Source organism: Trichomycterus rosablanca, chromosome 5 (assembly GCF_030014385.1).
Source record: "Trichomycterus rosablanca isolate fTriRos1 chromosome 5, fTriRos1.hap1, whole genome shotgun sequence".
Lineage (NCBI taxonomy): Eukaryota > Metazoa > Chordata > Actinopteri > Siluriformes > Trichomycteridae > Trichomycterus > Trichomycterus rosablanca.
Genome location: NC_085992.1, coordinates 33553245 through 33625333, shown reverse-complemented (window position 1 = coordinate 33625333; position 72089 = coordinate 33553245). Strand labels below are relative to the sequence as shown.

At 37.1% G+C, this 72089-nt stretch overlaps 2 protein-coding genes across 6 annotated transcripts; one reads left to right on the top strand and one right to left on the bottom strand.

Annotated features, from left to right (window-relative positions):
- Positions 1-15865: 15865 nt before the first annotated feature.
- On the bottom strand, positions 15866-39710 carry letm1 (leucine zipper-EF-hand containing transmembrane protein 1). Its single transcript, XM_062996053.1, has 14 exons — positions 39399-39710; positions 32501-32558; positions 31020-31506; positions 28719-28862; positions 28014-28151; positions 26655-26858; positions 25330-25449; positions 25105-25236; positions 23451-23612; positions 22992-23117; positions 20464-20598; positions 18553-18746; positions 16866-17004; positions 15866-16126 (listed from the first exon to the last, which is right to left on the bottom strand). The coding sequence occupies exons 1-14, from the start codon at positions 39475-39477 to the stop codon at positions 15974-15976; spliced, it is 2271 nt and encodes a 756-aa protein (XP_062852123.1). The 5' UTR covers positions 39478-39710; the 3' UTR covers positions 15866-15973.
- Positions 39711-42942: 3232 nt separating this feature from the next.
- nsd2 (nuclear receptor binding SET domain protein 2) lies at positions 42943-60746 on the top strand. Of its 5 annotated transcripts, none has more exons than XM_062996049.1 (23): positions 42943-43172; positions 45600-46369; positions 49541-49730; positions 49828-49976; positions 50477-50941; positions 51028-51114; positions 51226-51394; positions 52315-52424; positions 53156-53240; positions 53334-53428; positions 53545-53652; positions 53751-53874; positions 53987-54187; positions 54861-55040; positions 55523-55679; positions 55784-55986; positions 56090-56193; positions 56304-56573; positions 56690-56806; positions 57296-57437; positions 58733-58839; positions 58990-59194; positions 59771-60746. In XM_062996049.1, exons 2-23 carry the CDS (start codon positions 45620-45622, stop codon positions 60055-60057), a joined length of 4305 nt encoding a protein of 1434 aa, XP_062852119.1. In that variant the 5' UTR covers positions 42943-43172; positions 45600-45619; the 3' UTR covers positions 60058-60746. The 5 variants fall into 5 exon arrangements, with proteins under 5 accessions (XP_062852119.1, XP_062852120.1, XP_062852121.1 ...); XM_062996050.1 differs by having other exon boundaries at positions 43148-43172; positions 45603-46369; XM_062996051.1 differs by lacking the exon at positions 42943-43172 and adding an exon at positions 43173-43284 and having other exon boundaries at positions 49544-49730.
- The last annotated feature ends 11343 nt before the right edge of the window (positions 60747-72089 follow it).

Here is a 72089-nt window from a genome sequence, read left to right as displayed (position 1 = left end):
GCTGTGTCTGATCCACTCATACCAGCACAACACACACTAACACACCTCCACCATGTCAGTGTCACTGCAGTGCTGAGAATCATCCACCACCTAAATAATACCTGCTCTGTGGGGGTCCTGACCATTGAAGAACAGGGTGAAAGCAGGCCAAAAAAGTATGTAGAGAAACAGATGGACTACAGTCAGTAATTGTAGAACTACAAAGTGCTTGCAAACTTTATTTATTAAGAATTTATTAAGAATTTCAAAAACAAATGAAATCACTTTTGTACATAGTCACCTTCAGATAAATTTTTCCCAGCGCTGTACCAACTTTTTAATGCCATCAGCAAAAAATGTTTTTAGTTGAGCGTGTATCCACTGATGCACCACTGCTTTCACATCATCATCACATGAAAATCTTCTTTTTCTTAAAGCTTCTTTTAGCGGCCCAAAAAGGTGGAAATCAGATGGTGCTAAATCCAGAATATAAGCTCTCTCTCAGTCTCTCAGACACTACCAATTACTACTCCTCACGCCCTCACCGTTTCCAACGAAAATATAAAAGTGTGGAAACTTTTTGAAGATCCCTCGTACATACTGAATTACAAACACCTTCTTTTACTTCCCTATATATGACATGTCATGGTAAAGGGCAAGCCATTAGAGATTCATTCACAGAATAAATGTAACAGGATGAACACAAGATAATGTAACCTTTGTATAAAATGTAATCAGTTCCCTCAAATCTGGTTTATGAGGATATTACTAATATATATTTTAACACAATATTTTGCTACAAAACAGTGTGCACTAAGACTGAAATTCATGCCGTGTTGCTGAACTATAATAAATTTAAACAAACAAAACAAAGTAGGTTATAAATCTAAAAGCTCTAGGTTATAAATCTAAGTGCTCTAAAAGAAACACCTTTGACCTCACACACAGACCAATGACTTAAGAAATATGATTGTATGCAGTAATACCATGGGGTAATGACAATGGTGTCAGATTTTATATGAATTAGGAAGTAGAAGTGGTGACTTACCCCTAACAAATAACTTTTATACATACTGTGCCAAATGAATACTTGTGAATTTGTAATAGTGAGGCCTTTTTGTTACAAAGTTTTACAAATGTCAGGACTCAAATGGGGGTGTGTGCTAGTAAGATATAGGTCATTAAACATGCTCTTCCATGACCTCATAGCCTACCCACACTGGGATCAGAATGGCACACCTATCTGTCCAATTGCTGTCTATAGTACCTTCTCAATTATGTATATACTTTAGTATTGTCATATGCAACCATGGCCTAGTTTAGTGAGTAGGTGTGTGTTACACTGCTACTAGATTGTCTTGGAGCAGTAATGAGTCCTAAGGGACCCAGCTGTCTTCCAGCCAGGAAATCCTTTTTATGCCAGTGACTTTCTCTTCTACAATCTCTCTCTCTCTCTCTCTCTCTCTCTCTCTCTCTCTCTCTCTCCCCTATTGCTTTCTGATCAATGCCAGCGCTTTGGCATTAATAAAGAGCAGCTTTCCCAACACCTGCTTAGCAGAACCCAAAAAAACACTCCCGTATGTCTGTCTTACTGACCACTTCATGCCAATCTGGCAGCTTTATGCTGATGTCAGACCTAAACATTGCTGCATACACTCAACGGCCACTTTGTTACTTGCACCTGTACACCTGCTCATTCACATAATTATATAATCAGCCAGTTATTTGGCAGCAAAAAATCATAAAGACCTGGGTCAAGAGCATCAGATAACAGCTACATCAGAGATGTAGACATCAGAATGTAAAACAAATGATCGCATTGACTTTGACAGTGGCATGGTTGTTTGTGCCAGACTGGCTGGTTTAAATCTCCTGGGATTTTTACACACAACAGTTTATACAGTATCATGCAGGTCGAAGTGTCTTGTTTGTTCCTTATGTTTTTTTGTTATATTTTTTAGCTTCCTACAGTTTTATGAAAGAATATAGAAAACCACCCAATGGACACTTTTAAGGTTTTTACAGTTTGCACACTTCGGATTTAAATACAAAATAATGGCGAACTTTAAATGACAGCCCTAGCCTACTTCATACTATTCCACGGTGCCTTTGCACCAATGACATAAAAAAAGTTGAGGCTGCAGAAAAGCTCAGTAATGACTACCTTACAGAATAATGCAACCAGGCCCCAGTGATTGCAAGCCAGCCCAAAATACTACAGTATGGACAATGTATGTTTTTCTTAAAAATGTACAAAGCATCTTATGTGAACATAAGCAATGTGGGTTTGGGATACAGAGAACTGCCAACATAGCTGCATTTAGTGCGTTTTGCTAACCCAGCAGTTTAGAGCAGAGTACTAAGGAAACTTCAAAGTGCCAAAGTGAAGCTTGTGGGTTTTTCCTCTATTCAAAGCAGTGTTGTTTATTTTCTTATATTTTGGGAACTTTTTTGCTTGAGTTTTTTTGGATTCTCATGACTCACAAGGATCATCTCTGCTGGCCAATAAGCATTCCCTTTGCTGACCGCAGCCACTGGCTTGACAGCCCTGTTTCCCGGATGCCGTGCCAGGGTTCTGGTGACTGCAGGCGCCGTGGCGACGCACGGTAACTGAGGGGAACGGGGCGCGCAGAGGAGTTGTGTTTGTGTAGCAGGAAGAGGAATAATATTATTATAGGCAGTGTGCACACTGACTGTGTGGTAAGAGAACAGCTAGAGACAGACAGATAGAAAGAAACAGATAGAACAACGAAAGAGAAGGAGAAAGACTTTTTTAGAAAGAGTTAAGCCAGACTGTTGTTAACAGCCAGTCATGATTGAACGAAGCATGTCGCATCTGTATGTGTTACAACGTTCTGTTCTGACATGCTTGCTTTACTGCTGCTGTATCTAAACTGCCCATTTTTTAATTGTCTCCAGTTTTTTACACTTTTTACTGGTTTCTTTACACTTTTTAAATCAACTGAAATCCTTTTTAGGACATTGGTGTGAGGCGATTAAACATTTGTTGTTTGAGTTAAGTTAATTGAGAGTAATAAAAAAAAAAACGAATGAAAACTGAATGAATGTGCGCTTGTATTTAGCACTTACTGTGGACTAGGACTGTAGTCAAGATTACCACTGTATGGTCATAGACAAAGCCAATATTAAGTCCAGGGAAGGTCTACTAATAAGTTAACATCATTTTGAACTGAGTCAAGTCTAAGAGCATGTCATAACCAGAATTTAACTAGTTCCTGTAAATTAGCAAAAATAAATGTGTATGTATGTATTATAATATTTTTGTTTGATATTGTATTAGGTGCCTTGGTGGGTAGCACTGTTGCCTCACAGCGATAAGGTCCTGGGTTTGATTCCCAGGTGGAGCGGTCTGGGTTCTTTCTGTGTGGAATTTGCATGTTCCCCCCGTGTCCGTGTGGGTTTCCTACGTGGGGTCTGGTTTCCTCCCACAGTCCAAAAACATGCAGTCAGGTAAATTGGAGATACTAAAATTGCCTCTAGATGTGTGGGTGTTTGTGTGTCTGCCCTGTGATGGACTGGTGCCCTGTCCAGGGTGTTTTTGTGTGCCAAAGCTCAAGAAGGTTGATTATATAGGGGGAAAAAACCTAATCCCAGTCATTAATTATTGCAGAGGATCTGTGATGTTTGAAAACTGTGATGTTTTTCTCCAAAGGCTTTGGAAAACTAGTTGTGAAGAATGGCATCATGATCCGCCAGTATATTTTAAATGAAAATCTGTCTGCCAAAACGGTAAAACTGGGCTTAGGCTGGATATTCCAGCAGGGCAGTGATCCAAAACATATGTCTTTTGCTATGGCCATCCCAGTCCTCTGACCTAAAGCTTATTGTTTGTAATTGTTTGTATTGTAAAGCTTTCCTGTCCACAAAAGACAACCCAGGAGCCTTGAATATTTCAATGGAGGCTATGGATTTTCTATTACAAATGTTCCAGATTCTCTGATTTCAAAAGCATTGCAAGAGAAGACTTAGCGTTCTTACATTGGCAAAGGAAGATTGCATAAAATACTAATGCTTCTGTTAGTGCCTTCTAGCCTTTTTGCCCATCTTTGACTGAGGTGCTTGTATAGTAGCATGTGTTATGATTATCTCTAAATCACATTCAGAAAGAGTGATTTCATTAGAATCTTTACAAAGACAATTAACTATATTGGTGATTTTGATAGTGAATAAATATCAGTAAAGCCTAATAGTAAATGTCTTATTATGAATTACTGGGTAATCAAATCTTTGTGTTCTACTTGTATTCTGTGTATATTACATGTGTTGTATATTTAACTCTTTTCCATGATGGTAGAAATATATTTTCCCTGTTATGTTCAGTTTAGAACAGGGTTACACACACAATAATACAACCTAAACAGGGCACAAGTCCATGGTAAGCCTTCACACTCATCTTCACCTTGGAGTTTTTGGGATGTAAAAGAAAAATGGAATTTGGAGAAACCCACACAGACACAGACAGAACATACAAAAATCCTCAGATAGCACATGTACATTGTTGTGCTACTGTGATGCTCTCTGTTTTTACTTTTTCATAAGATTACATAACAGTCTACTTAAATATACTACAAATCTACTTTGTAAAAATCTTCTTTATACAGCATTCATATGCTCCTCTTTAATCGGTAGTGCTGCAATATTTTAATATTCATTAATCTCATATTGCCTCCTAGTGGTCAACATGAACACTTCCATAAACCTTCACCAGTTACTCTTTTAAAAGCTCATTCAAATCAGCTACACATACAGTATTTCTACCATGCAATTTAACATCACAGTCAAAATACCACTTGCCAGTCCAGGTATTTAATGTGTTTTAATGAAGCCCTTGATTAGTTACATCAGGTGTGCTTGAGACAACACATGATTTGTAACCTTACAAGCAGTTGTAGCCTAGCAGTTAGGGTACTGGACTAGGTCGCTGGTTCAATCCCCACCACTGCCAGGTTGCCACTGTTGGGCTGTAAGTCACTCTGGATAAAAATGAGCGGTTGGACTGTATTAGTCATTAAATGTGTCATTTTGTGTTGAATTTGGAGAAACCATTCGTCATATTAGTTGTGTTGAGCTGTTTAAAAAGTTTGTAAATTTTGCAATAAACCTACTTTACAGTGGGGGAGGGGGTAATATTTTTTATTACAACTGTCCATCTAAAAACACAATTTTTATATGATATTTTTTGTCCACCGTTTATAAAATTAGCAGTATCTATTTAATAATAAGCCAACTGACGTATTGTTAATAAACTAGACTACATTATCCTTATTCCACAGTTTATGACACTATCTATACCAGAACACCAGAACTGCTTGAATGTCATTGGAAATATTTCTTTGTCTTTCATTTACATTCTTAGCATTTAGCAGACACTTTTTTTTTTTCAAAGTGACTTACAGTACATTCATAAAATATTGTCTAAGCAATTGAGGGTTAAGGACCTTGCTCAAGGACCCAACAGCGGCAACCTGGCAGTGGTGGGACCTGAACCAGCGACTTTTCGATTAGATCCAGTACCTTAACCACTAGGCTACAACTGCCCTTTCCTGTCTTCTTCATCTTTCTCTGCCTCTCTGTGGCCTTTCTTGCTCCATTGTTGTTTTGTTTGAGCTAGTTTGGCTTTTTCCTGACTCAGTGAGTTTATATCCCCCGGGCAATTAGAAGAAGTGAGTTGATAATTATAGTGAATTGTGTTTTTACAGGCGAGATGATGGTTTAATTCATTAGCAAACTGAGTTTTGATTGATGGCACCAGTGATGAGGAAAATGAGACAGGTGTTCCCCCAGTGAGAAGTGTAGAGTAGGCTGAGAGGTGTGTGCAAAGTTTTGCAGAGTGCAGCAGAACTACATTAAATTAAAGAGAATGTGTTTTTAGCTGTAAAGGAATGTTGTATGATTATGGGGTTTTAGCATAAGCAATTAATTATGTCATGTATTAATTAAGTTGTAGTGTGTATCAAAATGAGAAACCTGAAGTGAAAAAAAAAAACAAGGACAAAAGTTGACAGAGTACATTCTCACTTTTTATTTTTATTTTTGTTTACCTTTCTCACTGTTTTCACTTTGCTTCATTCCTATTAATTCTTTAATTTAGTTATCACTTTCCTCTTAATCCTTGTCAATATTTATCTAATAATCTTCTCACTATTTATCGAGTCTTGCTTGCTGTCCTTTCAAATAATATCACAATAACTTAAATTTTCTAATTATTTTGCTAGTTGCATATTAAATGCACTCTTTCTTTCATTTTACAGTTTTGAGGTGCTGAGTTATACAAAAGTTGGAGAAAAAAAGTGACAGAGAATGAATAGTGAGATGAAATGAATTATAAGCTTAGTCCTTGGGAAATATCCTGATACATTTAAAAAGCTAAAAAGGTTTACCTGTGCTACAACTGTGATGTTTTTGTATTAGACGACTGAGATGATTAGCAACAACAACCTTATTTAAATCTATTTAATAATCTTTATCAGCAAGTATATTAACTTAATTAATACCTAATGGCCTTATACTGTCTTAAGTCTTTCTAAAGATTTGAGCAAGCAGTAGAGTAAAATCTGGGTAAGAAGACTATAAAACCTCTATAATAAGCAGCTCCCCCTGTTGGTCAAAAGCAATGGTACGATAAGTTACCTCAACCATTTACTGTCTTTCATCTTACTTAAAAAAGTGTCTACATCACAGTCAGTTTTAAATTTACAGCCAAAATCTGAGATGTTTCCATTTGACAGCTGTAGTCAGGGACATGTTACCAAAATCTGAATCATTCGGTCAATCTACACTTTTTAACATAATTATATTTTCATTAATATGTTCTAGTTAAACTGGGCAATGTAAGTAAATATTCATATCTTGATTTAAAACAAGGATGCATTACATAAGATTTGTACTTTTATTTCTATTGTTATTGAAACTATTTAATTGTCTCATGAGATAGAAGTGATGTCAATATCCATTTTTTATTAATGGATATGGATTTTATTTTAGAATACTAAAACCAGTTATGTTGCAGAATGCCAACCAATTTTTCAGTACAAGAGCTATGATTATTAAAAGAAATCCTGCAAAAATGTGTTACATACATTTCAAATATTCTACCCATCTCTCAGTCTTACTTAATAATAGCGGACCTTAGTCATACCATGTTGAAATAAACCTTAATATTTGAATACTTTATTACTTTATTCGAGTAATGTCTGAATCTATCATACCATCTACAACTAACAGACTGCTAATAAGCTATTGGGATCTTGCCATCCTATAATAATTCAAAAATTAAATGTGACTAACTCAAAGTGATTAAGCTTAAACTAAAGCTCCAAATAGTTGTAATGAGTTCTTCAACTAAATGTCAATCTGACAACACAGCAGCTGAACCAGCAGTCTTACATTCTGGGCTAACGTCTCATCTGCATTTTAAATCCACTTACTGTCTTTCTTACTGAAACACTGATTGTGTTAACAGGATTCCATACATTGTAGAGTCTTCTCCTATTAACAGTTCCAATTTTATGTGCTTATAGCATTTTACTCCTACTGTATTTGAGCTATAGAACAAAAACATTTAAAAAGCTCATTAGATGTAGAATGACATTATTTCTTGTATAGGTTGTACAGTATATACACTAAGTTTATGTGAATAGCTAAAATATTGTAGGCTATCCTGTAAAATGATTGTTGGTTTTAATTAGAGCATTTCTTAATTGATGCTGGGTGTTAGGCTGCCAAAATGGTGCCAAGAACAATGGAGTCTGACCAAAGTATAAACTGCAACTTAAAACAAGTCAAAGCTGCCAGTCAAAGTTATATTGGTAAACCGATGATCAAATTGCCAAAGCTGAGTGAGCCGTTACATTTCATGTGTGTGCAGTTGGTGGTAGCTGAAATAATAAGATATGGAGAAAAAAATGCTGATTTATTTGTCTGGATATTTTTATCCAATTAGTTTGCTTAATTAGAATTACCAATTGTGCAGTTATGTAAATTTTTGTTTAAAAAATAATTACGTAAATCTTTCTAGCAAATGACAAGTGTATAGAACACCATAATTGGAAAAGCTCTGATTTAAATATAAAATATGACTTTCAAGTTGTAATAAATAATTTTATTTAAAGCCCAGCAATATAACTGCAAAAGGTTATGCAACAGGAATTGTTTCTAATACCTGTTTTTGTTTTTATGGACATGGGAAAGCACACGCATATTGAAAACAAGAAATAAAGCTTCTCTCTGTACAGCTAGCATGAGGGAGCTAGAAGAGTCAAGGAGATTAAAATGGGAATGTTTCTGACGTCAGTACCATTTCAACACTGTACACTTCTTGTAAATGTTTGCTTCATTAACATTCTTAAACCTCTCTGTTAAAAACAGACTATTGAGACTGCTTTTACAAAAACAACAACCAAGTAGGATATTGTTTTTTATTTAATAATATAGAACAAATATTAAAAGAAACAAATACGATTACCCATTTATTTTTATATATTTTGCACATACAATGTTAATAATGTCAACACAGATTTAAAAAGAGAAAGCACTGTGTTTAGAGAAACAACCATGTGACATTCAACTTTTGTGGAGCATAAGACTTGTTTTCATCACTCTTATGTCTATGCAGTGACCCTAAACAATGTACAGGTACCGCATGACAGCTCTCAGCACCACGGTACACTGCTCATCCCAAATCTAAACTATACAAGGTGCCAGCCAGGGCAGCTCAGTTTTACAAGCCAGACCTGTTTGTGCCAAGATGTTGAACTTAAGAGTGTCAGCACTGAGCATTATGTCACTTACAGAAAACAGAGAGCCTTAACCAGCCAACCAGGCTTACATACAGGGCACCATGTACTGGAACACTGAACAGTCAAGTCTCTGCAGCATATTATTTATTTTAATCGTTAAATCAGGCTGTGTCAGACGGCTGAATGTTGAGACATGCAAGATAAGTCTGGCACTTAGGCTGGTATTTGTCTTTGTCATGTTAAGGTTGTGAGAGCCGAGTCTGACCTGCGCTAACATGCACACAGTTCTCTGTTGGCTCTGAATTAATAATGATTTAATAAGGTGCAGGATAATTTGGGCTAATTAAAGCAGGTCTACACAAAACAGCCAAAATATGAAGCAATGTACTATGATTCATACAGATGGATAACAAATTATAGGAAAATGTTTTGCACAGCACTGATGATTATTATATTTTCACAGGTGAACAAGCACATGTGTGGCATACCAAAGGACTGGTACGGGTCTAAATGTTTGACATTTACACTAAATAGGGTACAAAATGTACGTTCTGGGGAGCATTTTGCTGTTAGAGCAAAGGATCTCCACAAATTAGTACAAAATTATTCTGACCAATTACATAATTACCATGATACATTCTTTCTACCCCGATTACCTATAAAAGTGACTTCTTTCAGGCAAAAATGGCTTTTGGCTGTAGATGTACCTAAATGGTTTACTGATTATACTGTAGTAATGATGACATTTATAGCCACTAGAGCTTAACCCACTTGCACACATGTGGACTTTAAAACAATGTTATACCGCATTCTCTGACACCATGATCAAAACAACAAGAGAGGATCTCATAAAAGTATGATGTTCTATATCTTTAGTAATAAAGTTCACATATTCCCTTAAGCTACACTACATGATTTTTCCAAGCTCTCTAATACACACTCATATGCCATCGACAATACACTGCTTGTAGCAATTTTATTTTCTGTCCTCATACTAAATAACCCTTTCACACATCAACATCCCTCACAAATTATCTTTTGTCTTCTCTTCAGACCTAATGCAGTTTCTTTATAAGTTTATAGTTTTCCATGCTGCATTATATAAACACTAAATATTGTATTAAGAGTTCAATACAATATGTATGCTTTTAATTTTTTGCACTGGTAAAGGTTTGAAAGTTTGTGTTCTGACCTGAGGAAGTAAAAAATTCAATCTTAATGCGTTTTGAAGTTATTGACATAAAGAGAGAATTTTTTTTATACAAAGCTTGTTGTTTAAATCAATATTATTTTTATTACATTTCCAGAAAGTGTATACTTCAGCTTTAATTATTTAATAAATGCTTAGCTTTCCAGGGTGGTTCTGTGGTTATCACTGTTGCCTCACAGTAAGAAGGTCCTGGGTTCAATTCCCAGGGGGATTGGTCAGGGTCCTTTTTGTGTGGAGTCCTCCCTGTGTCTGTGTGTGTTTCCTGCCACAGTCTGAAGACATGCAGTTAGGTTAATTCCCCTGTGTGTGTGTGTGTGTGTGTGTGTGTGTGTGTGTGTGTGTGTGTGTGTGTGTGTGTGTGTGTGTGTGTGTGTGTGTGTGTGTGTGTGTGTGTGTGTGTGTGTGTGTGTGTGTGTGTGTGTGTGTGTGTGTGTGTGTGTGTGTGTGTGTGTGTGTGTGTGTGTGTGTGTGTGTGTGTGTGTGTGTGTGTGTGTGTGTGTGTGTGTGTGTGTGTGTGTGTGTGTGTGTGTGTGTGTGTGTGTGTGTGTGTGTGTGTGTGTGTGTGTGTGTGTGTGTGTGTGTGTGTGTGTGTGTGTGTGTGTGTGTGTGTGTGTGTGTGTGTGTGTGTGTGTGTGTTTGTGTGTGTGTTTGTTTGTTTGTTTGTTTGTTTGTTTGTTTGTTTGTTTGTTTGCCCTGCAACATGTCCGGGGTAGTTCTCACCTTTTGCCTGGTGAATTGTACCCACAGTGACCTTAAATAGGATAAAGCGTTGGTAAAACAGACAATAAAAAGTTAGCTTTTCATTCCAGTTAGCTATTTTAAATAGCAATTTTCAGTAAATAGTGGATAACAATGTGCATCACAATAAAACTTTTACATAGCCCATTACTCACCATTTTCTTTTTTTTTTCGCAAATTTGGTCAGTTCCATAAGGACACCTCTTTTTTTAAGATGTTTAACTCATTTACATTTCCAGTAGAACTAAATTTTATAACATTAGGCTTATCTAAAAAAGCCTAATGTTTGTTCTTTTCTTCTCTAGCAAAATGTAGTTTATTTTCATTCTTTATCTTTACCCCATTTTGCATAACGTTTCAAAAACATATTTTTCTTGCTCATTCTACAACTGTGTTTTAATTAAAAGAAAATACAAGATCAGGTTTAGTATGAGAAGTACAGCATTAATAGAAATGCAGATGCAGTTATTTTTTTATCTGAATATGCACAGGTGTAGAAAAACAAAGCAAAATACAAATGTGAATTCTCCAATTTCTGGGCTAAAATTCAAATTTTAAATTAAGTTTTAGTGAATTTCCTGAAACCCATTAATGACCTTAATCTGATCTAAAATACTAATCAAGTATTCTTTTTGTTAGGGGTGGGTAAAATAGCCCAAATCCTTGTGTCTATGTACACATTTCTATAAATTTTGTTCATTTAAAATTCTGTATAAATTAAATCTCACTTAGTCATTCATCTTCCATGGAATTTCTTTAAAGCAGTTTAGTTTTTTTCTGGCTTCTTCTGTATTCTGGGGTTACCACAGCAAATCTGTTTCTATCCAGGCTTGGGACCGGCCCTGAGAGCGCACTGACAAGTGCACATCCCAATGACTATGGTGTTTTACCACCCATCTGCACAGAGAGAATGTCTGTGCAGATGCCTGACTGGTCAACAACTCAGCTGAGGTTAGAACCCCAGTAGTGGACTAGTGTAATATACCGAAGCAGCACACAAGCGTCTAAAGCAGTTCTGTACAGCCAGTTTAAAATAAGCAGCACTATGTATTGTGCTCATGTACAACACATCAGTTATCAGTTTTCTAACCAGTCAAAAGACACATTTAATAATCTGCTTCAACCAAAAATAATAATATTGCAAGTGTATGAAAACAGAAAATCCTGACTAAAGCTTCAAGTGAAGCCTGCTAAGGTTTCTAGATGGTAGTGTTTACAGGATGTTTCATGCAAGTTGTTTGAAGAGAGGAAACATAATGGAGTCAGACCCTAATGAAGCGGGGAAACAAGTGGAAAATGAAGGAGAAAAGAAAAAAGCAAAGAAACAAAATGCATGGTTGGTGTGTTTGTGCAAAATGTAAAAATAAAGAATAAATGACACATAACTCCCCAAAGATCATTAGTTCATTTTATTTAATACTCTGGAACCACCTATTTTTGAATATGTATAGTTATATCAGAAAAGGTAAAATTAAAGCTATCACACGCTTTAACATAGCTTAATAGTAAACATATGTTTTTTAAATATAATACAATCTAAATATTCATCAACATGTTCAATATTTTGCACTCATTTTTCCTCTTGGGTGTAAATAATTATTTAAAAATTACATAAGACTTACAAAGGAAGTCATCTTAAATATTTGGGTAAATCTGTAATAATAAAATAAATTCTTTGAATTTAATTATTTAGAGCCAATTTACTGTACATTTGTACAGTTAGAACCATACAGGGGTATAGAAAGTGTACTGAGCTTCAATATATTCGCATATACATTTTAACAACAGGACATAATTAGGTTCCTTTTTATTGAAGTCAGGTTTGGACAAAAAAGTGTTAATTTTGTTCTTAAAATTAAATATGTCCCTTGCATAAACTATCAATAACTCAGCCAAATAAGCTAGATAACTATTAGGGTGGATTTGCAACATTTTCTTAATGGACACAATGTCTCATTTGTGCTGTAAATGTGCGCTGTTGACTTAAATTACATTACACAACAAGCATTAATCACGTACACAAACACTGAACAGAAACTGTGGTGTTTTGCATAATCTGACAAATTAGTATTGATACTGGCCTTTGATTTTAGATGACAAATGTGTAATCAGGTTTTAATGTTACAAAACGTGAACAAGGCAAAAAACCAGGTAGGGTAATACTTTTTCACACGCTGTACAATTTTGTGTACAATTATAGTAGATTTCAACTGTAAAGTTTTGCTCAGGGTGTTAAAATCAATGTAGATCAATGTTGTGATGAAGCACAATCCCTTAGGAGTCTCCCAAACATCTTTTAATTGTCTTTCGAGGGCAATTTGTAGTTTACAAGACCTTATCGACTATTCCAACACTAATGTAGTTCTCTTACAGAGCCAAAGAAGACTAAACGATTACTCTTACAGAAACCCTATTAGAAACTTAAAAAGAACACAACTATTACTCTGGATTAAACTTTTAAATAAATTCAGTTTTAAATTAAGTACAAATTTTGGATTAAATCCAGTGGCAACTTCCAGGAAAGTTTAACAATTTAACAACTTAGTTGTGTTTTCATCCTTGAAGCAGCACATTTTAGGTCTGTGGTATGTGCCTCATCTTTATCTTTTGAAAACCCTGGTCACCACATACAATCATGTGAAATCTGAAGAATATAGAATAGTGCACATTCAGGGTAAAAGATTACCCTTATATCTCTTTCTGCAAAATTAAGATTTTATACCCGAATCGTCTCCTGCCACCTAGGCAAGTAAGCTCCATCTCTTCCAAATACACCCCCACCCCAAACCTAGACCTGCAGTGCCTGGCACACATTACACAAATGTTGCTGAGTCTAAATTAACTTAAAATAATAAAATAATCAAAATAATAATGTGCTATTAAACATCAACATCGTATACAGTACTTATCAAACTTTGCCTCCACAGATCATGAGAATATAATGAATGATTTAATGTTCAAAGACAGATATACAAACTGTGCAAATAAATGTTCTGAGATTTGATTTTTGATATCTACATCTGTTGCCTGCTTACAATGTGCAGTGACTGCATTTACACGCACAAATTATCTGAATTTGGCAGCAATTTGATCAATGTCCTTTAAAGCATTGAAGTGCTGATAGTAGAAAAAGATAATAGGAAAGATTTGGGTTTTGCATAAGCCAGACTGCAAAGTATTCAACACCATTTCACCTAATCATGTCATGTTTTAGGTCTACACGGAAATGAAGATAGCAGAAATACAGTGGGTTTCCATAGGTGTTTGTGAGGATAGGGATTAAGATTATAATTATATTAATATTACAGGTGTAATTTAAATTTATTCCAATTGTAACATCCCACATTATTATTCATGTGGGATTTTTCTATTGGGGGAGGAGTGAGTTGGATAGCTAGGATGGTTACAGTTGATAAAAGTGGGCATGGCTAGAAATAAAAATATAACTTTTTAGGACAGAATCTAACTAATTTGTCTTGTGTTTTTATAGACACACACTTATTTAGAAGAGAAAAACAAGCCAATAAAGCAGTAAAGATTGGGGTAGAGTGAAGTGCTATTAAAGGTGTGTACATTTATTTATTTTGCTATTTTGTTTATGCATTTTTCTCCCAATTTGGCGTAGTCAATTCGTCTTCCATTGCTGGAGACTCCAGTCATGTCTGAGGAGGGTATTTTTGCCTGCTTCACGTTCCTCTGATGCATGTGCAATCCACCGACCCCGTCTTATTTGCCCACACATTCTGTGAATTCGCGTGTGAGGTCACGCACTGATCTCCATGCTCCTCCACTTTCGCTACTAACCCGGGTTCATACACAGCGTCAAAGACCCCACCCACTTTTCAGTCCAATCCTTTTCCTACTTGGCAGACTTTAATGGCCAATTTTGTCTGCTGCAGCCACTGCCAATTATGCCCGCTAGAGGGAGCCCAGCTGACTGATAGGAGAGAGTTTAGACTCCCGGCGCTGGTGTGCTAGCGGATTATTTCGCTGTGCCACCTGGGCGCCAGAGGTGTGTAAAATTTGACAGCTGTAAACAAACCAGCCAGGATGTGTTTTCAAAACATGTTTTTCTCACGCTTAGGAAAATCTTCTTTTAATTATATTGTTATAATAATTCTAACTCCAGGTGTATAATGCTACCCCATATGCTATATCAAAAAATATATTAAACAGTACACCTTTAAGAAATCAGAGTTGGCTGCTTTACTTTTATAACTGCTCAAATCTAATAACAATCAGATTGTGCATGTAAACACACTCCATGACACACTCTGAAATACCTCCTTCTCTAAGTCTGTGCTTTTAGGTCAGACACTGTTCTCTCTGCATGACATGTTTAGGGCTGAAGATGATGTATTCCCTGTCTTCTGTGCCCGGTGCAACTATGCTATTCTGACAAAATACTGTGTGAGTGCGCAGAGTGTGTCTCTGTCTCCGCTAGCTACCCCTCCATGTATGGTGCGAGTGTTTACCCAGTACTTGGAACAACTGTACCCAACCCTGTCTGCACTGCACACAGCTCACTCCATCTTCACTTAACCAAACACAAACACGTCTACACACACTTCAGGTACCTAACAGCACTCTCTTAAATTCCAGCCGTTTAAACACAATGTAGAAAAGAGTCTATAGCTGCTATTTGTTCTGAGGGTAACTACATGCCTCACTGAGTTCTACACAACTGTGGTATCAGGAACAAACTAATAAACACTGTTAAAATATTGTTAAATGCAATAAACGAGGTCCTTAATTGTACAATATTTAACTTATATTTAAGTTTTCTTTTTTAAATGACTGGCCTGACCAGTAAAATGATTTACTCAAGGCCTCAACTGAATAATAACCAAACAGCAAAAATAATGTGGCCAGGGCTTAATACAGTCAGAGCAAAACTGTTGATCAGTCAATAGCAATAGTGCATTGACACAAAAGGTTTACCTCAAGTTCACGTTCCTTTGTAATTTAACATCTTTGGTCATTGGTTAGTCTACACTCAGCAACTCATGTTAGTAATTGCAGCCATAAACAAAAAAATAACCTGGTTTCATTAAAATAAAACGACACAAATGGCAGTGGAATGATGATGAGGATGATGTGCAAAGCAAAAAAAAAGTCATAAAATGACATCACTGCCAGCTGATGGTCAGGGTGAAATAAAAGCTAAGTATCTAATAAATAATTTAAATTTAGTCATTTAATTTCTGTAGTTCACCAGTATGAAACCAGAGTTTCCAGCACCAGTGGTTCCAGTGGGCTTTCCACAGGTAATTTGCCATGCAGGGGTTTAGTTCTGAACTTTAGCTGCCTGCTCTTTTTCAGCCTTCTCCTTTGCCTTCTCTTTCTCAACCAGCTTCTCCTCCTTCTGTAGCATCACCATGATCTCTGCCACCTGTGCAGTAGAGATGTCTACGTCTTCCTTATCGATCAGCTCCACCACCTACAATGCATGCACATGCACACACACAAACAAAAACATGGCTTGTCAGATTCAGTGTCTAGATCACGTGTGTCGAACTCAAGGCCCGCAATGTCATTTTAAGTGGCCCGCAAGAGCTTGCGTGTGATTGTATTAAAATACATTGTAAAATCGTACACAAACTACATCTCCCACAATACATGTCGATTTTGTGACCACAAAGAGACTGAGTCCAGCATCCCGCCACTAGATGGCAGTGTTTTCACATCAGTGTTTAACTAAGGCGGTTGTCATTAAATCAGGGATCCCCCTGAAGACAAATTGACTACACTACACTATTCCCAGCCAGGAGTACATTACTATAGTTTTACAAAAATTATGTGAGGCATGTCCCAAAACCTTTATATATCAACTGAATCATTATATACTATGATTACCATGTTTAATTAGCATTTGCAATGAACTGCTTAATATGACTGTTTACTGTGTTTGTTCATCTTACTGTTCTACATTACTGCCACATTCACTACATTATGCTGTTTATTTAATCAATAAAGCATGAGTGACTTGTTGATATGAAACTCAATGATGTATTTTATATTTGGATATAACTCTATAAGCTTGTGACGGTCGGTTATCAGTTAAAAAGAAATTGGCAAGTAACACAGGTACTTGAGTATAAACCTGGGATACTATTTTAACTGTGCACTGTGCCATACCATCTTGTCCAGTGTAAATGGCTAAAGTTTTCTGCTGTTACCTTGATAACATCATCAATGTCTATCTTGCCGTCCTTGTTCTCATCCAGTGCGTCAGCAAGGCTAAGCAGCTTGTGTTCTGGAATGCTCTGGATTTGTCGCATGACAGTGATGAGCTCATTGATGCTAATAAGGTTCTCCCTACAAGACAGAAACATACAGCACAAAGTAAAATGTTGTTGATAATACAAAAAGTAAGGTGGTGTAAGGAGAAGCTGATTAATGAACCAATCGGATATCACTGAGTATGTAGCCAGTATGCAAGACAAACTGTGACATTATAAATTAAATGTTTGATTATAACTAAACATTAGGTTGTTAATGATATGTTTAATGGTTTTATGTTTATTTACTTTTTATAGTATGAGCATGACATACTGTTTAACAGTTTAATGTTAATTAAATAGTGTTTCTTAATTCCAGATGTCGATGACAATTTCTTAGTTCTCTGTTCATTCACTTGTGATTTAAGTAGAGCTGAGCATAAAAGCAAAAAAAAAAAAACATTGTGGTGCCACTTTCTTTAAATATTTTAAACATTTTTAATTTAATAGTTGATTTAGCAGAACTATGCTTTGTTCATTTTACCTACATCCTGGCCTTGGTGTGCATTCATTTCTTATATTGCAACACCTATGAGGAAGATTCAGTCAACAAATGTACTTATTGTTCTACAGTGGAGGTCAAAAAAACATTCATATTTGGACATTTTAGCTGGCATTAACTATTCGTCCTCTGTATTACAATGTTCCTGTTTGTCAGATATTAAGAAACAGTAGTAGGATAACCATCAGTTTTAATTCACAAATCATGCAGAATTAAATGAATTAATAGCACCCAGACAGGCAGTGTGACAGGCAGATGAACTAAGACTACACTAAGTTTAGAAAGCAACCCAGAAGATTATTCAGAAATTGAGAGACAGGAGGCTTCATAAATCTCAAGACGTCCACTTTCTTACCTTTGCATGTCACTAAGTTTCTCAAAGAACAATCTACAAAAAATAACAAAAAGGAACTATTAATTTAACTAGGGGCCTCTTTTACATTTTGGTCCGTATGGCATCATCCTCCCAACCCCATTGTACTAAACATCAGCATTAAAAACAGTTATTGCACAGCAGTTATACAAAAGAGCACATGTGCAAACAAACATCTTTTTTATGAAACACCACGCCCGATTAGCTTGACGTCACAGGGCAAGAAAACTTACTAAAATGTTCCTCTAATGTGTTCCACATCGGTCAGTTTTATTAGGACTACATGCGTTCTGCTGTGCCCACAATTGACTTGCATTAAATAAAATGTTTTCCTGTATAATTACTGAATACAAATGCGACACAAACTATTCAATACACCATATTCACTAGGAGTCAATAATAATTTTTTATTTAAATATTTGCTTTTTTTTTTTTATAAAAAGCAACAGTTAGTTTGCATGTGTGTAGCTTGCAGGATTGGCCATTGGCCATTCAATAAAAAAATTTAAAAACACTGCTGAGAAGTAATGTATTTTAGTCATAAACAGACCTACATGTACAGTATAGTCTGTGCATAGTTTCCAGAATTTGTCTTCCAAAATCAAAAGTGCTCTGTGGAATCTTGCAAATTCCATATGCTGTATTTAATGACCCATAAAACACAATGAAAATAAAACCAGACATAAGGAACAAAAGCCATTCAGTCTTACCCAACAGGTGGAGTTGTTCCGCTGTCCATTTGTCCATCCAGTGCCTGTTTGTCTTTCTCTAACTCATTGATGATCTTATCGATGCGACCGATCATGCGGTTTACCCGACGGGCCAGGTGCTTACTCGCCTTGGACTCTTCCACAGCTTTCTCCTGACCAGTTTTAGATAGCTCCTTCTTTATCTCTTCTAGGTCCTGATACATACACAGGAACAGAACAGGAATGAGTTCAAGGAAATAACATTATCACAAAGGCAGCTTATTAAACACAATTCTTCTATAAAACCATCTACCCAACATTGCAAATTTTCCTAATCGTGAACAAAAAACTTACTAGTCTTAACAAACAATGGCTGCACATGCTTATCAGAGGTAAATCCTGCAGTTGTATGTTGTTGTTTTTTTAAGAAGATATCATACAGAATAGCCTTTAACATATTTAGCCAGTCATTCCCAGCTTTTTTCATGGTAAAGACTGATCAGTAGTGCAAAAAAGAGCATGAGTGCCCCCTACCGTTTAAGAAATCAATTGCATGCCTAAGAATCAAATTAGCAGCAGCGCTTAACTGCCTTAATTTTACATAACGCTTTTATTCATAACGACTTACAGTTATAACCGAGTAAAAATTGAGCAATTAAGGGTTAAGGGCCCTGTTTAGGGACCCAACTGTGCCAACTTGACGTTAGTGGGGCTTGACTGGCAACTTTCTGATTGCTAGTCTAGTACCTTAACCAATAAGCTACCCTTGCCCTCAGAGGGACATTGACTGAGAGCTGGCGTGCACAAAGATGCAAATATGCTCAAAGTGAAATGCTAACTGGACCTATGCAAAACTGTGACTTTTTAATACAAAAGTAATGAATAAGAACATACAGTTCTTAAACAATAAGGCATAGCCAATCATGCCCAACCAGCCAATAACACAGCTGATATTCGAACCCTGGTGAGCAGTAGCAGACTTGTGCACTTTACTGCTGCACCACCCGAGCAGTAACATTACTTGTCTTAAACCAGAATTGTCAATAAAATCGTAGCGCACTTTTTTAAAAATAATTTAAACATGTCAGAGGTCAAGATGCTGTAGTATGTTTTTCAGTTACAGGGCAATACAATTTTATTCCACAAATTTGTGCAGTTTTGATTTAAAAAAGTGAGAATGCGACGTACATTTTGCCATTCCAGCAAATGCATGAGCTTAGTGTGACAAAAAAGTTTTTCACTTACACACAATCATTTTCTGAATCATTTTTATTTGTTATGAATTCATACACAAGCACAGTGTATACCAGTTAAGTGCTGCCTTGTCTACAAAACTTAGATTTTTTAGGATATTCCCACACTCACCATCATTCATATCAGCACAGCGTGCTGTCTTTTAAGATTAAGTGGACATGCCAATAATGGCCACTCACTAAGGCCCATTAGTGGCCCAGCAGTTCATGTACTAGGTTACTTATTAGAAGATTAAAAGTCTAAATTTATCCACTGCCAAGCTGCTATATTTAGTCCCTTGACCCAATGCCCTTAAATTTCAGCTGCAGTCCAGTCTGTCTTGGTTGTAAGTCACAAATAGTACACACAAAAGTGTCATTCTGGTATTGTTTAATTCAAATTCTTTGTGCTTTGCCATTTACTTATTTACTAAGTCTCACTATATAGTATATGACAACTAAACAGTAAAAATAGTAAAATAGTAAAGTAAAAAATCTAGAGAAAACAATGGAACAGAATTGCTGTGACAATGCAATTAAAGCAAATGTCCGGTCTGGCTCCTCTCAGTCAGACCCCCACAGACCATTTACACCTCAGTCTGTGCACATATGCAAAAATGCACAGACCATCTTTTGCATACTATGGTCTGTTGCATTAGCTGCACACTAAATTCAGCACTCATTCATTCATCTCTCTCACCTCAACATACTCCTGCACATCATCCTTTAGCTCCTCCAGCTCCTCTTTCTCTTTTGTCAACAGTTTCTTCTGCTCCTTTAGTTTGGTGCAGGCGTCACTTAGCATGTCAATCTCCTCTTTCGTGATTTCCTCTCCCTGATGGGTAAAAACCTGTATGTTAAATTTGAATACCACATGCCTGTGCAAAGAGTGAAAAACACATTCTATAGGGATTATATAAAGTGAATTATTTCTAAGGTGCTAAGATTATAATAACAAAAACAGGGACTACGGGAAATAGCAGGTGTAAAGAAGTAGTTGGCTACGGCACACGAGTCGGACAGGGCGTGTTTTGACACAGAACTATTGATACAGTTTTTAGCAGATTTTAATACTGATTTTATGATGTCATTAAAGCAACTGTTTATCCTAAAGTTTTGCAGTTATCAGTCTTTCATATAAAGAGATAAAGATTCTGGTCTTGTCTGGCTGGAATTAATTGCCTTGAATCGTTTTAATAATGGGGAGCAGCTTTACAGTCACAATATTTTCTGATGTTTGTCTTACTAATTTTGTAAGGCTGAATAAATTACATTAAATAAGCAGCCACTGGTCATCAGTCAAACTTCAAATTAAACAAAATATGATCTCTAATGCTTTCTACATGGCCTTTTTACTTTTAGTGAAACCCTAACATATGGGTGTATCTAAGAGGAAGAAAAGCAAACATTTAGTGTTGATATAAACAAAGAATATAAACTGCGTGTTTATGCTCATGTATTGAAACCCAATCCATGTTGGTACTAGTTGCTACATGGTCACGTCAAGCAAGTTCAGTCGAAGAACTCAAAGGTTTTATTTATTCCTGAACATGGCATTCTATTTTAAAAACAAGCAACATTTAGCATTTTTAACTTTTTTTAAAGCTTCTTCTTTATCTTTCAGCTGTGCCCATTATGTGTCATCACAGTGGCTCAATCTTGCCCTGTCCTGAGCATCCTCTTCTTTCACCCCAACCTTTTGGCTTTCCTCTCCTTCTCCTGCCTGCCAGCTTCTTCCCCAGCACCCCTTTCCCAAAATAACCCTTATCCCTCCTCTGCACATGTCCAAACCATCTCAATCTCTCTTCCCTAACTTTGTCTTTAAAATATCCTACCTGCATTGTCCCTCTAATTAACTTGTTCTTAATCCTGTCCATCCCTGTCACTCCAAAAGAGAATTGCAACATCCTCATCTCTGCCACTTCCATCTCCCTCTCCTGTCTTTGTTTTAATGTCCCTGCCTCCAGGCCATACAGCATAGCAGCCTTCAGTACTGTCTTGTAAACTTTCCTTTTCACTCTGGCAGATACCCTTTTATCGCAAATTACTCCTGCTACTCTCCTGCCTGCACACTTTTCTTCACCTCTATACTACACTCTCCAATTCTTTGTACATTTGACCACAAGTATTTAAACTTGTCCACTTTCATTACCTTAACTTCTTGCAACTTCAAATTTCCACTGCCTGTGTTCTCATTCTCACTCATGTACTTAATGTTACTCTTGCTAACTTTGATTCTCCTTTTCTCCAATGCATACCTTCTCAACCTGTTGTCTACTCTCACTCCAAATCATAATGTTATTCACGAACATCACGGACCATGGAGACTCCTGTCTAATCCCCGTCAGCCTGTCCATGACCATTGCAAACAAGAAAGGACTCAGAGCTGATCATCCATACAGCCCAACTTTCACTTTAAACCTGTCGGTCATGTGTCACAGCTGTCTCACTGTCTTCATACATATCTTGCACTACCCTCACATACTTCTCTAGCTCTCCTGATTTCCTTATACAATACCACTTTTGGCCTTTACTTCTCCATCAACATTTATAAAATCAAACATTGCATCTGTGGTGCACTTTGCTGGCATGAAACCATACTGCATACTGATCTTTATGCTGTGGCTGATCAAATGTATGCCTATGTAGTTGGTGCAGCTCTGCATATCACCCTTATTCTTAAAAATCTAAACCACTGTGCTTCTTCTCCACTCTTCAGACATCCTCTTACATTTTAAGATTTTGTAAAACATTCTAGTTAAAAACTCTACTGCCATCTCTCCGAAACATTTCCGTGCCTCCACTGGAATGTCCTCTGGGCCAACTGCCTTTCCACTCTTCATTCACTTCATGGCCGCCCTCACTTCTTCCTTTCTAATCCAAGGCATTCCCTGGATCACTATCTCTATGTCATCCAGCCTTCTCTGTCTCAAATTCTTCATTAGCCGCAAAATACATGTTATGTGTCACCCTGTGTTACTCTGCCTTCTTTAAATGTGTGTTCACTACAGACAAAATCTACTGTGTTCTGCCCTTCTTTATTCCTGTCCTTAACACCATATCTATCCAACACCTTCTTATCACATCTGTTACCTTCACCAACATGCCCACTGAAGTCAGCTTCAAATAAAACGTTACTGAACAGATTACATTACAAGGCAAGACAAAATACTGTGCAATTAATAAAATCAGAAAAAGTGTATTTGTTTATATGCATGTTAGTCTTACCTTAATACCCTCCAGGACTGGTGCAGTGTCTCGTAATGTTTCAGACTGGATTGATGTATCTATACTGGACGTTAGAGGATCAGCATGTAGTCGTCCATCACCCTCTACATCTAACAACTCAGGCTTCTGCAAACACAAGCTAGAATAAGTGCTCTTACTCACAAACAACGTTTTAATGTCTTTTGCTTTACTATAACATTACGTTGCATGACTAGCCACTTATTTTTGTCTTTATGTTACTGTGTGGAATAAATCCAATGCTACGAAATTACAGATTTCCTTGTGTTGTCTCAAAGTCAATAAAAGAATAGAAAAAGTGAGCACCAGTGAGAATTGTGTTCTGCCATTCTAGCTAAAGGTGCTAGAAGGCTCACCAAATTGTAGAGAAATAAAAAAATGTAAAAGAAAGATTGCTAGAACAGCCCGCTATGAACATGAGCAATTAATGCGTTTACAGACCTGTTCTTTTATTTTCTCTGCAGTGTCAGCCAGCCTCTCCAGCTCCCTCTCTCTGTTCTCCTGGCGAATAGCTGCCTCCTCCTGCAGCATGGTCTCAAGCTTAGTTTTATTATCCACTTTAGAAAAGTCCAGCTCAGCCACTTTCACCTGTGCCTCTTTAGCCTGCGAAGACACACAAACAGAGCTGAGCAATAAAAAAAAAGATTGAATTGTACAGTGCTTATTTATTTTTATTTTATTATAATTTTTATGTAATGTTTTACACACTTTGGTTACATTTATGACAGGACATGTAGTTATTGGTTACACAAGATTAATCAGTTCACGAGTTTTTAATGTCAAACACAGTCATGGACAATTTTGTATAAACCCACGCAGACACGGGGAGAACATGCAAACTCCACACAGAAAGAACTGGGACCACTCCACCTGGGGATCAAACCCAGGACCTTCTTGCTGTGAGGCGACAGTGCTACCCACCGAGCCACCATGCCACCCCCAACTGTAACTGATTTTTTCTATAGTTATTGTAAGCTTATTTCATATTTAATTTGATTCAGGGGTGTTTAATCATATTTACAAGGACAACGTGGCTGCAGATTTTCATACCAGCATATCATCTAATTCCATTTGTTTACTGAGTTTGTCTTGGCCTTTGAAAAACTGATCAGTTGTTTTAAGTAAAACTTCAGATAGTAAGTATGAAAATATGCAGCCACACATATTTGTGTGTAATGTTCGCATCCTCAACCCAAACTTGCTGTGTGATTTATATAAGTGAGAGTGATCAGACAAGGATACTGAGTGTCAGTCAATCACAGGCTAGCAATGAGTTACAAGTTCCCACACCAACATTGACATGGTCAGGTCGCACCTGCACCACGTGCCACCGTAACTTGCTGTGTTTAGTCAGCTTTAGAAATAAAAAACTTTACAGAATTGATCTGCCTCCCTTATCGGCCTGTTAAAATTGGTTGTTAGCAAACTAAGTTAGTGAGCAAAAGTTTACCTCCTGGTTAAAGTATATTGTACATTTAATATTGTGACAAACATCAAGAAAGATCAGCCTAGAAACAAATATCACGCTAAAATTAATTTAATTTAATTTTCATGTTTTATTACTGCTTTATCCTGGTCATGCTTGTTGTGGGATACCCAAAAAAACACAGGGCGCAATGCAGCAACACACTCCGGACAGGATACCAATCCATCGCGGAGCCCGTGTTGACCCAAACATAGCCAGTGATGTAGACGCCTGACCAGCCGATAGCATCGCTGTTGTGGGCTAGCGTAATTTACTGTTACGCCGCCCAATAGCCATCATCATGCCAAGATTTTAGACCATAACATCTATCTGCAGACACACATTTGTATAAATATCTCTGGCAAGTCTTTTGAGAGCCATACATATTTTTTCTATTTTTGAGATGGATGATTAATTTGGATTCCTGACAGTAAAAGTTATTTTGTGGTCAATTTATTAGCTGTAAATAATCATTAACTAGGTACTGACTGGGTAATACTTTATCCTGTACTTACACAATGTAACAAAAAGTTACACAATGTGAAAAGTGACACCGTGGACTTTGAAGTTTGTAAGTGTCCCTGATCATGTACGTCCCCCGTCAGACATGAGCATGTGTCTTGCACATACCACTATCTCAGGCAGGGTTTGAAGTGTGGTTTTCAGCTGGTCTTCAGGAGACAGGGTGTCAGGTAGGAACATTGCCCTCGAAAGCAGCAGCAGAGATGTAGGGATGTGTTGATTCAAATGCAACTCCAGCCACTGCCAAACACACAAAGATGTACCCAGTTATACAACTGATATAGTCTACGCTACCATCTTAGTAATTCCTCACAAATTATTGTGGTGTGTTACCTGTTTCAGCTGTTCTCTCAGCCTCTCCTCCGTCACACCCAGAGCTCTCATGCCTCGAACCCTGCAGGCTGCTTGCAGCTCATTTACATTCAAGCTCTCCACTCCCTCCTCTGCTATCAGCTGTTTACACAAAATCACACTCAGTTAATGCATATTTTAAATGTGCTTTTAAAGTAATTTTAACATTAACAGTACTCCAACACATAAGAGTGCTAATCTTTTACTCAAAGTCCTGATAAAACGTCTAACACAAGTGATTTTATTTTGCTTTACAGTTCGTTCTCTTCATCCAAAAAGCTTAAAACTCTCACAACATCAGATCTAGCAAAATTGGCTGTGAACAGTTTTAACTTCAGATATAAATAAGTATGGGATCCACCAGCCAGACACCACTTGCTGTTTTATTAGTTTGTGCATTTTGCAACAACTAATCTTTTGAAAAAGTTGTTAAAACCATAAATTTAAAGACAAGGTCTGCAAGACTCAGAAACGAGACTCAGCAAGAATTTAAACATTTAATGTCCATATATGGTTACATGCATATATGGGTTACATGCATCTGTATGAATATCCCTTAAAGTAATTCCATAAGCACTTTAAAGCACTATTATAACAGAGATTGTCAGTCTTGTATGGAACTATTGTTTTTAACGATAAGATGGATTTGAGATATTGTTTAAACAGCAATTAAGCTCCGCTCTCATTAAATACATTTTTTTCAGTTGTAACACTGTCTTGCGGACTGCCATATATAATTTATAACAAGTTCAGGCCTAAAAAATGTGAGAAATCTGAGAAAATAACAAATCTGAGAAAAGACAAATCTGTCTCAACATAAACAAAAGTATTGTGTAGCGTGGGCCGAGCATAAGTGACCATAAAATTAAGCTTAATCACTAATGTGCTCACAACATAAGTTTTACCATAGTATTATGTTACACCTTATGTAACATGTATGCCCATAAGAAGACAATTTAAGATTCAGCCACAGAAAAGTGTAACTGTTAAAAAGGCTACATACAGCTACAAAGGGTACAGTTAAAATATTGTGACAGCCATAGTTAATATGCAGGAACGCAGAACTGCTCTGTTGTGAGACAGTGTCATGGCGTACAGACTTTAAACTCAACAGTCTTTTTATTTTGACTATGTATTGACACAGAAGAATTCTTTTTGCTGCATTTGGTTGTAAAGAATAGTGGCAGATAGAACCACAGACAAACAGAACCATAGTTTACCATTGTTTTTAGGTCCTATTTTACTTAACTACAAACTCACTACTATTCAGGCATTAATCAAGTTAGTAATTCAGAATGTAATGTAACCTTGTCATCGGCACGGATGGCACGAAGCTTCAAGATTAGCTGAAAGCGCAGAAAGTTGTTGGTGCCGATAGACTGCAGCTCCACCAGTTTGCAGAGAGCCACCAGCTGTGGCCGTGTCAGGTTGTCTAGGGTCAGCTCATCCTCAAACAACTTAGAGAATCGTATGATCTCTTCATTGCTAGGCCTCTCACCTGAATCGCGAATCTGACAGGGTGGGCAGGAAAGAGGAAAAAGAGAGGCATAAATAAATAAAGACTCCCATACAAGTGCAACTTATTTGACTAGAAAGTGAATCATTTCGTTAAGTGTATATACAAAGGATGAACATAAGGGGTCAATGTAGAGCTTTTAAAGACTAATATGAGTGGGACATGTAAGAGCTTAACACTGCTTCTGTATAACAAACATTTTGATGGTTTGGGGCAGTGGCGATTTCTCTAAGACTGCAAGGGATGCTCAGCTTCCCCTAAAATGTCAAAAATTAAATGGTCAAATATGTACAGTTGTGTTAACATTTCATTGACTACAAATGCGTTAGAACAAGTTCATCTCGAAGACGAGTTCGTTCAGAATCAGCTACTTATCACAAATCGACTGACTCGATTTTGTTAACTTCTCATACTTTCCCGTAGCGTCAATGCATTTGCCCGTAGAAGCTGAGCGTCTATTCACTTCAACGGTACTGCATGGAACTGTTTTTTTCATTCCCTTGAAACTCGCCGGTCATTGGATAAATTCCACGATTTTGTCCCGCCCCAGGACGCTGAGCGTCTCTGGGGGTGAATGGAGCTGTGGGTGGGTCTGGACGCGGAGCTTCTGCAAGATGATGGGAGGATCAGTCGAAAGGCTGAATCCCGTTTTGATTGACAGCTATTTTGAGATCTACACGTCACTTAATCACTGGGAGCTTCAGTCCCATCGCGGATTTTGCGAGTGAAGTCGAAAGACAAACTGCAACCCATTTCTTGGTATTTGCTTGGTGAAATTACTTGACCATTTCCATTGTTCATTGTGTAAATAAAACACACTCATAGTATTTGTTTCAGGACACTGGTCAAGTCCCTGGCAAAGATGCCTACTTGGTACGATAGGATCACAGGCCATTTTCTTGAAAAGGAACGGAGGGCAGAATTTATGTATAAATAAATTGACAAATTTTATGATGTAAGCCGACAATGGGCTTCCCCTCTTTGAAAGACCAGCAGCCACCACTGGTTTGGGGAGGGGATTTTGTAGAAATGTTTTTAAAAATAATAGATTTTGTTTGGCCAGGCTTTCTTATTGTTAAGAAATATCTATTAAATGGACACAAATAGTTTAGAAGTAATTTCCAGTGTTAAATACTGTTCAGCATTTTACCTTTTGAAAGAAAGAAGAGAATTCCTCAGTGACGTTTCCCTTGTCTGCTTTGTTCCTCAGTGCAATCTCTTCCACGGTATCCTGGAGGAACTTTGCCATCTCCAGCTTCACTCGTAGCTCCTTTTTCAACCGCTCTTCCTGCAGCATGCACAATACTGTTAGTAAGACTTAGCTTAAAAAACTAATTATAAAACTTCCTAATTTTATTAGGAATCTTTTTTTAAATAATCAGAAGTCTAGAACATATAAAACAGAGCATACAGGGTTACATACAGGGTTTATCAATAAATAGAATTAGTAATGATTAACTGACTTACTGCCTAATAACCAATAAAACAACTGTTCAATAAACACTGATGGTTAAAATATTCAGATTAAATTAGTGTACAATAGCTAAGTTGATATTTAAATTGAGAATGGAGATGTGGATATCACATCATCGCCTGTTTTGCCAAATGCTTGTCAATTACAATTTGCAAAAGAGAGTCAAGTCAAACAGTTAAACCAAAATACTTTTAAAATAATATATAACAATGTATCATAAATTAAAAAAAAACATTACAAATATAAATGTGGAACCTACTTAACACTTGTGGATCTAAAAAAGTGTACACACCAGTTTAAATGTCAGGTATTTGTAATGTGTACAAAGAACACATACACATATACTTTGATTGCACAAACAAAGTGGTATGTTCACTGTACCTTCTTGGACTGCGTTTCAAAAGTGGACGGCAACATGTTGGGGAAAAGCTTCAGAGCAACAGGAAGAAGGAACTCCATGAACGGAACAATGATGAAAACCAGAAAAGGCAGGAGTCGAAATAAGTCTGCGCATGTCCTCAAGAACTAAACAAAATACATAAGCACAAGGTACTTTAAAAAGATGGAATATAGAAGAAGAAAAAGAAGGTAGAGAGTTGACATCTGTCTTGTGCAGACATAACATCTCCACAGGTTGTTTTTTCAACAACAATAAACTATTGGTGAATAATACTGTAAAAAAACAACAATGATGAATAAAATGGAATGAAGATATAGGCATGATTATTTCTTTTTGAGTTTCATCGCTTTGTCCTAGTCAGCCCCAGTGCTGTACAAAAAAACAAGACTGGAATACATATTGTGAGACCACATAAAAATTTACATTACACTATCAGTAATGTAAATAACGCCTTTATTTGTCATATGTACATATGCACGTGTACAGTGCAATGAAATTCTTTTTCGTATGTGACAGCTTGTTTGGAAGCTGGGGTCAGAGCGCAGGGTCAGCCATTGCACGGCGCCCCTGGATCGGACAGGGTTAAGAACTCATGCTCAAGAGCCCAACAGTGGCTGCATAGCAGAGCCTGGATTAGAACAGACAATCTTCGTATTGACAGCCCAAAGTTCTATCCACTAGGCTACCACTGCCCCACTGTTTTACTTTATGATGTTTTACATTTTAATTATCACCATTAGCGTTATTTTGGTCCAAGTGTCACTCAAATAAATGACGCATGGCAGGATTATTAAATGGACTTTGTTCACAGTGTTGTAATGCTGCCCCTGTTACCCCAAAATGTATTACGTTTTTTTATTGTTGTTTGATCTGTCCAAACACCCAAAGCTTAGAAACAGATTTATAGATGTTAGCAACTTCAGTCTCTGAATATTGACTGCTGTAAAGCATTTAAAAGTAAAGAAGTGTTAGTTTACTACTGTTGACAGTGTGAGCAACCATGCTGATGTAATGTTATATTGTGGGCACATTTCTGATGTTTCTAGTAGAATATCCCAGTTTGGTAGCGGGGTTTCTTTGGGTATTTTTACTATTAAGAAGTCAGAGAGCACAATTTACAAAATTTCGCCTGTACATTATAAGCATTAAATATAAAAGCTTTACTGACCATCCCACACATTCCTTCCCCCTTCTTCTTTCTCCCTTTAGATTTGATAATGTTTTTAATGTTTCTGCACTCATTACAAATGTAAAAGTCAATGACATTCAATCAGCACTGACCAACTCCAACTTGGAATAAAACACTATGAAATGTGAACTGCCCTATGAGCATGTGACAGAAGTTTAGCATTAAGAATGACCTGCACTTTCTTCACTTGTAGGTCATGGCTCCTATAGGAACAAAGCCAGTGAGAATGAAAAGAAGCTTTGTCCTTTTTCCTATTGAGATGTATATTAGTTTTGTAAATGAGGGGAGAAGAGAAAAAAGGAATTAAAAACGAAAAAGAGGCCTGGTAGGTTCTGGTAGATTTAGACAGATATAAAGCCAAAATAGAAAACAATATTAAAGAAAAGGTGCTGAAAATAACCACTTTTCTACAAAAATATAATTAGTACTTAAACTAAAACAAAATACTTAAATCTTATTTTCATCAAATTTTTTTCAATGACACACCAATCGTTATTCAAGTTGTAGCTAAATGTTTTCAAGTTGTAGCTAAATGTTTTCAGGTTGTAGCTAAATGGTATAGGTCCATTCCATTCACCCCAGTAGTTCTCTGTGAAGTGGTCTACACAGAGAATTCAAACATTTTAAGTGAGAATCCAATTCTTAGGGAATAAAGGCGTTCAGTTCAAATGGATCTCCAAAACTGCATAGGGAATAGTGAGTAACAGTTTATCAATATGTAGTAAATTAACATTAAAGTTTACCCATAAATCATCACTTATGTCTGTGAGTGCTATTAAACTAATGTTTTATTAATCTTTACTGAAAACTATCAATGTCAAAGTAACCATAAATATCCAGAGATGCTGCAAAAACTAATGTGGCTTATTAACCTGCATGGCTAATGTTAGCTAAGATATTTATCTTTAAGTAAATGTTGACTTAGGTAATACTAAAATGTAACCCTAAGGTAAAAGTCAATCTGATAATTACGTGGGAATATGACTACCTCTCAACCCATTAAGAAGTAAAACTGCATGTGGTAGAGGAATGTATCAGAACTGAAACAGTCAGAAACAAACAATGATCGCATCTGGTGTTTGTATGTGTTTACCTGTCTCCTCTCTCTTCGTGACAGTATATGTCCATTTAATACTCTCCACAGCATGCGTCCAGTAATGGCAGTGTCAATCCACAGTAGCCGAAACCCATGATAGTAGTGTTTAACTTCGTCAATTACACGTTGGCCTAACGTTTTCCTGACTGGCTCTACCTCCACTGTGGGACTGTAGACAGGCCCTCCCTCCTCCAGTTTTTTGTTCCGGTCTTTCAGTGATCGCAGCGATTGCTCCACCTTTGAGTCATCATAAAGACAGCTTGAGGAGTGTATCCATCGTACTGGTGTGTTCCACTGGGCTACTGTCCAATAAGAGGCTGAGCGAGCATGAGCTGATGTGATGAAGTCTTGTTTTAAAACAGCACAGTTGAGACGAGATGAATTGGCCAAGGAGCGCTGACGCATGGACGGATGGCCAGGATATGACTGGAGATGGCTGAGAAAAGATGTCGGAGCAAACAGACTGTTTCTGAGAACATCTGGACTGTAAAAAAAGGGATGAAAAGGGTTAAAAATCAAAAGTACAAATTTATACCAAACATATTCTGGCAGAAGTTTGTAAAAATGTGTTTTGACAAACATTAACTGAGAAATGAAGCAACCAATTACAGAAAACATGTTGAATTTTTACAGCCTCTGATATTAACGTTTTATTTACTCCTTTTATTTAAAACCACATGTATCTGACAGTCTTTATGCTAACAATGTATCTGAACATGTATCTGTCAGTCTCTATGCTTACAAAGATCTTGAGCTAAAACCTCATTTGTATGGTGATCCAGGACACCATGTTAAGCAGCTCCTTTTCCGTTCCAACAACAAACATTCAGTTACTGCTTTTTTTATAATTACATGCTTCTTGCTCTTTGTATCTATTTTGTTTTAAAGTATTCTGCATTGTAGATTAAGGATTGCACGAGGATTAAAAAAGAAGATAAAACAAATAATGCAGCAGGACAAATATACCAAAATAAAAGGAAATAAAGCCTACTGAAATATCTTGTTAAAAATATATTTAACATAGCCTTACATGGGATAAAACACAAAATTCATGGTTAAATTTGTATCATGGATTTGTGGTAATAGTTTAAGTCTGTTTAATACTATTTTATTAAAAAGGCACTACTACAAAATAACATACAAATGTTTACTGTGTATAAATAAATAGAATTAAATTTTCCATTCAAGGGTATCTCTTACTAATTTAAAACGGCTTAATTAATATCCCTGCTCAGGCAAAGCCAATCTGAACCGCAGACCTCATATCAGGTATTCTCAGTGACAGGAGTTAGAGATTTAATTACTCTCCTTCACTCGCAAACTGAAACAAGTATGAAGATTTAAATGTGCTTAATGAAAGTGAAAGAAAACATGTTCCTTCATCTTATAATAGGGCTTTAATAACTATAGTGTAGTTAAATTCTTGGATGACGGTTAAGCTATTTAATGAATTTATTTAATGAGTTGGTTCTGTTTACCTGTTTGCAGTCAGCTGAAGTGCAGTACAGCTGAAACATGCTCCTTCGTTTAGCTTTGCTGAAAAACACAACACATTAGGTTGGGTGCATGAATAAAAATTAAGTTGATATTTACCTGACTTTGTTTTTCTTGTTTATCACTTAACCAGTTAACTTACTCATACCAAAGGCAATTAAGAGCAGCTAATCCTTATACTGACAAATTTAGAGAGGCAAAGACAACGACACTCACATAAGGTGCTTTGTAGTAATTTACCTGCTGTGTCACCATGCAGCTAGGCTAATTAAAAGGTTGACACAATATAAGTGTATTTATTCGCTGCCGTATAAATAGGAATTTTACCTAAATAATTCATTAGTTTACTGAAAATTATTGGGCTCTTAAAAATCGTAATGTTGAAATAAAGACCACGGTTATGTACTGACTTACCACTAACGCTAACCACATCAGCTAATAGGACAGAAATAATACAACTAATGTTATGGAAAGCATATTCAGCCACATGCCAATCTTTAGTCAGCAAAGGATATGCAACTGTTTCTCATCATAAACTAAGACATGGCCAATTTATTATGATACGCACAGTACAAATACTTTCTGAATAAATGTAAGTAAACAATACGTTTTACTTAAAAGACTCCTAATGTGTGTCTTATTACAGCAATGTTAACATATATTAACAGTGTTAAAAAGAAACCATGCAATTGTTACATTAAACATACAATTAAAGAAACATTGTTTCTTTGTCTGGTTGATTGTACAGAGTAATCACATCAGGGTTCATTTCAATTAAATCAAAGCTGACAAGTATAAACACTTCCTTAGTCACCATGTATAAACTACAGCTTCACTACTGAAAGAGCAGTGATCCTTTACAACACAAAAATTTGTAATTACACTAATATGATGTATGGACGGACAGAAATAAAAAAAATAAAAAAAAGTAAAATTCTCTCTGTAAGATTTCCATGTCTTTTTAATCAAAAGTAAATGTGTCTCTGTTTATGCTTGGTTTGTGCTGTAAAAATACAAAAACAATGATTAAAGTTGAAGTGGGTGCACCATCCAGAAACACTGGCTGCAGGATAGCAATACATTATCTATCACAGGACTATCACACTATCACTATCAATATCTCAATCTATCACAGGACACCACACACTCACCCAATCACATACACACAGTGGCAGTTTAAAGCAGACATGTTTTCAGGAGGTAAAAGGAAGACAGAGTTCCTCTCAGTGTTAGATGGATGTATGCATTATGCAGTCCTTTTACATACATTCAGCATTTAAATATCTGAACATAAGCTAAAGAGCACTCAATGTCTTTATGGGAATAAACACTTGGGGATTACCCCCCGACTGACTGTCTGCTAAATATAGGCCAGACATTACTTCAGTTCAGTATGTTCAGCTGCAGCACTTTGAATACCTAAATTATTTTGTGTTTTGCATAGTTTACGTCACATAGAACATCTAGCCTATTGTAAGGTGCTATAGCTACAAATATTTTTATTATAGCTCCTTGAAAAAGACTCACTGGTAAATATGTAAGACACAAGAGCATGTCAGAGCATGCTATGATCAGTATGTACTTAAAACACAACAATAAGGAAGATACTTTGTATACAATTTCACTTATGAAACCCAAAATGGCATTACTGATTTTTAACTTTATATCTGTAATTTATTTGCTCTGTAAATATCTAATGTCTAATGAAGTAATGAAAAATAACATTGCACACAAACATGCAATCAGAACCTACACCATTTCCAGTTTATGGCTTAATGTGGGTTTGTGTGTTATCTTCAGCACTCCTCAATTCAAGTAAAGAGTTAACTACTGAAAATGACTTTAAATGACCCTCTTTACCATCAGCATTAAACAATGACCAAACACTGACAGATTTGGTGGTTATTGGCTAACAATTAGCATCCCTAGCCCTGACCAATTAATGGAGGTAAGGAAGCGATTATAGTGATAAGCAAAACAGATATAACAATCTATATAAAGTAAACAGCACTTTAACTGAAGAGAAGCCACTGGCCAGTATTTAATCTATGTGTTAACTAACTCCGATAACATCAGAGGTACCCCAAACTGTGATCAGAGATATTGAGTTTATCGTGTGCCTTTATTTTACTTAACATTTTTGTGCCTCAAATACAAAAAATACAACTTTGGCAATAATGTAGCATGACATGTTTGTAGACAGAGGAGTTGCACGGATGATCCCAAGAACACCTTCCTCACTGTAACGCATGGAGGTAGGAGTAATTATATGGGGTTGCTTTTTCACAAAAGTGATGTACCAGAACATATTCAGTAAGAATGATCAGAGAAACTAAATCTAAATTAACAGTGGACACGTCAGCAAGATAACAACCTCAAACAATAAAGCCAAAATATGTTACAACTGGTTTCTGAAAAAGGAGGCCATTGTGCTTGCGTGGCCTAGCCATCCTGCTAAATAACATTCATTTTAAAATTGTGAGTCTAATAAAGGGATACTCTGGAATTAAAAACAGTAGAGAGTAATGGGTCACATTACTGCAAAAAGCATTTTTCCCTGTGGATGACTTAAAGCTGTATTTTCCAACATTAATATTATTCATTTAAAATCCCTCTTTCTAGCTATTGGACAACGCTGCTCATATATTACACAGCTTCAACCCTTTTGTTATAAGTGTTCACATTTTGGGGCGGCACGGTGGCTCGGTGGGTAGCACTGTCGCCTCACAGCAAGAAGGCCCTGGGTTTGATCCCCAGGTGGGGAGGTCCGGGTCCTTTCTGTGTGGAGTTTGCATGTTCTCCCCGTGTCTGCGTGGGTTTCCTCCAGGAGCTCCGGTTTCCTCCCACAGTCCAAAGACATGCAAGTGAGGTAAATTGGAGATACAAAATTGTCCATTACTGTGTTTGACATTAAAACTTGTGGACTAATGAATGTTGTGTAACGAATAACTACCATTTCTGTCATGAATGTAACCAAAGTATGTGGGTCATTCTATAATTTGGGGTACATTCCATGTCCAATGATAATAATTATATTTATTCTAACTATTTTCTTTAAAAATGTCATATTTTACCTATTAATGGAAAACATGTTGTAATATCACAAAAACATTATGTGCATCCTATGCTTCATTTAGCTTGAAATTTGTCATGATGTTCCTAAATGAACAGTTTTTGCTGTGTCTGTTTTTTAAGTTGAGGGTGCCTTGGTTTTAAAATAATGAATAAAATCATTAAGGGCAACAAAATCTATTTTTTTATTTATTTTAAAAGTTTAAATACCAAAGAAAAATAATATTTTTTAAATTGAGTTTCTCTTTTAAATAATTTAAATATCTTTATTTATTAATGTCCGCAAAAGTTCTGTCAACTATGTTACTAACAGAACTCCACTCAGCAACTCAAAAATGGTTTGTTCTAAAACTATGTGAGCAGCATTACATGATATCATTTTTCTCTGTGGAGGGTATATTGAACAAACTGTGGTGAATGTCCTCTTATTTTTTTAAATATTTTATCTATAATAGAACATTGTCAATGAGTATATTAATTGACCGTCAACTATGTTACATACATTCTTATGGTTACAATTTTTTTTATAATTTTAATTTAAACGTACAGTGAAGCCCGAAATTATTCATACCCCTGGCAAATTTTGACTTGAAGTTACTTTTATTCAACCAGCAATTTTTTTTTTGACCAGAAATGACACAGGTGTCTTCCAGAAGATAATAAGACGATGTACAAGAGGCATCATTATGGAAAAAAATATTTCCCAGCTTTTATTTACATTTGAACAAAAAGTGGCATGTCCAAAATTATTCATACCCTTTGCAAACTGTCACAGTCTATGGGAAAATCCAAAGTTCTATACCATTCCAAATAGTCCAAGCTGTTCTAAAGCATCCTAATTACCCTGATTCATTGGGAACAGCTGTTTTAATCAACTCAACAGGTGAAAAACAGCAACTCTCTGCAGTTGGTTTGTGGACAGTCATGGCTAAGACAAAGGAGCTCACTAAGGACCTGCGGCTGTGCATTGTGGCAGCTCACAAGTCAGGAAAGGGCTATAAGGCCATATCTAAATGTTTTCAAGTTCCAGTGGCTACAGTGCAAAGTATTATTAAAAAATACAAGACATTCCGCACTGTGGAAAATCTCAGAGGACGTGGTCGGAAGCCAAAAGTGACACCTGTGCTGGCCAGGAGGATAGTGAGAGAGGTGAAAAAGAATCCAAGGATCACCACCAAGGCCATCCTGGTGAATCTGGGCTCTGCTGGTGGCAACGTCTCAAGGCAGACAGTCCAACGGACACTGCACACTGCTGGGTTCCACGGACGCAGACCAAGGAGGACGCCACTTCTCCAGAAAAGGCACACAAAAGCTCGCTTGGCCTTTGCAAATGCTCATCTGGACAAAGAAGAAGACTTCTGGTCTTCTGTTTTATGGTCAGATGAAACAAAAATTGAATTGTTTGGCCACAATGATGTATCCTTCATTTGGCGTAAAAAAGGAGAAGCCTTCAACCCTAAGAACACCATCCCCACTGTCAAACATGGTGGTGGGAACCTAATGATTTGGGGGTGTTTTTCAGCCAATGGACCAGGGAACCTAATCACAGTAAACGGCATCATGAAAAAAGATCAATACATCAAGATTCTCAACAACAACATCAGGCAGTCTGCAGAGAAACTTGGCCTTGGGCACCAGTGGACATTTCAGCACGACAACGACCCAAAACACACAGCAAAAGTGGTGAAGAAATGGTTAGCGGACAAAAACATTAACATTTTGCAGTGGCCCAGCCAGAGTCCTGACTTGAATCCAATTGAGAATCTGTGGAGGGAGCTAAAGATCAGGGTGATGGCAAGGAGACCCTCCAACCTGAAAGAGTTGGAGCTCATCGCTAAAGATGAATGGGCAAAAATACCAGTGGAGACATGCAAAAAGCTGGTCAGCAATTATAGGAAGCGTTTGATTGCTGTAATAGCCAATAAAGGCTTTTCTATTAATTATTGAGAAGGGTATGAATAATTTTGGACATGCCACTTTTTGTTCAAATGTAAATAAAAGCTGAGAAATATTTTTTTCCATAATGATGCCTCTTGTACATCGTCTTATTATCTTCTGGGAGACGCCTGTGTCATTTCCGGTCCAAAAAAAAAATTGCTGGTTGAATAAAAGTAACTTTAAGTCAAAATTTGCCAGGGGTATGAATAATTTCGGGCTTTACTGTATGTTCAAATTAGACATTATTCTGTTCAAGAAATTACATGTGGTCAGCCAGGCAAGGTCTACCACTGAAGTTATGGGTCAACTATGGGAAATTGTCAACTATGTTACCTGTCAACTAAGTTACCTAGTAGTCTACATCTACTGTCCCTTTAAAATAAAAATAAAAAAAATTAATGTTTAAGCTTTGCAAATAGTGGATATGTTATACTAAAGAATATATTAACTTGAACCACTGATTGTTTTATTGAGAGAGAACATTGTTTTTGTACTTTTTTGGTGATGTGAAATGTACCCCAAATTATAGAATGACCCATGTAACACATGACGTTAAAGTCCTAATAAATAAATACTTCACATTTTCACGTTACTGAGCAAGACAAGTGTGTCTAGCTTAATAACCATACTCCCTTTGCTCACTAGTTTTATAATACTTCCATAAATTGGATAAATAAACGCAAAACTACAATGTTAAAAAGTACGTATAAAATAGCTATGTGAACACAAAACTATAACATACAAATTTTAGAGCTTTCCACACAAAACGTACAATTACAGAGAACGGATATGGTGAAAGGAGATTTATGCCATTATTCGCATTGCATCATGGGTAATGTAGTTCTTTCTATTGAAAATCACATTTATTAATTTATTTTGCTTTTAAAATTAGTTGTAAGCACACTCAGCTGATTGGCTTGGTTATACGCTTTAAGAAAGTTTTAAATTTGTTATAAAGGTAGTAAATATGAGGGACATTTCCGCAGTAAATGAATGCGTGTAGCCGGTGTTTAGCCGTGTTGCTATGTGTTGCAGGAGGAGCAGGGGGAACTTTGTCCTCAGATAGCCTTAAAGCACGTTTAAGCACGTTTAAACAAAAACTATCGAGCATGACATGAGGACTGAATTGAGGTTTTGGTGTTTTATATTTTCTTTAATAAGCCTTTGTGAAAAGACGCCGGTGTTTAACTCTACACTCGCTTGAAGATGCGGCCTGTGCTTGAGAAGCAGAATGTGGAAGGTCATAGATGAATGTTGATTATTCCTTACATGTGTAAAACGGATTGTGTTGTGTGGACCAACAGCATGCCTATGTTTGTTTTCAGCTATGTTTATTAGCTCAGTGTTAAAGCTGCATTCTTTCTGGAATCGACCCAGCTACAATACAGCTACAGTCCAGTATCGAAAACCAAAGAAGCAGCCGCCTCACGTGTCAAATGACCTAGTATGGTACAGCAGTTACTGTCCACATACTATATTTACAACATAGTTTACATTAGCTTTAGATTTACAATCTGGGGATGTGTATACTGACCTGTTTAGCAAGATCAGTTAAGTATTTAATGTAAATAATCTACAGTACATTACCTTGTTTTCATTTAATCTCAGAAACTATTTACATTACAAATATAATCATAACCACTACTTTCTACATTACAAGCAAATAGTCAAAAATCAAGACTGGCACTTTGCTACTGTCAGTACAGACCAGTCGTAATATACACTGCCTAGTGACAGGCTAGCTTTGCTTACTGACAGCCAGGCACGCTTTCTTACTGTTGGTGGATAACAAGGCCAATTTGTCAACACAATGCGATCATATAGATAAGCCAATTATACAGATTAAATACCATCTAAATCTATAATCGTTACCTTTTCTGAATTCGCTCTTCAATGATCTGGAGGATTTCATGAGCGGAGTCCGGGATTTCGAAAACAAAATTAACGCCATCCTTATGTAGTGAAAATAAAAAATGGTGTAAACGTTAATCCAGCGATCACAAATCAGTCGGTCTGGTATGAGATGTAGGTAGGTTCTGGACGGTTCACAAGCTACTAAAGACTTGAAATGATTACTCCCATGCCCTTGCTCTCTCTTCGAGCAATGATCTAGCAAAACGGTTTTTACTGGGCGGCCTGCATTCGCTTTCGTCTTCCTGTAAACCCAACTCTACCGACAGGGGGCGCTATTGTTCACCCTTTGGTAATTACTATGTATTGCTGCATGAAGCCATTTCAAGACACTAAAAAGGTGTTTGTTTTCAAATGCACCTGGACAAATGGTATCATAGCAATCACAAAAAACATTTACCTAATCTAAACACTTTAAACTATAACATTAAGACCAGTCTCTGACACCCTGTTTAACAGTTCCCATGTTAAATTTTAGCTGGCGTTTGCTTTAAAATTCAAATACAGTTTCTTTACCATAACTAGTATAAGAAATGTATTCAAGCAAGTCAGACTTTATTTTTCTTATCATCTGCTTTGATAAACACGATTACACGTCATGTTTTAGTGATCATTACCTTATTTTCAGAACAAGTAAATAATTTTAAGTAATTGAATATTTTTTTCCTTCCACAAGTCAGGCCAAATGAAGCTGCTAGAAAAGTGTGTGTGAGTGAGTGAGTGAGTGAGTGAGAGAGAGAAAGAGAGAGAGAGAGTCTGGGAGACTGTCTGGGTTGCTTCCTGCCTTTCGGCCAATGAATCAGACCCACCGCGACTACGACCAGGATAAAGCAGTGCTAAAACAGAATAACGAACCATTCGCTAAGAGACACATAATGTATGTCAGGGCAGTATCTGCTTTTTTTTTTTTTTAATGCATTTTCTCCCCATTTTCCTCCCGATTTAGCGCACTTAATTTTGTCTTCTGCTGCTGAGAGATACCAGATTGCATCCGAGGAGAGCACGTCGCTGTACACGCCTCTTCCGGCACGTGTACAGCCCTCCTCTTCTCACCCCTGCTTTCTGCACAGGCGTCTCTTCCGCCAATCAGGGTCCTTACACAGCGTATAAAGAACCACCCACCCATACATAGTCCGGTCCCCACCCTGCAGATAAGGTGGCCAATTGGTATCTGCTGCAGGCACTGCCAATTATGCCCACCAGATGGCACCCAGCTGACCGGTGGCAGCACCGAGTTTCGAACCGAGGAGTTTCGAAACCGAGGAGTTCAGAAACTCGTTGCTGGTGTGCTAGCGGAATATCCCGCTGCGCCACCTGGGCGTGGATTTTTTATATCATGTTTTCTTTTTTAATATGACAAAATCTGATGGGTCAAGTTTATTTGTCTATTTTTGCTTTGGCTTTAAGAAACAAAAGGGAATATCTATTTCACTGTAGAAGACAAAGAGAGCACTGATTAGTCAGGAAGATGAAGGATTGTGTCTCAATTCGCACACAAAGCCTATATGGAGTGCTCGAAATAGTAATCTCGTTATTGGTTTAGATTAGGGCTGTCACACAATTAAAAATTTTAATCGAGATTAATCGCGATTAAAGAACAAAATTAATCGAGATTAAAATTTTTAATCGTGTGACAGCCCTAATATATATGTATTCATCTCAATTAATCGCAAACTAATAATTAAGCAAAATTTGAACAGTTATGCACATTGTTATTGCAAGAGCGTGTTTACCAATAAAACATTCATAAAATATGATAAAATTATTAAATCTAAATTCATTGTAGAAAGCACGTTATCTGACAAAAGTGAGGATCTTTTCCTGTTCATGACCCTGACACTGAAAACAGGTGCACCAACCATAATGTTTTGATCTAATATAAGGCATCAATAAAGCATCAAAACACAGATATGATTATTTCATAGATCTATTAAGAAAACCTTTTAATACTGTGTTTGTGCAAAAAGAATACTGGGAAATATTGTTCTAAATTACCATTTAAACATCTATAAATACCTGAAACAGTCAAGTTAGCAAACATTATCTATAAGTAATTGACTGTAGCTATATAAAAAAGTGTTAATTAAAACAGTCCATGTAAACGCTTAGTCCATATAAATATCAGATACGAATGTGTTTTTAGAAAACTACAAACATCACAAATATAAATCATGTTTATAACCATGTGATAGAATAACCTGAATGAACTGTAGAGATGAAACATCACACAGTTTCACTTTTTACCGGAGGGGGAGGAGGCGGAGCTACACGGTTTTGATGGACAGCTCTAGCAGCCAATGGAGATACTCGTTACAGAGATCACGTGGTTTCATTCATCTTTTCATCAACACGTAAAAAAAGTGAAAACCGCTAAAAGTAGTTTATCATCGGACAATTCATGCGCTTTACATCCTAATTCATCTGAAATACAGTTAATTACCACAGAGACACACATGTATGTGGCACAAACAGCCAAATAAAAATAGTTAGATTAAAAATGTTAATCTTGATAATTTTTTTTAATCGCGATTAAAATTTTAACGCGTTAATCGATTAACGACAGCCCTAGTTTAGATCGAATGCAGAACACTATTTAGTATATAGGATGTTATTTGGAACACAACAACTCTACTCATTGTGCAGATGCATGCATGCATGATGAGAGATGCAAGCCAGTATATTATGTGAATGTAGTTAATCCTATCCATTTCATTATTTTTTATATTTTTATTGCATATTTTAACTAGCTAGCTTTTTGCCTGTCTTTACATAAAGCTGAAAATCAAGTGTCTCACACTGTTGGACCTTAAAGGACGTTGGCAAATACAGCATTTCTGAAGCCAGACATCATTAAACACCCAGTATACAATTGAAAATAAAATTTTGTTAATTTACTTAGAATTAAGACATTAAAAACCGCAGAGTTTTTTTACAGGGGTTACGTGAACGTAAAGAAACTGGGGACGACTGGTTTAGGCCTTTGCTAAGTAGCGGAAACGGTTGAGGAAAGCGCCACTGTAGTTCCAGCAGGAATGATGGCGAGATTTTCTGGCGCGCTATTCGTGGGTTGCCAAATTATTAAAAAAATAAGAATCAGAATCAGAATCTTTATTATTCGCCAAGTACCCGATGCACAAGGAATTTATTTTGGTGCAGGTGTCAACATACATACATCAAGTTAAATAATAAAAGGTACACTATATACGTATAATAAACAATATAGCAGCAGCATGAACAGTACAATCTAAGAACAGTGCAATCTTAGAATCTAAGAACTTAAAGTATTTATTGATACATAAATATGCAGTAGTTATGCCTTTGTGTGATTTCTTTGATATGTTAATCAAATACAATTTGTATAAATGTAATGTGAAAATGTCAGTTTATGTGATGAAAAATCAGGTTATTTTAATGTAGTTAAAAAGGCTTTGAAGTATGCCATCTGGCAACCTATCTCACATCCCGCCTCTTTTGGATTTGACGTCACTTGGTGAGGATGCCCTCCAGTTTGCTCATTTCTGTTGGCCGCCCAGTTTCCCTCCGAGACGAGTGTTTTTGAGGAGACAAAAACAAAGTGCGTTAGAGTGGCGTTTATTCGGTGTAAGTCACACGTTCGGCGGGTTTGTTTGGATATTTGAGCATTTTTGAAGATGCTTTGTCGGGAGTTAAGAGCCGGGCTACTGAAGAGATTTGAAAAGGCCGGGTGAAGTGAGCGCTGCTGCCGACCAATCGGAAGTGAGTATTTTTCGCGCTGATTGGGAAGAGTTTCCCCGCAAAGCCTTGAACCTGAATGAATAGAGGTCGGAGCAAAGCGGAATGATTCGTGCGGGTTAGTTCAACTCACGATGTAGGTTCATATGGTAGAAATAAAAACGTATTTGTTTAATGCTGCTATAGTGTTATAATGTGTTTCTGACAAATAACCCGTGTGCTGGCGTGTCATTATTCAGCGGTGTTTGATGCTTCAAAGCTAGTTAGCGTTTTGCCACGGTTTGTCAGTCGACTTCTGTCTGTCGTGGCTTTATTTACTTTGTTTGGTAAATCTATGTAATGCTTTATAATGTTATTTGAGAAGTTCTTTGTATTCAAACGAAATACCCCCATGGCTAGTTAGCTAGCTAGCTCCTCGGCCATTTTGTGTCAGTTTAGCTTTGTGGCTAACGAGCTTCTTTGATTTGCCAACCTGCTACAATTACCGCGTTAATATTAGCGCTGTTTTATTGTAAGCTCACGGTATTCCGGACAGTAGCTCGAGCACCCCGACATCCCTTACAATTTACAGCTATCATTGAATGTTGTAGCAGTTATGTCTTCGTGATCAAAACAAATAAATGCTATGGCAAACATTTATTTCGTCGTGTTTGCGCTCCACCATTAAATGAGAACTCACAAGCTGTGAGAGGCATCGCATACTGCAGCAGGGGAGTGATGGAACAGGCTGGATGAACTTCTCATAACCATTACAATGATATGTACAGAGTTTAAGCCTGTGGAATTATTTTTAATTTAATTAATTGAAATTAGGGTTTAAAATGTAAGCAACACATCGTCTCAGTTATTGCTTCGTTACAGCATCTTTTATACTATAATGTTATAATGGTATAATGTTAGTTTATCCCTGAAGTTAACTGAAAGCTGTTGCTCTGTAGAGTGGCTTTTAAAACCAGGCTGGTTAGTTAACGCTGAATTGATTTAAAGTCCATTCTGACTCGGTTATTTGCATTTAAGTGCTCCATTATGGATCTGCATCAGTAGCATTACAGATGCTTTGTTTTTGTCACTGATAGGTTTCAAGCAGTTAACAGGCAGAGCTCCACTCACCGAGGTGCCCATTTTGAATGAGAATAGCCCACCACACCAGTTCAGGATTTGTCCCCCCCATTGTCTCCACACTGCTTAGATTCGCTTGGTATTATGCATATCGTTTAGACACATTCAGATTTAATGATGCTGTGCACTTTGTTTATTTGTTGTTCAGGCTAGTATGATAAAATCTACAATAAAGCTTTGATTTCATTTAAGCTGTAAGTCTGTTTCACTGCTACCGAACTAGATCTCTGTTTTTCTTAACTTGTATTTATCTACAAAGCTGCAACTAATATCTGGTCCATGTATTTTAATATGGATTAGTTAAGCTAGCATGCTACAGGTGCAACTGTGTGTGGGGGAGGCTTTTCTTGTTCTATGAATGGAGAGTAGAGCTCAGTAATTTGTGTCCTTGTCCTAGATTGTTTTGTAATTTATTAAGTGTCCTATGATAAAGTTTTTTTTTTCTTTGCTCTTAATTAAACATTCTGTTGTGAATTGAAAGCTAACGCAAATATTGGATTAATTATGCAAACAAAGACACTTTCTTGTCATGTACATATAATACATTTATGTTTTATTTGTATGGTGATTGATGTTAGTTAGTTTATTTTTGGGACTAAATATTAAACTGAGCCACTTTTGTTTAGGCCTGTACTGATCCCATTTTGTCTCTTTCCTATTTAAATACTGATCATTTTGAAGTAATAAACCTTACTCTCTTCAAGCATCCGATCTAATATGGGTCCATTATTTTTGGCTGGTGTTGGTCGTGATACACTGTATTGGATTGGGTCATTCCTGGGAAATACTTTATAGTAATTGAACCTAACCTCTGCAGGCTTCTGTTGTTAATGGAACTACATCGATGTGTTGGCACTGGTTTTGCTGGACCAGCTCTGTGTACAGCTGTATGTGAAGTTTCTAACCCAACCAGGAAAACTTGCGCATTTACATAATTTAAATTATGAACAACAAAACTATCACACATTAAATTCACAAAAGTTGAAGTTGTTTTGTCTCACTGTTAAGACTGCATGTTAAACTCTGCACATCTGTGTGTAACTTTATGTTGTCAAAAGGGCTTTAATTTGTCATCTCACTTCATTTTAATTTGCAGGTTTAGTTTAAGCTTGTAATGAATTGTTTGTTATAAATGTACATTTATAATGCTGAAGTAGATTTGCTCAGAGTTTATGATCTTTTAAGCTGTGAAATTACTTATTGGAAACTATACAATCTGATATTGTCTAGTTTTTGAGGTGTTGTCTACCCCATGACAATAAAGAAAGTTGTATCAGACAAGACCATCCCTTCTCTGATTTGTAATGATAAAATTTTTGCTTAATTTCACAGCAGATCCCTGAGTGGCACTGATGGACAGTAAAGGAGGATCTCTGCCTGCAATGCCTGAGCTGAAAAACCCCACCAGTATGAAACAACTGTCTGGTTCACCATGTGGATGTAAGGGACTTGGTGATGGAAGCACAGATCCTGACATTCTCATGGATAAAGCTGCTACTCAGCTGGCAGCTACACCGCATGATGGTGTTTTGCAGAAGATGGGCAATCATAACCACAGTCATGAGCATCTGAAGGATCTTACATCTCGCTTGTTAAATGGGGATCAGGATAAAATGTCAAAGTTCTGTGCTGCTCCTCCCACATCACCTGTCCTCAAAGGAGTGGAGTCTGGACCTCAGCATGGCAGCCCGCAGAGGAAGGCCGACGCCTCCCCTGAGCTCACACTTAAAATAACACATGTGGCCAATGGCAAGTCGCCACCAAAAAGCATGTATGAAGCCAGCTATCGAGAAGAGGTCACTGATGAACCAGATCCATCTCTAAGCTTAGCTGAAGGCATCCTGGGGCTGGATACAAGTGCTGGAATAGAAAAGAGAAAGAGGGCACCAGTGAAGAAGAAATTACCCCCAAGCAAAAGACAGACTAATGGCCCTAGTGTTAATGGCTATGACACATCCCCTGTTTTGCACTCGACCATAGAGCCAGTGTGTGACCAGGCCAGAGTGTCAACTGACCTTGCCACCTCCACAGATGTCCTGCCGTCCGAATCTCATGATGCTGTTGATGCAGACATACCTGCCAATGCAACATCAAATGCTGTGGTATGGCTCTGATTCCATGCTTTTTCTTCCCTGAATATCAGGAATAGGGTGGTATCACATGATTAAAAGCTTTGAGGTTTACTAAATATCTAAGACTATACAATTGCTGCTCAGAAATGAGTGACATCAAAGTAAATATATTTCAATTTAAGCCAAAACATTAAAATAAGTTTTTATTTAGATAAACCACTCAGTACAGGTCAGGAAAACACTGAAGGCAGCACACTAGCTTGGTGTAGAAATCTGTTTGGGTTGTAGCTAGGGCTGGGCGATTTTCACGATTAATTTGGTTAATTCGCATGAACGTTTTCACCCGATGTTAGAATGTGACAATCGCGATTGTTTACATACTTTATATTTTCATTAAAATACCAACATGTCACGAGGCAGAAAGTGACCAGACGCTCGCGGAATATAAATCAGGGAAAGTTTAATATCAAAAGGGCAAAAACAGTGTCCAAAACCAGCGAAAACCAAAACAGTAAACGGAAGACAACAAGCATTATACACGGTAACGGTTAGATTCAGTAATAAGGAGTGCAAACACGATCGGCAAAACGAGACACAAACAGAAGAGTTTAATTGAGATTCACTGAATCAAACAATCAAAACTTTTGAACTGAATCAAAACTTCGGAGACGGTGAGCCCGATCAGGATTGGCTGACCGGGACGTGACAGTCACGTGACATTCCGTGAGAGCTTGGGATTTGTAGTCCATATTGTTAGAAGCAGAACTGGCCCCGCCCTTCATCCACCCCCAATAACAAGTGGACAAAATCAAAGCTGAGCTGAGAGATTACTTGATGCCCCCCCCACCCCACCCCCCACCCCCAGTGCAGATACTGATACAGACTCACTTAGTGGTGGAAACAGTAAACAGGCTTGTGTTCCTTTTAAGAAACCTGTAAAGAACTTTTTGTAAGGTGGTTCTGCTGCACAATATTTAAAACAAGAGTTGTTTGTGAGCTATTCCTATAAAGCATATAGATAATTTAGATTTCTATTTTGTTTTAATTATTGTGATATCGTTATTGTTATAAAGTTTGAGTCCCTTACAAGGATAATTATAGGTGGTGCTGTTACTATTTTTGCACTTCTGCAGTCTTTTAAATTACAATGCAAAAAAAAGGAAATTTAAGTCTTATTTCAATTGCATTATACAAAAAAAAAAAAAATCGTAATCGTAATCGACAATCGGTTATAATTTAAAAATAATCGAGATTTTTTTTTTTTTTTTTTGGCAAAATCGTCCAGCCCTAGTTGTAGCCTACTTTAGTAAGTGCTAACATAAAAACAGCCCCGAAATTGTTCATACAAAGCAGCATATACAGTGGGGAAAATAAGTATTTGATCCCCTGCTGATTTTGTAAGTTCACCCCCTTGAACACTTGAACAGTCTATAATTTTTATGGAAGGTTTATTTTAACAGAGAGATAGAATATCAACAAAAAATCCAGAAAAAAAAAACATTAAATAAAAGTTATAAATTAATTTGTATTTAATTAAGGGAAATAAGTATTTGATCCCCTACCAACCAGCAAGAATTCTGACCCCCACAGACCGGTTATGTGCCCATGAGGCACACAAATTAGTCCTGTCCCTGTATAAAAGACTCCTGTAACAGAATCAGTTTCTTCCATTCAAATCTCTCGACCACCATGGGCAAGACCAAAGAGCTATCAAAGGACGTCAGGGACAAGATTGTAGACCTGCACAAGGCTGGAATGGGCTACAAGACCATCAGCAAGAAGCTTGGTGAGAAAGAGACCACTGTTGGTGCGATAATTCGAAAATGGAAGAAATACAAGATCACAGTCAATCACCCTCGCTCTGGAGCTCCATGCAAGATCTCACCTGGTGGGGTAAGAATGATTCTGAGAAAGGTGAGGTCAGTCCAGAATTACACGGGAGGAGCTTGTCAATGATCTCAAGGGAGCTGGGAGCACAGTCACCAAGAAAACCATTAGTAACACACTTCGCCGTAATGGGTTGAGATCCTGCAGTGCCCGCAAAGTCCCTCTGCTCAAGAAGGCTCATGTACAGGCCCGTCTGAAGTTTGCCAATGAACACCTGAATGATTCAGAGAAAGCTTGGGAGAATGTGATATGGTCAGATGAGACCAAAATTGAGCTCTTTGGCATCAACTCCACTCGCCGTGTTTGGAGGCAGAGAAATGCCCAGTGGGGATGGTGTTCTTGGGGTCATATCCAGCATTTCTCTGCTCCCAGCTCCCTTGAGATCATTGACAAGCTCCTCCTGTGTAATTCTGGACTGACCTCACCTTTCTCAGAATCATTCTTACGCCACGAGGTGAGATCTTGCATGGAGCTCCAGAGCGAGGGTGATTGACTGTGATCTTGTATTTCTTCCATTTTTGAATTATCGCACCAACAGTGGTCTCTTTCTCACCAAGCTTCTTGCTGATGGTCTTGTAGCCCATTCCAGCCTTGTGCAGGTCTACAATCTTGTCCCTGACGTCCTTTGATAGCTCTTTGGTCTTGCCCATGGTGGTCGAGAGATTTGAACAGAAGAAACTGATTCTGTGACAGGAGTCTTTTATACAGGGACAGGACTAATTTGTGTGCCTCATGGGCACATAACCGGTCTGTGGGGGTCAGAATTCTTACTGGTTGGTAGGGGATCAAATACTTATTTCCCTTAATTAAATACAAATTAATTTATAACTTTTATTTAATGTTTTTTTATCTGGATTTTCTGGACTGTGTCTTTGTAAGGGGGTCAGCAGGGGATCAAATACTTATTTTCCTCACTGTATAATGTGGTGTAAATGTGCTATCTGACTTGAAGACATTTTTTTAAAATTAAGTTATTTTTATTGTGGTATTGGTGTTCATTTGGTTGTCAGAGCCTGAATAAAACAAAAAGGGACCTTGACTTATATGGCTGATAGGTGCCTGAAATGTTGCAAAGATGGTGGAAATAAAAATGCTTTATTTTATAAGAACTAAAATGAATATCTTCCAATAAACAATTGGTTAGCTTTTGCTTAAACTGTCACTTATTAGTATTTGGCAATGATAGAAATCCTGATTATGATTACATGCACAGCACTACAGCAGGAGTTATTAATGTCATTGCACTGACATCATTTTAAAAGACTAAATAGAGGGAAGACTGAACATCATCTTAAAATAACTTGTTTTTTTCAGCAGCCATCTACACTGGATGCTGAGGAAGGCACTGATGTGCAGGATGTGGGTGAGATGTTACAAAGGTCTAAGTCACCTCCTGTGCAGTTTTCAGTGGGTGATATTGTTTGGGCTAAAGCGTCTGGATATCCCTGGTGGCCATGTATGATTACTACAGACCCAGAGTTCAACCTTCACTTTAGACAGAAAGGTAAGTGCTGGCAACAACACTTATAGCAAAGTTAGACTATTATAGTACAGGATGGTTAAGTCAGTGCTTTACCTTTTCTTGTCTTCTTTTTTGCCAGGGTTACTTTACCACCTGCAGTATTTCAGCGATGCTCCAGAAAGAGCATACATTGCTGGGAAGAACCTGGTCCTGTTCTCAGGAAAAGATCAATACCAGACACTATGCTGTGGAAGCAAACAGACCAGTGCCCATTCTGATGGGCAGAAGGTATTAACTTACAGTAGATATAAAAAGTTTGCATACGCATTTTGCAATGCCAGAATTTTGTAATGTAAAAAATAATAATAATAATTTTACATTTTTCTATCTGTAATGTGACTTATTATCTGTAAAATTTTATTAAAAAACAAACTAAAATCTTTTAGTGTTAATAATATGCATTCCTATTTGCCAAACTAATACTTTGTTACAACACCTTTTAATTTTATGACAGCATTCTTTTTTCAGTCTTTTTGGGTAGGAGCTTGGCAAGCTTTGCCCACTGTTCCTTGGGGAAGTGCTCCAAATCTGTCAGATTGCAAGGCCATCTTCTGTTCACAGCTCTCTTCAGTTCAGTCCTCAAATTTCAATTGGATATGGGCTCTGACTGGGCCATTTAAAAACTTTTATCTTATTTTGGTGAAGCCATTCTTTTATAAATAAGACATCTATTTTGCCAAGTACAATAATTTGCTTTTTCTTCAAACTGGTTGGTGGTTTCTTTTCAGCGCTTAATTCCACGCAAGCTGCGGATACCATGGGACACGGGCATCTCCCAGGTAATAGAAGCTGCAGCTTTATCATTAGAGGAGCGACTGGAAAAGTTTAGCTTCTCATATGAAGGCAGCCAGCCACGATTTAACTCCTGTATTCAGCAAGAGCTTCAGCAGCGCATGCAGGAACAACCACTGCAGGATCATGAAGAATTTCCAGACACAACCAGCCTCACTCCCCCAGACTCCACTCAGTCTAGCCCCATTACTGTACAGACTCTGAGCAGCCCTCTCCCCCCTTCCCCTCCCACCTACAGCAGCACTTCAGCAGGAAAAATGCCCCTTGCCACTAAAGCACCAACCAATAGAGGACAAAGTAGTTGCAAGGAGCAGAATGCTTCTGCAAAGAAGAGAAAGAAAGTAACCTCTCCGGGCGCAACCCCACCTGTGGCGGCCACTCATACTGATTCTACTGATCAGGTAAGTGCACCGATCGCACAGGTATCAGTTCACATTATCTTGCTTTACTACTGTTCTAGCATGCCTTGATAAATGTTCTATTTTAGGATATGTCCACTGATGCAGATGGACCTCAGAAATCTCATAAGAGGAAATATGTTAAATCTGGGAAATATAAAAAGCAGCCGTTGCAGGTGTTGTAAATGTTTTTCTTTTTTCCTAAACAGTATCATGCATTATGCCGATCGTCAGAATTCCCAATATCTGATGTGTGTCTGCTTAATATATGTATTGTTTGTTTGTAGGATGTCCTATTTGTTGACATTGATCCTCAATTAAAAGCACCTCAGAAACAGGGAAAGCTCAAACAGAAGTTTCCAGCAGCACCAAGTTCCCTGAAGAAGCAGAAAATCAAGGCATCTGCTAGTATTGCTGAAGGTCTGAACACAGAATTACTAAAGCCAGTAGTCATAGGTAAGAATAGAAAACATTCTGTTTATTATCTGTTTAGGTTTTATAATCCATAATAATTAACTCAAACGTGTTGCTCTGTCTGCTAATGTTCTGGGAGGGTCTCAGGCTAGCTCGTGCATACTCAGACATGTAAAACCAGTGGTGGATCCTCACAGTGAGCTTTAAAATGCTTGGATGAACAAGCTGTGTGCCAGTTTTATTCAGCAGTCATTCCTTCTCACCGTGGTGAAAATGCACAATAGTGACCCGGGATAGGCTTGTGTATGTAAATAAGTTTAAATCTTTGTGTTTCTTTCTAAAAATCTTATGTCTGAATACTAAATTAAGTAATCAAGGGATCCATTATATTCACTTAATACTTGTTACTTAGTAATTTTAACTTATTTACATTAAAGGAAAAGTTTTAACCATGTTTAATTCCAATTAACTTCCTATTTTGGACACACGTCCTAGTTGGGGTGCAATGTAACTGTTTTATGATGTGCATAGTGTACTATACACCCAGTTATACTACATTTGGGCTTCAGCTCCAGAAAAAAATATACAATAGAACTACTGAGCTCATTTAATCTCTATAAATGTAATAAAATTAAAACAAAAGGCAAAGTAAAAAGAGTACAATACAAAAGTCTAATCATTTATTTAAGTAAAATGCTTGATTTTGATTTGGACTTGCTCAGTGCAAAGCTTCTTTGATTGGCACAAGATGAATATAAGACGATGTAAGAAGATGAAGTCTCCAACTGTACAAGCTTTGTTACCTTTTTGCCATTTTGGAATATTACTTTAGGAAAAAAGTAAATATGCAGTCTACTGTACAGTCTGTACTGTAGAAAAAAAAGTATTTTAAGGTGATTTTTGATTTGTTCAGCATTGATTTAGCATCAGAAGTAATTTTTAATTAGTAACTCTGTGTCCAGGAATGAAGAAACCTTTAAAACGTGCACTAGGAGAACTTCACGAGGCTGAACCTCAGCCCAAGAAGAAAGCCAAGAAGGGTGAGGGTTTAAGATGGCATCAGGTGCTGAAGGTATTATACTTTCTAAAATTTGGACCACTGACTATGCCAGAATTATGTAGTTTAAGTAATTGCAATTAAGCCATGTCATTTTCAGTGTTTTTCTGTTGCACTGCTGCGTCTTTTGAAAGTCGGAAAACATCACAATTCTTTTATATGCAGCATGTTTATGGGTCTTTAAGATTTGTTTAAATTACCCATCTTTAATTTATAATGACTAAATTGTATTTATCATTTAAAACAAATACAATCTGCTAAATAAAGCTGAACGATCATCTCAACTTTAACTTATGTTTTTAAATGTAAATACTAAAAGATGTTACCATTGTTTTACCTTAAACCCACATCAGTTATTTACATGCAGTATAATACTACAACACAATTCTAAAAGGTTGAATATTTAACCCGGCAAGTTCCGACATGAAAAATGGTTGTTTTTTTTTCTTTTGTTGTGCCATTGCTGTGATAAAAAAAATAAAAAATAACTCTGTCATTAATTTCTGGCATTTTAAATAATGAAACTTTTTCCTAGCCAATCTAAACAATCCAAAATTATTCATGAGCATTTAAGTGAAGTAAACTAATATAAACTGGATGTAACAAACAGGTCAATAAATAACATATTTATCATATAACTAAATTACACAAATTTTATTAATCATAATGTTATAAAATCCTCATCCATGGTAAATTACTCTTCCTGTAATGGTTTGACCATTGAGTTCCTGTGCTGCTTTTTATAGGCACCCGAAGCCGACCCTTCTAGGAGAAAGAAACCGAAATCTACCACAGATGAGAAAAGAAAAAGGTCCAAAACACAAGTTCCTGGTAAATGGCTTAATCAGTATAGATGCTTGTTATATCCTCTTATTATTTATTTATTCTTGTTGAATATGTTTTGGTTTGGCTTTTTTCTAACAGTAGAGGATCCACAAGTAAAGGCCAAGTATGTCAGAAAGAGGAAGCAGGAATCGGCATCCAAGAAGAACCAGCAATCATCTGTGCCCCACCCAGAGGTATGTTTGTCTTTAATGGACAACTTGGACCAGTCAAAAGTCATAACTCATATCAGCAGCTTTCAGGTAGATTTTGCACAGTGTAATCAAACTGACTGTGTTAATGTGGTTTTTAGACTGTGTGTGAGGAAAGACCAGATTCCCTCAGCGACGGTCCTGATGATGCCCATGCTCACAAGAAGGCAGAGCGTACAGTCAATAATAAAAAGGAGAGTGTGTGTCTGGTAAGTGTGCATGTACTGTTTCATAAAAAAGTGATTTTTTTTTTTCACTTCCTATGGCTTTGTGTAAGTATGTTTTTTATTTATTTATGTGTTTTCAGGTCTGTGAAAAGACAAGTGAGGACTTGGTGACGTGTGAGGGTCAGTGTTTTGGTACCTATCACAGAGAATGTGTGAATTTGGAACAATCAACTGACAAGGTGCTCTGCATGGCCTGTCGCACAGGTATATGAAACATTTTACTTAACTTGCACGAATACTTGACTTTTTCTTGTACTCTTATTTGTGTGATGTGTAAAAAGCTAAGTCACATGTTTACGCTCTTTATCTGTTTCAGGCGTACACACATGCTATACTTGTAAGAAATCTGAAGGGGAGGTAAAACGCTGCAATGTCCAACACTGTGGGCGATTTTATCATGAGGCGTGCTTACGTTTGAGCACTTTGACTGTTTTTGACAACCGAGGATTTCGCTGCCCACTTCATACCTGCCTTAGCTGTCACTGCAGCGGCCGTGGCACTGCAAAAGCCACCAAAGGTACTGCGTTCCTGCAAGTAGAACTAGTTATTGTTAAACTTTTACCAATGATAATGTAACATTCTGTTTAATCAATGGGCCAGTGAAAAGTTTCACAGATTTTTTTCAAGATGCTTTGAATACAATCAGCTCGTCCACACAGACACTCACACAAGCCTCACAGCAAGGTTTGATTCCCAGGTGGAGCGGTCCAGGTCCTTTCTGTGTGGAGTTTGCATGTTCTCCCTGTATCTGTGGGTTTCCTCCCATAGTTCAAAGACGTACAAATGACAGAATTGGAGATACAAAATTGTCCATAACTGTGTCTGACATTAAAACTTAAACTGATGAATAAATAAGTAGGTACCGCCAATTGTGTCTGTTGGATACCTGGCAATGTCAAAGCATACACTTTTTTCCTGAGAAAATGTTCTATACTTAAATGATGTTTCTCATTAATTTCCATAGACCGTCACATATTTAAATAAATAGTGCTATAAATAGTGGTCTTTATATTAAAAAAAAGCTAAAACTTACATTTTGCCTCTAAGATTTAGTAAATGTGTGCATGCAAATACGTTTTGAAATTTAAGTTCACATGTTTTGCTTCGTCGTCCCCCCTTCCCCCCACTACATAAACAACTGCTAATTTGTAAAAGTTTTTAATCATACATATTTTACTTACCTGTTTTAGGAAGGATGATGCGCTGTCTGCTCTGTCCGGTTGCTTATCACACTGGAGACCTGTGCATAGCAGCAGGAAGCGAGATGCTGACATCCACTTCTATCGTGTGTACCAACCACTTTAGCCCTAAGAAAGGCTACAGGCATCATACACATGTCAATGTCAGTTGGTGCTTCATCTGCTCCAATGGTAAGAGAGGATTATTGCTCAACTTCTAAAATTCTGTGCATGCTTTGATTTTGGTAAACAAAGGACTAATAGAATCATTATGAAAATCTTGCGAAACTTGAATTGATGTTAAATGGTTATTTAGGTTAACGTACTTACATTGTGTTCCTTGCCATAATGATTTAACTCAACTACTTGTGCTATAGGCTGCCATGCTAATTTAAACAAGCAGTTTAATGTTTAAGTGGGTTCTCACAGCTTGTTAAAAGAGAGAAAGCCAAAACACTACCATATTTACTGCTGCAGTAATGTAAGTGGTTAAATGCATATATGTCACTGTCACATTTATGTGTAGTATGTATTTTACATTTAGTTTAAATGGAACACATCCTGTTTATATATTATTAAAGGAATTGATAGTTGCAGCACTATATACTGTCTACATACACTATTGTCACTATTGTTTTGCTCAGTGTGTTTATACAGTGTACTGTGTGTTACAGGTGGCAGTCTCCTGTGCTGTGAATCGTGTCCAGCTGCATTCCACCCTGACTGCCTGAATATCACCATGCCTGATGGTAGCTGGTTCTGTCATGACTGCCGCTCTGGCAAGAAACCTAAATACAGAGACATTATCTGGGTTAAACTGGGCAACTACAGGCAAGTTGTACTGTTGCACTTAAATGAATGTTGCAGTGTTTCAGTGGCATACAATTAGCTTATTGTGTGTTTCCTCTTTCATATTATTGCTCTAAAATCCTAAGGTGGTGGCCAGCAGAAATTCGTCATCCCCGGAACATCCCTACGAACATCCAGCACCTGCGACATGAGATTGGGGAGTTCCCTGTGTACTTTTTTGGCTCAAAAGACTACTATTGGACCCACCAGGGCCGTGTCTTCCCTTTCATGGAGGGAGACAGAGCAAGCAGGCATCAGAGGACTGGCATTGGGAAGGTTTTTAAAAATGGTACGGGTTTTGTTATTGGTTAAACCTTTTTTTTTGGTAATAGCTTACACCACTGTCATTTATGGGTGTCTTTGGGGCTATCCCTTTTTTATTGTGTCATTAGCTGTGCTGGAGGCAGAGGCTCGATTTAAAGAGATAAAGATGGAGAGAGAAGCTAAAGAAGCTCAGGAGAACAACCGGAAACCTCCTCCATACAAATTTATAAAGGTACCTATTTTTTTTTTTTTTACATGGTGCAAACCAATAAAATATGCTTTGACCATTGGTTATAACCTATAAGTGTATAAATTAAATATATGCCAAACTATTTTTTGCAGACCAACAAACCATTTGGGCGTGTTCAGATCTATACAGCCGACATCTCCGAGATCCCTAAATGCAACTGTAAGCCGAGTGATGAGCGACCCTGCAGTTTTGAGTCTGAGTGCCTTAACCGCATGCTGCTGTATGAGTGCCATCCTCAGGTGTGTCCAGCTGGAAACCGCTGCATGAACCAGGACTTTACCAAGCGCCTTTATCCAGAGACCAAGATTATTCGCACAGCAGGCAAGGGCTGGGGTCTAATTTCACTCCGAGACATCAAAAAGGTAAGAAAGAGGCTGTTGGAACTGATCTTTAGCAGTGTTGGTCAATTTAATCAAGATGGTCAAGTTTTTCACTTGGAGTTTTAGTAATGAATTCTTTTCTTTGGTGTGTAAATCAGGGAGAGTTTGTAAATGAGTATGTGGGGGAGTTGATTGATGAGGAGGAATGCAGAGCAAGAATCAAATACGCCCAAGAGAATGACATCACACACTTCTACATGCTCACCATCGACAAGGTAAACAACTCGGCACAAATACCAGACTTGTTGGAGAGAAATTTGTATGACTTACTGTTATTGCATCTGTAAAATCAGCTTTTACTGCACTGGTGTCTGCAGTCTGCAGTGGCTGGACAGTGTGCAGTAGAGCTAGAGCAAAAAGTATTTCATTGGGAGTGTCTCAGGGCAGCCAGCTGTGGCTCTACAGTACTAAATGCTACAATACAGCAATACCACTTACCATGGTATCACTTACCAAAATGATTATCGGTCATGATGTAGTAGTAAAAAAGACAAGCTCATTTGTTTAACTTGCATTAGGGTTGCTAAATCCCAGTGATGAATTGACACCCTGTCTAGAGTATTCATGCCTTGCACTCAGCACCCCTGCAGCACTCCTGTCCCTCCCTTAATGTCATTACTGCTTTAGTTAACTGCATATGGTAACGATAAGATTGTCATGTGTTTCAGCTAATGCCTGTATAATAACATGCTGTGTATGTGTAGGACCGGATCATTGATGCAGGCCCTAAAGGAAACTTCTCTCGCTTCATGAATCACAGCTGCCAACCCAACTGTGAGACTCAGAAGTGGACTGTTAATGGGGACACCCGTGTGGGCTTGTTTGCTGTGTGTGACATTCCAGCAGGTGAGCTTAGAGAACAACACTGAGCATACAGTTATAGATTTACTTGAATTAGTGCAAGATGCTGCATAAAACACACCAAATTCATCCCTATCCACCTGTTAATAGGAAACTAGGCCCCCACTTGTTCCCTCTGTGGATCAAGAACTTCTGTCAAACACTTCTAGGCACTAGCACTATGCCATATTAATTATGAAAAAACAATTAAACTCTACACCCTCACAGTAAAGAAAGCAAATCGACTCCCTACTTTAACGTTCAAAGTACAAGGCAACGAAATGCAGCTAGCATCTACCTGTGTAAAATATGTACAATAGTGTAAAATAGAAGAATATGTACACTGAGTACATTTAGTATACTGTGTTATGGGTGTAAAAGCTGGACAATAAAATACAGGGCAGGAACAACACTGGAGAAGGCTTCTTTTGCCATCCAAGGTACTATCAAATAGATCTTCAAACAAATCAAACCTAACCTTTCACTCAAAGCCCAGATAACCAAATGAAAGCTCTTTTATTTTGGACAGGAGAAAAACCAGTTCATTGAAACAGATTATTATGTTTGGAAGGGTTAACGGTAAAAGAGAAAGAGTACAGCCAACAGCAAGATACATAAATACAATTAGAGAAACAAAGAACCAGCTATTAACAAGCCTGAAAACCCAAACACAAGACAAAATATCGTGGGGGGAAAACACTATCCATATGGTCACAATGAACTTAAATGCACTTAATCATGAAATATCTGGTTTATTAATTCTGAGGTTTTCAGAAGGATAGAAGTTCTTAATTCTAAATGGAATAAATTGATCAGTGTACAAAAATAACATTTTAGACATAAGTTATTGAACAGTAAAAGTAATTCAACTTAAATGATAACATTTTATAGTAATTGTTATAGTTTTTCACTGGCTTACAGATTAAGTGTTGATTATTATAAATATCATTTACATTTTCAGCATTTAGCTGATACCTTTATCAAAAGTGACTTGCAGTACAGTATACAGTCTGAGCAATTGAGGGTCAAGGGCCTTCCTCAAGGACCCAACAACAGCAACCTGGCAGTGGTGGGGCTTGAACCAGCAACCTTCAATTACTAGTCCAGTACCTTAACCACCTACAACTGCACTCAGTGGGTTACACTTCTGAAAATGTAGCTATATGCTAGGTACGTCTTGTACATTACAAAGTGTAGTTTACCTAATAAACTGTCAGCCTAAAAAGTAATGCCTTCTTCTACTTGTCAGACAGTTTAACGTTTAGTGCTGCTAATGGCTTTTTTCTGCTTTGTGTGTGCAGGAACTGAATTGACCTTTAACTATAATCTGGACTGTCTGGGGAATGAGAAGACTGTATGTCACTGTGATGCACCCAACTGCAGTGGCTTCTTAGGAGACAGACCCAAGGCAAGTCACCTCTGCATATCTGCATCTCTTAATTAGCAATGAAACATTAAGTATCCATCAAATACCTGCTTTTTTAAAGATGGGGGACTTTGGATGAAACCTTGTATAACATCTAAGTCTGACTTGGATTCTGATCACTTTCTACTGTAGATTACGACAACTTCAGAGCCCAAGGCTAAGGCAAAACCCCAGAAGAAAAAATCTAAACGACGGCGCGCTCGGAGCGAAGGAAAAAAGCAGTCCGAGGACGATTGTTTCCGTTGTGGGGACGGGGGAGAGCTGGTTCTGTGTGACCGCAAGGGCTGCACTAAAGCCTACCACCTGTCCTGCCTAGATCGCACCAAGAGACCATTTGGTAAGAGTCACTTCAGCTGTATCAACATTTCTGAAGTATTATAGTGGCACATTTTCCCCCACTAATTTCTGACCAGTTATATCAGTGTAATGCAGTAACATTTCTTCAATTCACTGAAGGTTTGAAATTAGAAGGGTGTAAATATATATTCACTGTTTAGAAATACAGTTGTCATAGCTTAAAACGGCCAGCTGTGACATGTTAGCAATGTTAAAGAAAACCAGTAACACCATGTAATTCCACCCTTTATAAATTATTCAACAATAGCTAACACAGGTCAGCAGTTTGTATTCATGCTTCAAATAGTTGTATAAAATCTCATGTCAAAGCTAGCAGTAAGCATATTTTCTATTTTGGATCTACTGTCTTGTAACCATGGACATTTAGAAGAACTGAAGCAAGCAGTTGGCATTGACTGAATTTTGCCTGTTGGTGCAGTAATGAATTTTTTAAAAGTAAATCTATAGTTTTAAATTGTTGAGCTGTGGTTGATGCTTAATTGGAAATAATAATTAGATTAATGAACATACAAATATTCAAGCAGCTCATTAAATGGATTATTTTTGTGCTGAGCAGGTCGTTGGGAGTGTCCCTGGCATCACTGTGATGTCTGTGGAAAGCTGTCTGATGCCTTCTGCCAGCTGTGCCCCAACTCCTTTTGTAAGGCTCACGAGGAGGGTGCGCTGAGACCACACCCTGTCAGCAATCAGCTGTGCTGCCTGGAGCATGAAGACTCTGACCTGCAGCCTTCAGCGGTGCCCTCCCAGGACTCTGGCGTTACCACTAAACCTACCAAACGCCGCCGCAACACCTCAGCCAAGAAAAGGCCAAGGAAACACTGTAAACAGGCAGCAGAAGCATAAAGCCAGTCAGCCAGCCAGCACGCCCCTCCTCCGTTCCCACCATGGCCTTTCACTCACTCATGATTCAGTGGTATTGCCATCATGACTATTCTCCCAAACTGCAAGCACTGTGTGTATGATCAGGGAAGTACATGAACACTGTAGAGCTCCACAGAGCCGCCACATCAGGTGCCCCCTCACTTACTCGCTCAACCTCACTTAACTCACTCACTCTCAGTCTGATTCACTCTGCGTGAGATCGTATCACACCAAACAGCCTCATTACTACACAGCATTACTGAGGCCAAACTTGAATCTTTTATACATGGCTTTTATTTTATTTTTTAAATAGAGGATTCTTTTAACAGTAGATGTATATGGAAATGTATATGAAATACCAAATTATAATAATACTGGAGTTATTGATAGTAACAGATTTTTTTAACCAGTTGTTGCATTTAATGTAAAACACTATGGTTAGCCTTGATTTGTTTTGTTTTTTATGAAGTTCGTTAATAGATTGCATTTAATTGCAGAGCAGCAGAGTTTTAGCACATTTTTGTTAGCTCATTTTTTTGAGTTCCTGTAACATGCTAGAATCGTAAACGTTTCTGTGAAAATCTACCTATTCAGAGTTTAAATAAGGACACAGTTAATTCAGTCAAGGTGCTTTTTGTGAGGTTTGGGTAAAAATAAAGCTTTTACAAGCATATTTGTTTTGTGGTTTTTTTTACATTATGTAATGCACGGAAAAAGTAATGACACCCCTATTATTTGATTGTTTTCAGTATTGCACTTTTGTCCACACTTTATAAACCATTAGATTAAACATACTAATCAAGTTTCATTAAAACACATTTTTATAGAACTTTATTCTAGAATAGCTTAATGCCTGTCAAGCAGCTCACCAAATTAAATTGGAAAGCCAATATGGGCAGACAGACTTGACTTCAGCCAGTCCACATACTATAACTCTTTCATTTTTAATTATGTGTCTCTTCTCCCAGTCTGGGAGGAATCCTTCATATCCAATTCCGAAAAGGTCCCATCTCAGTTTGGGGATGGCTACTCCCTGCTGTAGTGTGACTGTGTACAAAGCAAGGTTCCTGAATGGTAATGAGCATTGTGTAGAACTGTTTAGTGTTAAGCTCATTGTATTTTACTCTTCACTCAGTGGCTTTGTCCAGAAAAAGACTTCATATACACGGTTGCAGCTGGGCACCTGTTCAAAAATGGTATATAACATGCTAAGTGTTTGACATTTGCTGTGGTGGTGCATACTGGTGGTTTGCTCACTGCAGGGTTTGTGTCAAATAACTGATGTAGCTAGTTGTCTTTTTTTTTTTTTGCATAAATGCTAGGAGTTTACTTTTGACACAAAATAAACTTGAAGCATTTGAATGGAACTGATTTCAGAATGAAGCTACAAATACATTTTAATGCATTTCACATAAACAGAATATGAATGTTAGATCAGTGCATTCCATATTTTATACTGCATCATGTGTATTAAATCATATTAATCTGCATTGTGGAATAATTCAGTATATTACATCATGTATGGAGATATACATGTACTATAACTTTTTGCAGCCTGTGTGTAGATGCCCTTCACTTTAAAACATTTGGTGTGTTTTTTTGCTTTAGTTATTATATTTACTGGTGCCAGATACTACATCATTGGTTTAAAATCTGTTAGCAGAAGATTGTTGGAATACTACTACTAATTATGGTAGAAATGAGCTGCTCTTGATATTAGCCATGCTTGTTTCCAGCTGTTTAAACTTCTCTTATTAGAGTAGGTCCTCTTCCTTACAATACGTTTATTATATTATTGAACTGTTCATTTATATCATGGTTGGAAATAAGTGGAAATAATTATGTAGTCAGTTAATGCTAATGGAAACTTGCACCACAGCGTTAACATTACTTTATAGTAGATTTATAGTAGATTCAAATGACTAATTGTACTAAACTTAATTAAAACATTCATTATATCTTAGCAATGATAATGAAGGGTTGAAAACTGGTTTGTTGTAATTTAAGTGCTTTTAAATACTGGTGCTGGTCCTAAAATTAGAATATCATGAAAAAGTTGATTTATTTCAGTAATTCCATTCAAAAAGTGAAACTTGTATATTATATTCATTCATTACACACAGACTGATATATTTCAAATGTTTATTTCTTTTAATGTTGATGATTATAACTGAAAACTAATGAAAACCCCAGATTCAGTATCTCAGAAAATTAGAATATTGTGACAAGATACAATATTGAAGACACCTGGTGCCACACTCTAATCAGCTAATTAACTCAAAACACCTGCAAAGGCCTTTAAGTGGTCTCTCAGTCTAGTTCTGTAGGCTACACAATCATGGGGAAGACTGCTGACTTGACAGTTGTCCAAAAGGTGACCATTGACACCTTGCACAAGGAGGGCAAGACACAAAAGGTCATTGCTAAAGAGGCTGGCTGTTTACAGAGCTCTGTGTCCAAGCACATTAATAGAGAGGCGAAGGGAAGGAAAAGATGTGGGAGAAAAAAGTACAAGCAATAGGGATAACCACACCCTGGAGAGGATTGTGAAACAAAACCCATTCAAAAATGTGGGGGAGATTCACAAAGAGTGGACTGCAGCTGGAGTCAGTGCTTCAAGAACCACCACGCACAGACGTATGCAAGACATGGGTTTCAGCTGTTGCATTCCTTGTGTCAAGCTACTCTTGAACAAGAGACAGCGTCAGAAGCGTCTCGCCTGGGCTAAAGACAAAAAGGACTGCTGAGTGGTCCAAAGTTATGTTCTCTGATGAAAGTAAATTTTGCATTACCTTTGGAAATCAAGGTCCCAGGGTCCGGAGGAAGAGAGGAGAGCTATTCAATCTGGTGATTATGTTTTTGATTAATTGCTTAGTTGGATTATTTAAAATACAAAAACAGAAACAATATTTCCAAAAAAAAACCATATTTAAATAAATATTAAAACATCCACAACACTAGTATGATTTCCCTTCTTAATTTTGTTTAATCAAGCTGGCTGTTTAATTATTTTATGGCATATTAAATACTGCTATGTACCTCATGAAATAATGCTATTTCATGATAATATTTTAAAAGCAATTTGTTATTAATATGCTGAATGCTTTAAATGCTATTGAAGTTATGAACAAAAATCTGTTTTTATTATGTAATAAAGGGTAAAAGTGTCAGTATAAGAGTTGTAGTATGTAATGTGGGTCACACTTGATAAAATGCAACTTGTGTTGGAGCAATTTGATGAATATTTTAAAAGCTATTGAAGTTATTAATATGCTGAATACTTTAAATGCTATTGAAGTTATGAATAAAAATCTGTTTTTTATTATGTAATACAGGGTAAAAGTGTCCGTATCAGAGTTGTATGTAATGTGGGTTACACTTGATAAAATACAACTTGTTTTGGAGCAAACTGATGAATATTTTAAAAGCTATTGAAGTTATTAATATGCTGAATACTTTAAATGCTATTGAAGTCATGAACAAATCTGTTTTTTATTATGTAATAAAAAGTAAAAGTGTCAGTAAAATACATCTTGTTTTGGAGAAATTTGCTTCACTTCACATGTAGGGTTGTAACTAACGATTATTTTCCTATTCAATCTGGTGATTATGTTTTTGATTAATTGCTTAGTTGGATTATTTAAAATACAAAAACAGAAACAATATTTACAAAAAAAAATATTTAAATAAATATTAAAACATCCACTACACTAGTATGATTTCCCTTCTTAATTTTGTTTAATCAAGCTGGCTGTTTTAATTACTTTATGGCATATTAAATACCGCTTTGTACCTCATGAAATAATGCTATTTCATGATAATATTTTAAAAGCAATTTAAGTTATTAATATGCTAAATACTTTAAATGCTATTGAAGTTATGAACAAAAATCTGTTTTTATTATGTAATACAGGGTAAAAGTGTCAGTATAAGAGTTGTAGTATGTAATGTGGGTCACACTTGATAAAATACAACTTGTTTTGGAGCAATTTGATGAATATTTTAAATGCTATTGAAGTTATGAACAAATCTGTTATGTAATAAAAGGTAAAAGTGTCAGTATAAGAGTTGTAGTATGTAATGTGGGTTACACTTGTTTAAATACAACTTGTTTTGGAGCAATTTGATGAATATTTTAAAAGCTATTGAAGTTATTAAAATGCTGAATACTTTAAATGCTATTAAAATTATAAAAATCTTTTTTTTTTAAAGCTATTGAAGTCATTAATATGCTGAATACTTTAAATGCTATTGAAATTATGAACAAATCTGTTTTTTATTATGTAATAAAAGGTAAAAGTGTCAGTATAAGAGTTGTAGTGTGTAATGTGGGTTACACTTGATAAAATACAACTTGTTTTGGAGCAATTTGATGAATATTTTAAAAGCTATTGAAGTTATTAATATGCTGAATACTTTAAATGCTATTGAAATTATAAATATCTGTTTTTTTAAAAGCTATTGAAGTCATTAATATGCTGAATACTTTAAATCCTATTGAAATTATGAATAAAAATCTTTTATTATATAATAAAAGGTAAAAGTGTCAGTATAAGAGTTGTAGTGTGTAATGTGGGTTACACTTGATAAAATACAACTTGTTTTGGAGCAATTTGATGAATATTTTAAAAGCTATTGAAGTTATTAATATGCTGAATACTTTAAATGCTATTAAAGTTATGAATAAAAATCTGTTTTTTATTATGTACTAAAAAGGTAAGTGTCAGTATAAGAGTTGTATTATGTAATGTGGGTTACACTTGATAAAATACTACTTGTTTTGGAGCAATTTGATGAATATGTTAAAAGCTATTGAAGTTATTAATATGCTAAATACTTTAAATGCTATTGAAGTTATGAATACAAATCTTTTTTTGCACTGATTAAGGACTAGAGGATGACTAACACAGACTGTGCAGCAACAGATCAGCTATTGGTTGCTTCCTCAATCTTATGGCCTTGAGAAACGTCATCATTCGCAGCCCAAGTACTGTTCCATTTAAATGTTCTAGCAGAGTACAGTCCATATAACCAGATGTTGTTCTTGCTCACCCATATTATTAAGAATGTATCAACACTCTCACTTGTGCCATATTGCTTAAACATTCTAATGTGAGGCACTATAAACTTACCTGTTATGGCTCCGATTACGAGTCAGCAGCTGGTTTGACTGGTCAGATTAAATCTTTCACTTGGGAAGAGCACTTTTCTTACAGTCTCTTGGTACAACTCTCTTGACTGCAATATGGTATTAAACTCTATGAATGTTTTTTTTAAATAAAACAACTACTTTTATGGTCACAACATTGATTAAGCCTAAGCAGGAGTTAAAGGGACAGAGTATCGTTATTTTCAAAGATAATGTTATTTTTAAAGATAATCTGTTGTTTGGGTGGTCAGTATATTGCAAGAGATATATAAACTTTTGTGATCTCAGCATTAATTTTTATGGTGCACAAAATATTTATTGCTGAAAAACATGACTTACCTTCACCTGCACTAATGCACTGCCTCAGACAGATGTTCTCTCTCTTTAACTTCTTTATTTTATGCTGCAGTACATCTATTTTGCGAAGTACAGTGGTGTTAAAAAAAATAGCAGTCCAACACCATTAACCTGATAAATCACTGTTTTTAGTAGAAATGCTATTTCTACATAGCAAATAATTTACTTAAGTGTAGTAGAGTAATGAAAACAAAACAAACCCAACAATTAGGACATGCATGCCACTCATTCTGAGTAATTGAAGCATTGATTGAAAGGGGGTTGTTCAAAATAATAGCAGTGAGGAGTTCAATTGGTGAAATCATTCATTCTGCAAAAGAACGTGTGTCAAATTTGGCCCTTATTTAATTTAGGAGGGTGGCAAATGTTGCACAGGTTGGTCATAGCACGTTTCCTTCTGAAATACTGGGTAAAATGGATTGTTCCAGACATTGTTCTGATGAACAGCGTACTTTTGATTAAAAAGTTGATAGTAGAGGGAAAAACATACAGAGAAGTGCAGCAAATTATTGGCTGCTCAGCTAAAATGATCTCAAATGCCTTGAAGTGACGACCAAAACCTGAAAGACGCAGAAGGAAGCGTGGAACTACTGTTCGAATGGATCGAAGAATAGCCAAAATGGCAAATACTCAGCCAATGATCACCTCCAGAAAGAATTAGGAACATCTGAAGTTACCAGTGAGTACAGAAGATGATTAAGTGAAGCCAATTTACCAGCAAGAACTCCTTGCAAAGTCCCGTTGTTAAGAAAAAGACGTTTCCTGAATGGGTTAACATTTGCCAAGAACACATTGACTGGTCCAAAGAGAAATGGCTCAACATTTTGTGGACTGGTGAAAGCAAAATTGTTCTTTTTGGGTCTAGTGGCTGTACACAGTATGTCAGACGACCATCGAGCACTGAATTCAAGCCAAAGTTCACTGTGAAGACAGTAAAGCATGGTGGTACAAAATGATGATATGGGGATGTTTATCATACCATGGTGTTACGCCTATTTATCACATACGAGGGATCATGGATCAGTTTAAATTAGGGCTGTCGAAGTTAACGCGATAATAACGCATTAACGCGACCTCAATTTAACGCGATTAAAAAAATTAGTGCCATTAACGCAAATTCTAGTTTATGTTGACACTTGACTGGTAGAACAAACGTTTTAATGTCGGACTTGCCACCGTTTTTCATTTGCGGTTTGTTAACATAATGTAACCGATCGTGGTAGTGATGCACTTGCATAATAAAGAAATAAATACACGCTATATTCACAAGTTGTCGGGAGCAGAACACTTTATTACACTTAATTAACTTCTTCTTCTGTACCGAATACCGGAAAGCTGAGTCGAGCACGTTAGTTCATGAACTATGGAAGCCCCAAAGGGTCAAAACACACTCACTTCGTGTAGAAACGTCCATCAAACCATCGTCACGATACAACCACAGACAAGTCTGATACAATAACTACGCCTTATCCCACCTAAAGCACCGCTGATCTACAATGTTTGCTGATGGAGAAATTCTAACCTACAATCTGACATTTACTGCCTAGTATGTGAGTGAATAAAACTCCCTTACAGTTTTCTCTTGTCCCAGCAGTTTTTAACATAAGTACATTTAGCATAAAATGTGTTCACCATTTTAATTGTAACATTTCACTTAAAAATCCTTGTTTTCTATAACATTTACACAGATTTTTTTTAATGCGATTAATCGCGATTAACTATATGAAATTCTGAGATTAATCGCGATTAAAAATTTTAATCGTTTGACAGCCCTAGTTTAAATATATCAGAATACTTGAGGAGATCATGTTGCCCTATGTCGAAGAAGAAATTTCCTTAAAATGGGTGTTTCAACATGACAATGACCCAAAACATCTTGGTTACAGACAAACAAGATTGAGGTAATAGAGTGGCCAGCCCAATCCCCTGACTTCAATCCCATAGAGAACTTGTGGGCTGATATCTGAAACACGTTTTTTTGAGGCAAAACCCAAAATTGCAGAAGAACTGTGGAATGTCGTCTAATCATCCTGGACTGGAATACCTGTTCAGAGGAGCCAGAAGTTGGTCGACTCCATGCAACACAGATCTCAGAAACAATTATTTTGCCACTAAATATTAGTTCAGTAATTTAAAGTAAAGTAAAACCTCAAACATTTTTTCATGTTATAGATCATTTTTTTGAGTTTTTAATGAAAAATGCTGGCACTGCTATTTTTTTGAACAGCCTAATATTAATTTTTCTTAACTTTCTGTAAAGAATGAACACAAACTGGCTAAATTTTAATAATGTTTTGATTTAGAATTGAAAGTGTAGTATTTTCAGTGCATTTGCATTTATGGAAATAAAAGTTATTATAATGATTTTGTGCTTTATTCACTATTTTAAAATCACTGCTACTGTAGCTCAGGTGAACACACCTAACAAAATTTGATAAGTCAGGGCTTTAAGCATACAGAGGTGGGCGAGTGAGCACAAAGGTGGATGATTGAATAGATATTGTCAGCACCAGAACTGAAAAAAGTGAGTTGTTCCACAATATATTTTTACAAAAGTCAACTAGCACTTACTTCAATTGATTTAGGATATGGGCTACAAAAACATTGACGTTCTGTGACTCTGGTTGTGGAGCAGTGTACTAAATGTCAAACTTGTTGCCACTATTATAAACTTGAATTCAGACAACCCATTCTTTTGTGTTGATGTGAATGAAGGCAAATACACTGAGACTCTCTACCTCAGCAGCCCTCCTTGACATGGGGCTATTTTCCAGGAATAAAAAAAACCTGTTTTTAATTTCATATTTTAAATCCGTAGTTAACAGAATGCTACAATAACTAAACACAATGGCACAAATGCAGCGTTTTACCTGGGTTGTTGGTGGGCTTAGGTGGTTTAAAGCACACATATAACCTATTATTTGAAAGAAAATTTTGGACCTCCAGTATTTTAAGTGTAACATGCAGGTTAACGTCCACATTTAATTAATGTGTATAGATATGTCATCAAAGGTGAATTGTCTCGTAAGAGATGTTTAAAGCATTTACAAACTTCTCTATGTTCATTTCTAAGTAATATTATCTGTAAACCTAAAGTCATTAAAAGTCATAAGTTTATTATAGTGCAGTTCAGCTAGGGTGGCCAGCCGTCCGGTTTTAGGTCGGACAGTCCGGCTTTTCAGCTGCCAGTCCTCCATCCACGCAACGCTAGGACGGACACTTAAAAATCCTCCTTTTGGAGTGAACTGGTTTCATTTTTGATCAATATTATCTGTCATTGGCTCAGGTACACATCAAAACAAATGCTTTGTATTTAATTGGTTTAACAGCCTCATTTGACTGCTTATAGTGCTACCACTGGCCAGAGCCGTAGAGAGAGAGAGTTGCGACACTCCTTGATCTCGCCGCCACACGGTCACGTGGTTCATGTACAGTAGTGTTCAAAAAAATAGCAGTGATTTTAAAAAAGTAAATAAAGCACAAAATCATTCTAATAACTTTTATTTCCATGAATGCAAATGCACTAAAAATACTACACTTTCAATTCTAAATCAAAACATTAACAACATTTAGCCAGTTAGTGTTCATCATTTACAGAAAATTAAGAAAAATGAATATTAGGCTGTTCAAAAAAATAGCAGTGCCAGCATTTTTCTCAAAAAATTATCTATAAACTAAAAATGTTTGAGGTTTCACTTTAGTTTAAATTACTGAACGAATATTTAGTGGCATTACAGTTGTTTCCGAGATCTGTGTTGCATGGAGTCGACCAACTTCTGGCACCTCTGAACAGGTATTCCAGTCCAGGATGATTAGACGACATTCCACAGTTCTTCTGCAATTTTGGGTTTTGCCTCAAAAGAACGCATTTCAGATATCAGAACACAAGTTCTCTATGAGATTGAAGTCAGGGGATTGTGCTGGTTACTCCATTACCTCAATCTTGTTTGTCTGTAACCAAGATGTTTTGGGTCATTGTCATGTTGAAACACCCATTTTAAGGGCATTTCTTCTTCGACATAGGGCAACATGATCTCCTCAAGTATTCAACGTAACACCATGGTATGAAAAACATCCTCATATCATCATTTTGTACCACCATGCTTTACTGTCTTCACAGTGAACTTTGGCTTGAATTCAGTGCTCGAGGGTCGTCTGACATACTGTCTACAGCCACTAGACCAAAAAAATAAAATTTTGCTTTCACCAGTCCACAAATGTTGAGCCATTTCTCTTTGGACCAGTTAATGTGTTCCTTGGCAAATTTGAACCCATTCAGGACATGTCTTTTTCTTAAGAACGGGACTTTGCAAGGAGTTCTTGCTGGTAAATTGGCTTCACTTAATCATCTTCTGTACTCACTGGTAACTTCAGATGTTCCTTGATCTCTCTGGAGGTGATCATTGGCTGAACCTTTGCCATTTTGGCTATTCTTTGATCCATTTAAACAGTAGTTCCATGCTTCCTTCCGCGTCTTTCAGATTTTAGTTGTCACTTCAAGACATTTGAGATCATTTTAGCTGAGCAGCCAATAATTTGCTGCACTTCTCTGTATGTTTTTTCCCTCTACTATCAACTTTTTAATCAAAGTACGCTGTTCATCAGAACAATGTCTGGAACAACCCATTTTACCCAGTATTTCAAAAGGAAATGTGCTATGACCAACCTGTGCGACATTTGCCACCCTCCTACATTAAATAAGGGCCAAAATTGACACCCGTTCTTCTGCAGAATGAATGACTTCACCAATTGAAATTCTCACTGCTATTATTTTGAACAACCCCCTTTCAATCAATGCTTCAATTACTCAGAATGAGCGGCATGCATGTCCTAATTGTTGGGTTTGTTTTGTTTTCATTACTCTACTACACTTTCAAGTAAATTATTTGCTATGTAGAAATAGCATTTCTACTAAAAACAGTGATTTATCAGGTTAATGGTGTTGGACTGCTATTTTTTTGAACACCACTGTAAGCCTCCAATAGTTCCAAACAAACCCAGCGCTGTCATGTTCTCATATGGGACAGGCAGCAGTGAATGAAATATTAAACGGTAAATAATAAACATTTGTACAATTTCTGGGTATTTTCACCTGCCTTTACATTTACTGCTTTAATGTCAATTTGATATATGAAGTGGAAGATTGATGTTTATAATGACTTGTTAATAGGTCGTTCTTGTTAACACAGTACATTATATTAGCATACATTACATAATGCCATATCATTAAGTAGTAGAGACAATATACAGTACACAGATTAAAGAGTTTTTTTGTTTTGTTTTTTGCATAAACTAATCTCCCTTCACTTTTCTGAGGATTCATAGTAATAATAATTTTGACTAAACACTAAGCCATGTGGCCGGATTCATAAGGTTTGCCTGCACTGAATGAACAGATTCATAAACACACTACCTAGGGGCACTGTCCCCGTCCTCCTAGCTTGAAGTAAAAAAAAAGATTACTGTTAGAGGTCAAGATTTTCAAAGTGACCCGGAGATCACAAGTGGGTTTTTAGGGTTACAGCGCGAACAAAAGGCCAGAAGCTCGCCCGGACCGCACAGGAGCCTCTCCTCTACGAGACGCAATGGCACTCTCCCCGTCCTCCTAGCTCAAAGTTTTAAGAAGTAACTGTTAGGGGTCAAGATTTTCAAAGTGACCCGGAGAACATAAGTGGTTTTTTAGGGTTACAGCGCGAACAAAAGGCCAGAAGCTCGCCCGGACCGCACAGGGGGCTGAACTCTACGAGACGCACCGTATGGAACTGTCCCCGTCCTCCTAGCTCGAAGTAAAAAAAGATTACTGTTAGGGGTCAATATTTTCAAAGTGACCCGGAGAACATAAGTGGTTTTTTAGGCTTACAGGGAGAAGAGAGGGCCAGAAGCTCGCCCGGACCGCACAGGAGCCTCTCCTCTACGAGACGCACCGTATGGCACTGTCCCCGTCCTCCTAGCTCGAAGTAAAAAAAGATTAATGTTAGGGGTCAATATTTTCAGAGTGACCCGGAGAACACAAATGGTTTTTTAGGGTTATAGCGCGAACAAAAGGCCAGAAGCTCGCCCGGACCGCACAGGGGGCTGAACTCTACGAGACGCACTGTATGGCACTGTCCCCGTCTTCCTAGCTCGAAGTAAAAAAAAAGATTATTGTTAGGGGTCAAGATTTTCAAAGTGACCCGGAGAACATAAGTGGTTTTTTAGGCTTACAGGGAGAAGAGAGGGCCAGAAGCTCGCCCGGACCGCACAGGAGCCTCTCCTCTACGAGACACACCTTATGGCACTGTCCCCGTCCTCCTAGCTCGAAGTAAAATAAAAGATTACTGTTAGGGGTCAAGATTTTCAAAGTGACCCGGAGATCACAAGTGGGTTTTTAGGGTTACAGCGCGAACAAAAGGCCAGAAGCTCGCCCGGACCGCACAGGAGCCTCTCCTCTACGAGACGCAACGTATGGCACTCTCCCCGTCCTCCTAGCTCAAAGTTTTAAGAAGTAACTGTTAGGGGTCAAGATTTT

Bases quoted from the DNA above. Each gene is read 5' to 3' on its own strand.
- letm1 (XM_062996053.1), bottom strand. From the start codon at position 39,477: ATGGCGTTAATTTTGTTTTCGAAATCCCGGACTCCGCTCATGAAATCC. The intron at 25,237-25,329 runs GTAACACACCAC...TGTGTTTGGCAG, and splicing joins TGAGAGAACAGCTGAAACAG to TGGCTGGAGTTGCATTTGAA. The intron at 18,747-20,463 runs GTGAGAGAGATG...TGTATGTATCAG, and splicing joins ATGTGCAGGAGTATGTTGAG to GACCTAGAAGAGATAAAGAA.
- nsd2 (XM_062996049.1), top strand. From the start codon at position 45,620: ATGGACAGTAAAGGAGGATCTCTGCCTGCAATGCCTGAGCTGAAAAAC. The intron at 51,395-52,314 runs GTAAGAATAGAA...CTCTGTGTCCAG, and splicing joins ACTAAAGCCAGTAGTCATAG to GAATGAAGAAACCTTTAAAA. The intron at 55,680-55,783 runs GCAAGTTGTACT...TAAAATCCTAAG, and splicing joins GTTAAACTGGGCAACTACAG to GTGGTGGCCAGCAGAAATTC.